At 48.7% G+C, this 53,145-nt stretch overlaps 1 protein-coding gene across 1 annotated transcript; it reads left to right on the plus strand.

Moving 5' to 3' along the window:
- Nucleotides 1-9,333: 9,333 nt before the first annotated feature.
- LOC130475376 (uncharacterized) lies at nucleotides 9,334-50,704 on the plus strand. Its single transcript, XM_056847140.1, has 20 exons — nucleotides 9,334-9,388; nucleotides 19,264-19,401; nucleotides 20,866-20,993; nucleotides 24,059-24,177; nucleotides 24,412-24,524; nucleotides 28,675-28,736; nucleotides 30,301-30,438; nucleotides 32,994-33,179; nucleotides 34,137-34,239; nucleotides 34,708-34,849; nucleotides 36,598-36,781; nucleotides 37,905-38,004; nucleotides 42,774-42,892; nucleotides 43,371-43,408; nucleotides 44,358-44,470; nucleotides 45,216-45,370; nucleotides 45,768-45,862; nucleotides 46,724-46,802; nucleotides 48,040-48,148; nucleotides 50,624-50,704. Exons 1-20 carry the CDS (start codon nucleotides 9,334-9,336, stop codon nucleotides 50,695-50,697), a joined length of 2,250 nt encoding a protein of 749 aa, XP_056703118.1. The 3' UTR covers nucleotides 50,698-50,704.
- The last annotated feature ends 2,441 nt before the right edge of the window (nucleotides 50,705-53,145 follow it).

Consider the following 53,145-nt stretch of genomic DNA (forward strand, 5'->3'; position numbering starts at 1 on the left):
CCTCCTTAATTTATTGCCTGATAACTTAACAGCGTGAATCAGATAGCCTGGACATCAAGGCGGTTAATTATTTCGCGGCCTTGAGAGGGGAAACTACAAAGAGAAACCCGCCTGTGTGCAAGAGCCAGGCGGGTTGAGCCTTGTCTGCTAAGTAGCTGGCACCGGAGGAATCGTCAAACCCTGTGGTCACGTAGAAGGCTGATGAGATGTCACGCTGGTCCCCTGTTCCTGCTTACGCTCCCGTCGTCGTCAAGCCCTTGAAAATCAGATGAGTCGCATCAGGGCAGCCAGTCGGATTTGCAGACGGCTCTTTTCCTTCCTAGGCATTCCCTCTTCTGCATCAGCCTCTCCCCCCCCACACACACACGCACCCAATCTGCTGCCTTTCCTCACAGCGACTCTGCAGCCACCGCCGGCCAAATCCCAGTTTCCCTTGTGCTGAGAGCTTTGGGCCCTGACCTGGATGGCCCAGGCTAGCCTGATCTCGTCGATCTCAGAAGCTAAGCAGGGTCAACCCTGGTTAGTATTTGCATGGGAGACCACCAAGGAAGTCCAGGGTTGCTGTGCAGAGGAAGGCATTGGCAAACCACCTCTGTTAGTCTCTTGCCATGAAAACCCCCAAAAAGGGGTCGCCATAAGTCGGCTGCGACTTGAAGGCACTTTACACACACACACACACGGGGGGAGGGGGAGCTTGCTCGTTCTGCAGCACAACAGGGGCACGTGTGAATATGAGCAGTGATAATAGGCCCAACGGCATAGTCAGGTGTCAAATTCATAACACGGAGATCCATCAAACCCTTAAATAGTGCCTTATATGATAAGTATATATACTATATATTCATGCCATTATATTCATGGCCGTGGCTTCCTTGATAGAGTCAATCCATCTCTTGTTGGGTCTTCCTCTTCTCCTGCTGCCTTCAACTTTTCCTAGCATGATTGTCTTTTCCAGTGACTCTTGTCTTCTCATGATGTGACCAAAGTACAACAGTCTCAGTTTAGTCATTTTAGCTTCTAGGGTCAGTTCAGGCGTGATTTGATCTAGAACCCACTGATTTGTCTTTTTGGCAGTCCACGGTATCCGTCACACTCTCCTCCAACACCACATTTCAAAGGAATCTGCTTTCTTCCTACCAGCTTTCTTCGATGTCCAGCTTTCACACCCATCCATAGTAATAGGGAATACGATGGCATGAATTAACTGGATCTTGGTGGCCAGTGACACATCCTTACACTTCAGAATCTTTTCTAGCTCCTTCATGGCTGCTAAGTAACATCAGTATTACTTAGGTGTAAAGAGCTTTATTTGTTCATAAGTTTGGCTCAGCCTAGAGACCAGGATATGTGTGTGTGGTTTTTTTTTGCTGTTTTCTAACACTGTCCAACCACAAACCAGTCTCAATAAAATGAAAATAAAACCTCATTTCCTCTGTTCAAGTGAAACCTTCACTTTTCGAAAGCTGCCCTGAAGAAGAGGAGTTTGCAGTGCTTGAGAGAGGGTCGGTATTGAGGCCGGTACTGTTTTATTTGTTCATAAATGATCTGGAACGAGGGGTGAGCGGCGTAGTGGCCAAGGCTGCAGATGACACAAAATTATTTGGGATGGTGAAAACCAAGGATGACTGTGAAGAGCTCCAGGAGGATCTCCGCAACTTGGGTGAGCGGGTGACAACGGGGCAGAGGTCGATCGCGATGGGGAGCCGTGTTAGTCTGTCAACAGCAGTAGAAAAGAGCCAGAGTCCAGTCGCACCTTAAAGACTAACACCGTTTCTGGCAGGGTGGGAGATTTTGTGAGCCACGGCTCACTTCTTCAGATAACAATGTGATTCCATCTATCCTTAAGTAGAGAAGAGTGAGTTAGACACACAATGGCAATGTAAATGTTAAAAGCCAGTAAATGACATGAGCAGGCAGTTCTCTTACAAAGGGATTTCAAAGAGAGATTAGAAAGAGACTGCTGAGTTGCAACTAGTAATGAAGCTCAAGACTATGTGTTCTCCTGGGTTGAACAGAGATCTGGGATTCCTGTCTCATTACCAATGCTAATTTCTCCACGCCTACAACCCCTCTGCATATCACACCTAATCCAATCATGCCTGCTAATGTCATTTACATGCGTTTGACATTTACATTGCCCTGTGTGTCTACGTAATTCACAGGATTTAGTGATGGCCACGGGTGTAGATGGCATTGAAAATGGATCAGACAGGTTCGTGGAGGACGGGTCTGTCGGTGGGTACTAGCCACGGTGACTAAAGGGAACCTCCCCATTCAGAGGCAGTCAACCTCTGAATCCCAGTGCCAGGAGGCAGCATCATGGGAAGGCCTCGGCCTCTCTGCCCTGTTGTTGGGCCTGCAGAGGAAGTGGTTGGCCCCTGTGTGAGACGGGATGCTGGACTAGAAGGACCCTCACGGGTCTGATCCAGCAGGGCTCTTCTGATGTTCTTAGCGGGGGAAGGCCTCGGTCTCTATGCCCTGTTGTTGGCCCTCCAGAGGAACTGTGAGACAGGATCCTGGACAAAGATGGACAGGTGGTCCGATCCAGCAGGGTCTCCTTATTTTCTGAGAGGTGTGAGCCCTTTGGGGAGAGCCCTAACTGGAAGTGCCAGGCTAGCCCAATCAGCTAAGCAGAGTCAACCCTGGTTAGTTACTTGGATGGGAGACCACCAAAGAAAGCCAGCCTGATTCTGCATTGAGCAGGGGGTTGGACTAGATGGCCTCTCCCAACTCAGATTCTGTGATTTTGTCAGATCTCGGAAGCTAAGCAGAGCCGGCCCTGGTTAGTACTTGGACGGGAGACTGACCACCAAGGAAGCCTAGGGTCACTATGCAGAGGCTGGCAATGGGAAACCGCTTCTGTACGTCTTTTGCCCTGGCCTGGATGGCCCAGGCTAGCCTGTTCTCAGCAAATCTTGGCTGCCAAGCAGAATCAGCCCTGGTTAGTGCTTGGATGGGAGACCACCAAGGGAATCCAGGGTTGCTATGCAGAGGCAGGGGAGGGCAAGCCACCTCTGAGCGTCTCTTGCCCGGAAAACCCTACGGGGTTGCTGTAAGTCAGCTGTGCCCTTGACAGCACTTTCCACAACCCCATAGCTCCTCAAATCAAAGGCCAGCGACTGGAAGTGGGATCAGAAGGCCTTTGTCTGGGCTCATTCATGCACTGCTTTTCGTACATCCGTGCAGAATGTGTTACGGGGGTGTGACCAATCTGCATTTGCCCACCCGAAAGGAGCTTGAAGGGGCTGTGGATTCTGGGTCTGCAGAGCTGTTTGCCTGGTAAATAACCCTGCAGTGTGCTCTTTGGTTTCTTCTTTGGGAAGACTCACTCTGGGTTGTACTGGTAGAGCCAGTTGTGTGTGTGTGTGGGGGGGGAGCTGAGAGCCTAGTTCAAATCCCCACACCGTCTTGGAGTTGGCTGAGCGAATGTGACCAGGCGATGCTCTCAGCCTAGCCTACCTCATAGGGTTGTTGCAATACAAAAACAGGGAAGGGGATAACTCTGCATGCTCCCAGAGAGCCAGCGTGGTATAGTGGTTAGGAGTGGTGGTTTGGAGCGGTGAAATCCGACCTGGAGAACCGTGTTTGATTCCCCACTCCTCCAGATGAGCGACGGAGGACTGCAAAAAAACAACAAATCAGTGGGTTCTAGGTCAAACCAAGCCTGAACTGACCCTAGAAGCTAAAATTACTAAACTGAGTCTGTCGTATTTTGGTCCTATTATGAGAAGACAAGAGTCACTGGAAAAGACAATCCTGCTAGGAAAAGTTGAAGGCAGCAGGAAAAGAGGAAGACTCAACAAGAGATGGATGGACTCGATCAAGGAAGCCACGGCCCTCAATTTGCAAGATCTGAACAAGGCTGTAAAGGACCGGACGTTTTGGAGGACACTGATTCATAGGGTCGCCATGAGTTGGAAGTGACTTGATGGCACTTAACACACACACACACACATTGCAAACTTAAACTGTGAGCCCGGGTACTCTGGGAATTGTCGTGTTATGGTTCTGTGCCACAAACATTCCCAGCATTCACACAAATGCTTCCAGGGTTCTTTGGTAGCAGCCAAGCTGGTTTCTAGTGATCAGTATGCAAAGAGTATGCCGGGAAAAGAGGAAGCTTATTATGCTCCTGTTCCAGACGGTGCAGCTGCTCTCCGGTATGTCAAAACGAACAGCCGTGGAGACGGATAGAAAATGCAACCACAGCCAGAAGCGACTGAAAGTCCCTCCTTACTGGCCCCGTCTTGTCTAACACAGTCACTGCAAGTAGCCATGCGGGTTCATGGTAATCCAGAGGTCTGCGACACACTTTACATTCTGGGGAGGGGCTGTGGCTCCGTGGTAGAGCCTCTGCTTGGCATGCAGAAGGTCCCAGGTTCAATCCCCGCCGTCTCCAATTAAAAATGACCAGGCAGTAGGAGATGTGAAAGATCTTCGCCTGAGACCCAGGAGCACCACTGCCAGCCTGAGTAGACAATGCTGACCTTGATGGACCAGGGGTCTGATTCAATCTGGCAGCTTCATGGGGAGGAGCTATGGGTCAGTGGAAGAGCCTCAGCTGGGCATGCGGAAGGTCCCACATTGTCTCCGGCATCTCCAGTTAAAAGGGCCAGGCAGTATGGGATGTGAAAGACCTCAGCCTGAGTCCTTGGAGAGCCGCTGCCAGCCGGAGTAGACAATACTGACCTGGATGGGCCAATGCTCTGATTCAGTACATGGCAGATTCACGTGTGTTCATGTGTATTTTTAAGATGTCTGCAACCTCTTTCCCATCCAATTCCTCCTCCATTTTCTTGTAAGGAACCTCCAGTCTGATAAGGAGTTCTGGGGAATTTCAGGCGCTTGCTTGCTATTTTGTGCTATGTTGATAAAAACGTTGTGATATTTTGTGCTATGTTGATAAAAACGTTCATAAAAACGGCCTTAGACAGATGCTGCTTTTTGGAATGATGAGATACAAAATATTTCACCCCCACTGGCCAATTGCAAGAGTAATTCATTACCAACCAAAGCCTGTACGAACTGATCAGTGTGGTGTAGTGGTTAAGAGCAGTGGCTTGGAGCGGTGGACTCTAATCAGGAGAACCGGGTTCGGTTCCCCACTTCTCCACATGAGTGGCGGACTCTAATCTGGTGAACCGGGTGGTTTTCCCTACTCCTATCCATGAAGCCAGCTGGGTGACCTTGGGCTTGTCACAGCTCTCTTAGAGCTCTCTCAGCCCCACCTACCTCACAGGGTGTCTGTTGTGGGGAGGGGAAGGGAAGGTGATTGTGAGCCGGTTTGATTCCCAAATCACAAAAATCACACAAGGTTGGAAGAGACCACAAGGGCCATCCAGTCCAACCCCCTGCTATGCAGGATCCCACAATCAAAGCGCTCCCAACAGATGGCCATCCAACCTCTGCTTAAAGACCTCCAAAGACGGGGACTCCCCTATATATATTCAGTATTATGGCTATATTAAGGTATTGAATTAATAATATTAGACAAAGATAAGATAAGTATATACCAATCAAATAATGGGGATTATGTTAGCAAAGGTATACACAATTTACATTAAGATGGAAGAGAGTGGGGTGGAAGTCATTTTATGTTTTAATTACTATAATTATTTCCTTTTTATTACCTTATAAAACTTTAAATAATTGATGTTTTTATATATGTTAACAAAATGAAGAAAACAATAAAAAAATTATGTAAAAAAACCAAAACAAAGACGGGGACTCCACCCCCACCCCCCAGGCAGCGCACTCCACCGTTGAACCGCCCTCACCATCAGAAAGTTCTTCCTAATGTTTAGGTGGAATCGCTTTTCTCTTAGTTTAAATCCATTACTCCGTGTCCCAGACTCTGGAGCAACAGAGAACAAGCTAGTTCCCTCATTAACATGGCATCCCTCCAAATATTTAAACATAGCTATCATGTCACCCCTTAACCTTCTCTTTTCCAGAGTCTTCCTTAAGTGGTAGAGAAAGTTGGCATATACAAACCAACTCTCCTCCTCCTCCTCTTACTGGCATAAACCTTAGTCCGTTTTTGAGCATGATCGTACCTCCTATACTAGAATAAACAGCAGCTTCCTTGCTCCTGAAATACTTTTCTTCTAGTGTACACTTCCGTGGGCCGGTACCCACTTTTTCAGAAGCAACGAGCAAATCTTCCCCGTGCGGATCTACTCGGTGCATTTGACAAAGTGGGTTTCTCATTCACAAAAGCTTAACGCTGGAATAAAATGTGTCGCCGAGCTGTTTAAGGCCGAAAGGGTAGATCTGGTTGTTGCAGAGAAAACAAACGGGAGTCCCGACTCCTCTTAAAGGCCAATATATTCCGGTTTAAACGCCACGAGGACGCACGGCACGCAACCGATGAAATGGACTCTGGTCCCCTAAGGCCACCATGGGAGTTGAAATGGGACGGTTTCAGACACCCCAAGACCCATGTCTATTTTTTCCTTCGGCAGCCTGACCTGAGCACAGCCCCTCTGGAAACTGAGATGGGGGATAACCCTGTTATGACACCGCAGATCTAATTCTGGTGGACAGAAATCTTTAAATAGTAACCGTAACAGATGTTGCTATACATCTCCCATGCAACCCGGCGAGGGGGAAAACCAGAATTAAAATAATAAGCATCCCAAACCAGCCGAGAAAAGGAAGTGGACCAGGAAAGGCATTTCTCTCCCCACCCTCCACCCCAATTACCACTTCCCAATAACCTCTAGTAAAATTCCCCCTCCCCTGGAAAGAGGGGAATTGTGACTCATAAGTGTGATGCTCTAAAAACCTTCCTTCCTTCTCCAGACTTTTTGGAAATCCCTAAGCGGTTTTCGAGGCTCACTTACAGAGAAGGGCTTGAGATATGAGAGCCAGCCGGGCTCAACCCCACATCCCATAAAACGCAGCCCCTCAAAAGCCAAAGGAGCTACTGTCTGTTCCAGAGGAGCCAAAATCAGTGTGGTGTAATTGTTTAAGTGTTGCATTGGCATCTGGGAGTCCCAGGTTTGAATCCCGTGGCTCAATGGCAGAGCATCTGCTTGGCATGCAGAAGGTCCCAGGTTCAATCCCCGGCATCTCCAGTTAAAGGGACCAGGCAAGTAGGTTGATGGGAAAGACCCTTTTCTGCCTGAGACCCTGGAGAGCTGCTGCCAGTCTGAGTAGACAATACTGACTTTGATGGACCGAGGGTCGGATTCAGTATAAGACAGCTTCATGTGTTCATGTGTATTTCCTGTTGACCCAGGATAAAATATTTCGGGGAGGGACTGTGGCTCCATGGTAGAGCATCTGCTTGGCATGCAGAAGGTCCCAAGTTCAATCCCCAGCATCTCCAGTTAAAGGGACTAGGCAAGTAGGTGATGCAAAAGACCCTTTTCTGCCTGAGACCCTGGAGAGCCGCTGCCAGTCAGAGTAGACAATACTGACCTTGATGGACGGAGGGTCTGATTCAGGATAAGGCAGCTTCATATGTTCGCCGCGGAAGCTTGTTGAGTGACCTTGGGCCCATGTCACATGCACTCAGCCTAATATAACAGGTGTGCTCCTCTAATAATAAAGAGAATAGGTATAAGAACATAAGAAAGGCCCTGCTGGATCAGACCCAGGCGCATCGAGTCCAGCAGTCTGTTCACACCGTGGCCAACCAGGGGCCTCCAGGAAGCCCCCAAACAAGACCACTGCAGCAGCAGCATCCTGCCTGTGTTCCACAGCACCTTATATAACAGGCCTGCTCCTCTGATACTAGAGAGAATAGGTATGCATCATGACTAGTATCCACTTTTGATTAGTAGCCATGAATAGGCCCCCTCTCCTCCATGAACATGTCCACTCCCCTCTTAAAGCCTTCCAAGTTGGCAGCCATCACCACATCCTGGGGCAGGGAGTTCCACAATTTAACTATGCATTCTGTGTGAAGAAATACTTTTAAGGGGAGTATAACCCCATCCAAGACAGGAGAGAGAAGAATTTTAAAAAGGCCCTGCTGGCTCAGACCCAGGCCCATCGAGTCCAGCAGTCTGTTCCCACAGTGGCCAACCAGGGGCCTCTAGGGAGCCCCCAAACAAGACGACTGCAGCAGGATACTGGAGAGAATAGGTCTGCATCATGACTTGTATCCATGCCCACCCCCCTCTCCAAGCCTTCCAGGTTGGCAGCCATCCCCGCATCCTGAGGCAGGGAGTTCCGCAATTTCACTCTGCGTTGTGGGAGGTCCCGACAGGCCCGTGCCCACCGTCTCTCCCGTGCAGAGAGGCGCCAGCCGGAGCAGTGTGGAGAAAAAGCCCAACACTCGTCACGTGTGAATTGCAAGAAGAAGGAAAAAACCAACCCAAGGCGGGGGGAGGCAGAGGCTGGCCGGGGAGAACGTACTGTGAAAATTATTTTTTAACAGCACCATTTAAAGGATACTCATTGATCTAACCCCTTACTCCTATTTTGTATCAATCTCTATAATTAGGTATTGATTTAATAATGTTGGATACGACAAGAACAGGTTAATTAAAATAATAGTGGGATTCGTTCTGTTAGCAAAAGGTTATACCATTTAATTTTAGATGGAAGAGGGAGAGGGGGAAGTCATTTGATTGTGAAATTAGAAATGCTATTTGTTTTTCTTTTATTATTATTATTATTGTATCGTTTTTTTTTTGATATATTAAACGAAGAAAAAGAAAAAAAATTATTGAAAAAAAGAAAAAACCAACCCAAGGGCGGGGAGGCGGAGGCTGGCCGGGGAGAGCGTACTGTGAAAATTATTTGTTAACGGGACCATTTAAAGGATACTCATTGATCTAACCCCTTACTCCTATGTTGTATCAATCTCTCCAATTTGGTATTGATTTAATAATGTTGGATACGGCAAGAACAGGTTAATTAAAATAATAGTGGGACTCGTTCCGTGAGCACAAGGTTATACCATTTAATTTTAGATGGGGGAGGGAGAAGGGGGGAAGTCATTTGATTGTGAAATTAGAAATGCTATTTGTTTTCTTTTATTATTATTATTATTATTATTATTATTATTATTATTATTATCATCATCATTATCATCATTATCATCATTATCATCATTATTATTATTATATCGTTTTTGTTGATATATTAAACGAAGAAAAAGAAAAAAATATTGAAAAAAAGAAAAAACCAACCCAAGGGTGGGGGGGGGCGGAGGCTGGCCGGGGGTGTTCTCTCCGTGCTGAGACCCCCACCCCCTCCCAGCGGAGAGGGCGCATGCTCCGTGCGCTCCCCTTTAAAGCCCTGCGCGCACGTGCTGGCCTGGCTGCGGGGCGGCGGGGCGCGCAGAGCCCGGGCAGCAGCAGCAGCCGCAGCAGCATCATGTCGCTGGACTGGGATGTGGGACGTCGGCGGAGATGCACGCAGGACAGCATGGGTGAGCAGCGCCGGGCTGGGGTCGCCTGCCTTGGGAGGGGGGTCTCTGCAAAAGGGGCTTTTGTTTTTTTATTATTATTATTTTTTGCCTTGCAACCCCCCCCCCCTTCGCTGCCCAGGAGCGCTGCCTTTGGCAAGCTTCCCAGCACTTCTGAAGAAGGGAGCTGCGGCTCACGAAAGCGCCGACCCTGCCAGAACATATTTTTCAAAAAGGGCCAGAGTCCAGTAGCACCTTAAAGACTAACCAAAATATGTTCTGGTAGGGTCTGAGCTTTCGTGAGCCACAGCTCACTTCTTCAGATACAGCTAGAATGTGATTCTAGAATGTGATTCTAGCTGTATCTGAAGAAGTGAGCTGTGGCTCACGAAAGCTCAGACCCTACCAGAAAATATTGTTGTGAGTCTTGAAGGTGCTACTGGACTCTGGCCCTTTTTGACTACTGCAGACAGGCTAACACGGCTGCCCACTGAGACTTATCTTCCTGGAAGGCACCCCATTTAGCCGTACAGAATGGAAATCCATCAACCTTGTGCTTGTCTGAATTCACTCTCCTCTGCTTAAAGACAGATGGATTCACATACTGAGCTGTATCTGAAGAAGTGAGCTGTGGCTCACGAAAGCTCCGACCCTGCCAGAAAATATTTTTGTGAGTCTTTAAGGTGCTCCTGGACTCTGGCCCTTTTCTACTACTAATGCTTGTCTGAATTCACTCTCCTCTACTTAAAGACGGATGGATTCACATTCTAGCTGTATCTGAAGAAGTGAGCTGTGGCTCACAAAAGCTCACACCCTGCCAGAAAATATTTTTGTTAGTCTTTAAGGTGCTGCTGGACCCTTGCTCTTTTCTACTACTTCCCAGCACTAGACACATGTCACGCCCCTAGAATGCATACGTGCCGGCCATCGGCGGAGACAGAGTGGGGGAGCAGCGCCAAGGTGGGGATTGCCTGTCTTGAGGGGGTCTGTGCGAAAGGGGGGGGTCTGCCTTGCAACCCCCCCTTCGCTGCCCTGGAGCGCCCCGGCCCCCAATCTGCAAATCCCCCGTGCCCTAGGCACGCGTCATGCCCCTACAGTGCACATGTGTCGGCCGTCAGCCCGGCTTACAATGCCTTCCCTCCCCACAACAGACGCCCTGTGAGGTAGGTGGGGCTGAGAGAGCTCTAAGAGAGCTGTGACTAGCCCAAGGTCGCCCAGCTGGCTTCGTGTGTAGGAGGGGGTAAACCAACCCGGTTCTCCAGATCAGAGTCCACCACTCCAAACCACCGCTCTTAACCACTACACCACGCTGTCTCTCCAACCCCCCTTTGCTGTCCTGGAGCCCCCCCCCCCGGCCCTGTAACCGCTAATCCCCTCTGCACTAAACACGTGTCACGCCCCTATAATGCATATGTGTCAGCCGTCGGTGGAGACACACACAAGACAGTCTGAGCAGGGGGGTCTGTGCAAAAGGGGGGGGTATGCATTGCAGCCCCCCTTCACCATCCTGGAGAGCTGTATTTGGAAATCTCCCCAGCACTAGACACTCGTCACGCCCCTGCAGTAAACGCATGTCTGCCTGGTGCTCAACGCTGGACTTTTCCACTCGGGGTTTCTCCGGGTCTGTTTTGGCCTGCCTTCCCAGCCAGGCAGCGATTGGCCTGCCTATCCTCCTTTCCTTTCTCCCCGCTCAGCAGCACCTAAATCGCCACTGATCTGCCTGGCGCTGCTGGCAGAGAGCTTGGCTACTACCTCGGGACCACCCCAGGGAGACTGTGGCTGGGTAGATGCAGAGCGTGGGGGGGGGGGTCTTTGCAGCGGGAACGACAGGCTGTATACATATAACTTTCTTTCCATCCTGGGCAGGGGAGGGGGCTTGGAGGCTTCTCAGCCCATCAGTGGGCTGGATCGGGAAATGCTGGGGGAGGGATGCTTTTGCCAAATCTCTTTTTTTTCCCTTTGCAAATGTTTTTGGCAGGTCTGATGAAAAGGGTTGCCAACTCCAGGTTGGAGAAATCCTGGAGGTAGATCCATGGGGAGGGTGGGATTGGAGGGGAGGAGAGGAACCTCAGTAGGGTCTCATGCAGGGGTGTTAAACATGCGGCCCAGGGGCTGAATCTGGCCCCTTGCATAAGAACATAAGGAAGGCCATGCTGGATCAGATCAAGTCCAGCAGTCCGTTCACACAGTGGCCAACCGGGTGCCTCTAGGAAGCCCACAAGCAAGACGACTGGAGCAGCACCATCCTGCCTGTGTTCCACGGCACCTCGTATAATAGGCCTGCTCCTCTGATCCTGGAGAGAATAGGCATGCATCACGACTACTATCCGTTTTGACTAGTAGCTATAAATAGCTCTCTCTTCCACGAACATGTCCACTCCCCTCTTAAAGCTCTCCAAGTTGGCAGCCATCACCCCATCTTGGGGCAGGGAGTTCCACCATTTAACTATGCGTTGTGTGAAGAAATGCTTCCTTTTATCTGTTTGGAATCTCTCACCCTCCAGCTTCAGCGGACGACCCCACATGCTGGTATTATGGGCATCCGCAGCTGCTTTTATGAAGCTCAGTCGCTGAAACTCTCTTTTAAGTTTCCTTCTGTTCAGATCATCTGAAGAATGCAGAATGGATCCATTGGGTCCTTTGGGATCGAGGCCAACACAAGATTTTGAGCTCTGCAGAACTTTGCCGGCAGCTGGAACACACCGGTGCTTGAAAGTAGAGGTTTGTCCCAGCCAGACAACGGCAGATTCCCTGCATTTGGTCTGCTCTGGTTTCCGTTCCCCCTAAACTAGTTCCTTGGAGTTCTCTTTCTGCTCTCTGCTTATTTGAGTTGTTTCTTCTACTGCTGTTTTGAAGGACAGCTAGAGGAGAAAAGCGTAAGGAACGTCAGTCGAAATTCTTTGACTGCCAATACCTATCGGCATGCCATGGCTAGCTTGCACCTCCATGTTCTGAGGCAGTGTACCTTTGAGAATTAAATGCTGGGGGAACATCTGTGGAAGGGAGAAGCTTTTTCCCCTCTCTCCTAATACCAGAACACGGGGTCATCTGCTGAAGCTGGAGGGTGAGAGATTCAAAACAGATAAAAGGAAGTATTTCTTCACATAACGCTTCGTTAAATGGTGGAACTCCCTGCCCCAGGATGTGGTGAGGGCTGCCAACTTGGAAGGCTTTAAGAGGGGAGTGGACATGCTCATGGAGGAGAGGGGTATTCATGGCTACTAGTCAAAATGGATACTAGTCATGGTGCATCCCTATTCTCTCCAGGATCAGAGGAGCAGGCCTGTTATGTTAGGCGCTGTAAAGGAACCCAGGCAGGACAATGCTGCTGCAGTCACCTTGTTTGGGGGCTTCCTGGAGGCACCTGGTTGGCCACTGTGTGAACAGACTACTGGACTCGATGGGCCTGAGTCTGATCCAGCAGGGCTTTTCTTATATAAGGGCTGTTCTCAGCCTGCTTATCGCATAAGGCTAGAGAAGTTGGGCCTTGTCCGATCCCGCGAGCACAATCTAGAGTTACGTTTCCCCCTACCTGAAGTTGCAAATAAAATAATTGCTTCTACTTAAAAGCAAATCCTTAAAAGCAAATCCTTTTTGTCACTATCTTGTGCCAAATGGGGAAATTTGGCAGGGGAAGAGAGAGCGTGGAATTGCTTTGCGGTGCAGAAAAGGCCGCATGGGGCTTGGGCGTGACCGGGTAAAGTCCACATTTTGACTTAACCTAAAGTTCAAGAAGTAAACATATTCCGGACTTGCTAGCAAATTTTGTTTTGCTGGTGGGTGTCCTCCCCCCCACCCCATTACAATGTCTATTTTAGCTAACACTGAATACCATAAAGGGTCGGGTGACCTGAGCTGGTATGGTCTGAGAATGGTGAGCCTTTGAGTGATACAGAAGTCTTTTTCAGATGGATGGAAGACGCTACCAGGGGTGGGGCTGTGGCTCAATGGAAGAGCCTCTGCTTGGCATGCAGAAGGCCCCAGGTTCAATCCCTGACATCTCCAATTAAAAAAGGACCAGGCAGTAGGTGATGTGAAAGACCCCTGCCTGAGACCTTGGAGAGCTGCTGCCAGTCTGAGTAGACAATACTGATCTTGATGGACCGATGGTCCTATTCTGTATAAGGCAGCTTCGTAGGGAGGGGCTGTGGCTCAGAGGAAGAGCCTCTGCCTGGCATGCAAAAGGTCCCAGGTTCAATCCCCAGCATCTCCTGTTAAAAAGGACCAGGCAGTAGGTGATGAGGAGGACCTCAGCCTGAGATCCTGGAGAGCTGCCGCCGATCTGAGTAGACAGTACTTTGATGGACTGATGGTTTGATTCAATAGAAGGCAGCTTCTTGGGAGGGGCCGTGGGTCAGTGGTAGAGCATCTGCTTGACATGCAGAAGGTCCCAGGTTCAGACCCCGGCATCTCCAGTTAAAGGGGCCAGGCATGTAGGTGACGGGAAAGACCCCTGCCTGAGATCCTGGAGAGCCATAGAGAGGGGCCGTGGCTCAGTGGAAGAGCACCTGCTTGGCATGCAGAAGGTCCCAAGTTCAATCCCCAGTGGCATCTCCACTTAAAGGGACCAGGCAAGTTGGTGATGTGAAAGACCTCAGCCTGAGACCCTGGAGAGCCACTGCCCGTCTGAGTAGACAATACTGACTTTGATGGACCCAGGGTCTGATTCAGTAGAAGGCAGCTTCATGTGTTCATGTGTGTGTGTATCTAACTCCGGTGTGTGTGAGGAAGCTAGCCAGTGAGGTGTAGTGGTTTAGAACTGTTAGTGGTTAGAACAAGACCTGGGAGGCCCGGGTCCAGATCCTTGCTGTTCCTCTGACGCTTGCTGGATGACCTTGGGCCAGTGACGCTGTTGGCCTGGTCTACTTTGCAGGGTGGTTGTGATAGCGAAATGGAGAAGGAAGAACAGGGTATGCTACCCTGACCTCTACAGAGGAGGGACGGGAATACAAAAAGTTACACTTGGTCTCTAGCGCAGTTTCCAGCGAGCTGTTTACCTTCTCTGCAGCTGTGGCGAAACCCCAGGTGTCAGAACACAGAGGCGCATTGGAATTTGAGATTTTTCCCCCCTGCATTGGGTCAGAGATGACTCATGACCATTATAAGCTGGTGATGTGGGTCTGCAGATCTCTTTTTAAGCTCTGCTTTTACATGTCTGTGATCCCACAACTCCCAGCAGAGCATCTTTAACTTGGGTTATATATTTGGGTTATTTATAGCCCTGATCTGGATGGGCCCGTCTAGCCAATCTCATCAGATCTGGTGGTATGAGAACCATCTTCAAGGACTTGAAGGGCTGTCATAGAGAGGAGGGTGCTGAGTGGTTTTCTGTTGCCCCAGAAGGTCGGACCAGAACCAACAGGTTGAAATTAAATCCAAAGAGTTTCCGTCTAGACATTAGGAAGACTCTTCTAACAGAGCTGTTCCTCGGTGGAACAGGCTTCCTCGGGAGGTGGTGAGCTCTCCTTCCCTGGAGGTTTTTAAGCAGAGGCTAGATGGCCATCTGTGAACTCAGGCAGATGATGAGAAAGAGGGCATCTTGGCCATCTTCTGGGCATGGAGTAGGGGTCACTGGGGGTGTGGGGGGGAGGTAGTTGTGAATTTGATCTGCCTAAGATCACAGAATCCGCATTGCTGACAGATGGCCATCTAACCTCTTCTTAAAAACCTCCAGGGAAGGAGAGCCCACCACCTCCCGAGGAAGCCCGTTCCACCGAGGATCAGCTCTGTTAGAAAGTTCTTCCTAATGTCCAGACGGAAACTCTTTGGATTTAATTTCAACCCGTTGGTTGTGGCTTTCAAGGGAATGCCACGCAGATATCGAGGCAGCTGTCGGAGTTAAGGTTTAGGGCCTCCTAATCCTTTTGGGTTCTCCCTTGATTTTTTTTTCATTAACGGGGGGAGGGCTTTGCCTCTTGGGGGGAGAGAGCTTCAAGCCATGGAGCAGCTCAGCCTCCTGCAGCGCCTTAGTCTAATTGGCAGGGACAGAGCGGTTCATTTGATTATCTCGGTGTGGCTCATGTGAGCGGCGCATGTTCGGCCCTCTTTGGGTTGGGGGTTCTTTATTTTTATTATTTACTTCATCTATACCCTGCCTTTCCTCCCCATACGGGCTTACGTTGCCCATCTCAACTCCGTTTTATCCTCATTGGGGGTTCTTTATTTTTATGTTTTTATTTACTTCATCTATACCCTGCCTTTCCTCCCCATAAGGGCTTACGTTGCCCTTCTCAACCCCGTTTTATCCTCACGACAACCCTGTGAGGTTGGTTAGTCTTAGAGTGTATGACTAGCCCCAGGTCATAAGAACATAAGGAAAGCCCTGCTGGGTCAGATCAAGGCCCATCAGGTCCAGCAGTCTGTTCACACCGTGGCCAACCAGGTGCCAGGAAGCCCCCAAACAAGACGACTGCGGCATCATCCTGCCTATGTACCACAGCACCTAATATAATGGGCCTGCTCCTCTGATCCTGGAGAGAATAGGTGTGCATCATGACTAGTATCCATTTTGACTAGAAGAAGAAGAAGAGTTGGTTTTTATATGCCGACTTCCTCTACCATTTAAGTGAGACTCAAACCGGCTTACAATCACCTTCCCCTCCCCACTAGTAGCCATGAATGGCCCTCTCCTCCACAAACACATCCACTCCCTTCTTAAAGCCTTCCAAGTTGGCAGCCATCACCATATCCTGGGGCAGGGAGTTCCACAGTGGAAGGTTCCACAAGGTCACCCAGCAAGCTTCCATGGCAGAGTGGGGATTCGAACGTGGGTCTTCCAGATCGTAGTCTAACACTAACCCTTACCCCCACACTGATTTTGGCCCTGATCGGACAGTACTTGGTTAGTACTTGGATGGGAGACCACCCTGGAAATCTAGGGTCACTACGCAGAGGCAGGCAATGGCAAACCACCTCTGAACATCCCTTGCCCCAAAAACCCTATGGGGTTGCCATAAGTCAGCTGTGACTTTCCGGCACTTTCCACCACCAACAACTCAAGGACAGGTAGTCGTGTGCGATCTGTCAAGTTCTGCAGAACTTTTCTTGAGGCCGGATATAAACAAGCAAAAAACCCCTCACCAGTTGGCAAATGGGTCGTCATTAAAAGCAGAGCATCCGACTGCTTTGGATATCATCAGTAACATGGCATCCAAAATGGAGGCCATAAGATATCAAAACATACATAAGCATTCCTGTCCCATTCAGCCATATTGTTTTCTCTTGCTGTGAGGTTGCTTGCGCCGAGGGGACTGGACATATTCATGGAGGAGAGGGTTATCCATGGCTATTAGTTAGAATGGATACTCGTCATGATGCATCCCTATTCTCTCCAGGATCAGAGGAACATGCCTATTGGATTAGGTGCTGTGAAACACAGGCAGGATGGTGCTTCTGCAGTCGTCTTGTTTGTGGGCTTCCTAGAGGCACCAGGTTGGCCACCGTGTGAACAGACTGCTGGACTTGATGGACCTTGGTCTGATCCAGCATGGCCTTTCTTATGTATGACCCAGGTATTTCGCTCATTTGGAACATCTTCCCTACCTGGAAACCGCCTCTTTTAGTAAAACACTTTGCAGGATTGGTTGCACATGTGCCTTGTTAGCTATATATATATACTTGGGTTGCCAACCTCCAGCTGGAGCCTGGAGATCTGCAATTGCAAGTGATTTCAGGCCACAGAGATCTGTTCCCCTGGAGAAAATGGCTGAGTTGAAGGGTGGGGCCCATGCCATTATACCATGCTGAGGTCCTCCTCTCCCCCCAAACCCATCCTCTCCAGGCCCCCACCCCAGCTCTCCAGGGATTTCTCAACTAGGGTTGCCAGGTTCCTCTTTGCCACCGGCGGGAGGTTTTGGGGCGGAGCCTGAGAAGTGTGTGGTTTGGGGAGGGGAGGGGCTTCAATGCCATAGAGTCCAATTGCCAAATTTCTCCAGGTGAAGTGATCTCTGTCGGGGGGGGGGGAGAGATCAGTTGTAATAGCAGGAGATCTGGCCATTTTCTCCAAGTGAACTGATCTCTGTCGGGGGGGGGGAGATCAGTTGTAATAGCAGGAGATCTCCAGCTAGTACCTGGAGGTTGGTAATCCTATTGTCAACCCAGAGGTGGCAACCCTATGTATGCCTGAGAAGCCCTACCTGACAGCAGGCACAGCATTAGGGTTGCCAACTGCCAGGTAGTAGCAGGAGATCGCCTGCTAATACAACTGATCTCCAGCCGATAGAGATCAGATCACCTGGAGAAAAACGGCCGCTTTGGCCATTGGACTCTATGGCATTGAAGTCCCTCCCCTCCCCAAACCCTGCCCTCCTCAGGCTGCGCCCCAAAAACTTCCCGCCGGTGGCGAAGAGGGGCCTGGCAACCCTACACAGCATGTGTACAGCATGTTTGTGCAGCGCACAATGGGTCAGTTCTGATCTGTCTTGGAAGTGGGCCAGGAAATGCTTTGTGCGGAGCAGAACTCATCGAGCCTTTAGTTTTGCCAAAGATGACTCTGCCAGGCCGAATTGTTAATAAGCGATTGTGTCTCCTGGCTCAGCTGGTCTTGTAAGTTCGGTCGGGCCTTTTAACGGGCAAGAATCCTGTAACTTTAAACTGGAAAGGCAAGATATTATCGAGAACCCTGAAAGGTGCATGAATCCTGGCCAGGGTTCCCAACTCTGGGTTGGGAAATTCCTGGAATTTGGAGGTGGGGACCTGCTGTAGTGGGACCAGCATGGTGTAGTGGTTAAGAGCGGTGGTTTGGAGCAGTGCACTCTGATCTGGAGAACCGGATTTGATTCCCCACTCCTCCACATGAGCAATGGGCAATAATCTGGTGAACCAGGTTGGTTTCTCCACTCCTACACATGAAGCCAGCTGGGTATACCTTGGGCTAGTCACAGCTCTCTCTGAACTCTCTCAGCCTCGCCTACCTCACAGGGTATCTGTTGTGGGGAGGGGACGGGAAGGTGATTGGAAGCCGGTTTGATTCTTCCTTAAGTGGTAGAGGAAGTCGGCATATAAAAACCTTTTCTTCTTCCTCCTCCTCCTAACCTGGATAGCTCCAGGCTAGCCTGATCAGGTCAGATCTCAGAAGCTAAGCAGGGTTTAAGGATACACATGAACACACATGAAGCTGCCTTATCCTGAATCAGACCCTTGGTCCATCAAAGTCAGTATTGTCTACTCAGACCAGCAGCGACTCTCCAGGGTCTCAGGCAGGGGGGGTCTTTCACATCACCTACCTGCCTAGTCCGTTTAACTGGAGATGCTGGGGATTGAACCTGGGGTCTTCTGCGTGCCAAGCAGGTGCTCTACCACTGCGCCATGGCCCCTCCCAGGTTGACCCTGGTTAGTATTTGGATGGGAGACCAACCAATTAACACCAGAGTCTTGACGTGGAGACCGGCCGTGGCGAACCACCTCTGAACATCTCTTGCCTTGAAAACCCTATGGGGTCACTATAAGGCAGCTGTGACTTGACGCCGTGCCCATAGGGTTTTCAAGGCAAGAGATGTTCAGAGGTGGTTCGCCACGGCCAGTCTCCACGTCAAGACTCTGGTGTTAATTGGTTGGTCTCCCATCCAAATACTAACCAGGGTGTGGCGTCAAAAAAAAGAAAAAACACCTGGTGAGGAGAGTGACCTCAGCAGGAATGTGATGCCATTGACCCCACCTTCCAAAGCAACCCCTTTTCTCCAGGGGAACTGATCTCTGTCTGGAGATGTGCTATAATTCCAGGAGATCTCCAGGCCCCACCTGGAGGTTGGCAGCCCTAGTCGGCACAGCTGGTGTGTCCTAGCCCAGTAATGGCCTTACTTGGCAAGCTACGGACACGTGGATAGCGTCAAAGTGTGATTCCTGATTTGCCCAGAGAGCCTTTGGCCTTCGGGGTCACTCAGTCTTGGCGTGTTTTCCAGATTTCCACCGGTCTGGCCACTACCGGAGATGGTCTGTCTGCGACCAGCACTGCTCTACCGGAAACACACAGGGTGATCAGCGGGACCTCCACGCTAGCTCCCACCACCACAGCATCCTGACTCCCAGGATCGTCCCAGGTAAGGGTAGGGTTGCCAGGTCTCTCTTCGCCACCAACGGGAAGTTTTTGGGGCGGAGCCTGAGGAGGGTGGGGTTTGGGGAGAGGAGGGACTTCAGTGCCATAGAGTCCAATGGCCAAAGCGGCCGTTTTCTCCAGGGGAACTGATCACTATCTGCCGGAGATCAGTTGTAATAGTGGGAGATCTCCAGCTAGTGCCTGAAGGTTTGGAAATCAGCACAGTCAAGGCACAAAATTATTATTAGTGATTAGGACAAATAACAAGAAGTGCAACACTACAACACATATTATCCTACTACATTATTACATATATACAAGATCTTCTTAATGTCAGCCATACAAGGTGTACAAGTATACTTAGTTCAAATTATGCAATTGTGCAGTTATTCTTATGGTATGGTTGAAAAGTCCAGTTCAAGTAGGATATCCAAAGAATGGTATAATCCAAAAGAATGTGATGGGGGACGGCCGTTTCAAGATGCTTTCTTCAGCCCCATGTTCAATCTCACAAAATCCTGTTATAAAATCCTGGTAATTTGTCATCAATATTCAATCCAACACTGCTTCAGGTTAAGTCCACAGTTCCTCAAGGGATACAGCTTTGATGCCTTTATTTTGCTTGATCTACTAGTGCCTGGAGGTTGGCAACCCTACCAGTAGGGTAGCCAGGTCCCTCTTTGCCACCGGAAGGAGATTTTTGGGGCGAAGCCTGAGGAGGGCGGGCTTTGGGGAGGGGAGGGACTTCAGTGCCATAGAGTCCAATGGCCAAAGCTGCAATTTTCCCCAGGGGAACTGATCTCTTATCGGTTGGAGATCAGTTGTAATAGTAGGAGATCTCCAACTACTATTAAGTACCCAAAAGGTCAGGAAAATATAAATAGTAGTAAAGAGTGGTTAAGAGCGGTGGTTTGGAGCTGTGGACTGTCATCTGGAGAACCAGGTTTGATTCCCCCACTCCTCCACATGAGCATTAGATGCTAATCTGGTGAACCAGGTTGGTTTCCCCACTCCTACTCACGAAGCCAGCTTGGGTGACCTTGGGCTAGTCACACTCTCAGCCCCACCTACCTGACAGGGTGTCTGTTGTGGGGAGGGGGAGGGAAAGGTGATTGTAAGCCAATTTGATTCTTACTTAAATGGTAGAGAAAGTCGGCATATAAAAAAGCATCTCTTCTTCTTCATCATATCTGTAGTCTGGAGATGAGCTGTAATTCTGGGGTGGGGGTCCCCCGTCCCCACCTGGAGGCTGGCATCTCTGTGTGATAGAATTCACCCTCTGAATCAGCCGTTTTCTCCAGGGGGGCTGATCTCTGTAGTCTGGAGCTCAGTTGCAATCCTGGGAGGTCTCCAGGCCCTACTTGGACGGCTGGTAACCCTAAGGGGAGCGATGCTGGAGCACACATGTTTCAATGTAGTCCTCACCGGTGGCTCCTTCCTTCCTTCCTTCCTTCCTCTGCCTTTCTAGTGATTTCAAACTCTTCCTCCTGCCCGCTGCATTCTGAGGAAGTGCAGACATGCGACGATTGCCGGGCGAAAACCGCCATCACCGCCGAGAACGAAGTGGAGGCGCAAAAGCTTTCCAACAACTACATGGTAGGGTTGTGTCTCCCTGGCAAATCCCCTGGTTTGCGTATCAAAGGTTGGGGGTTCGGTCCAGCTACAGGCGGACGATCTCAGGTGGCAGAGAAGACCTTTCTCTTCCTACAAGCTAGGAGCTGGGGTGCTATGGCGCCTGCCAATGCCTTTCCTGGCACCCACCAAGTGGGTAGGGTTGCCAACTGCCAGGTAGTAGCAGGAGCTCTCCTGCTAATTCAACTGATCTCCGGCCGATAGAGATGAGTTCCCCTGGAGAAAACAGCCGCTTTGGCCATTGGACTCTATGGCATTGAAGCCCCTCCCCAAACCCTGCCCTCTTCAGGCTCCGCCCCCAAAATCTCCCACCGGTTGCGAAGAGGGGCCTGGCAACCCTACAAGTAGGGTTGCCAGGTCCTCCTTCACCACCGGTGGGACGTTTTTTGGGTGGAGCTTGAGGAGGGTGGGGTTTGGGGAGGGGAGGGACTTCAATGCCATAGAGTCCAATGGCCAAAGCGGCTGTTTTCTCCAGGGGAACTCATCTCTATCGGCCGGAGATCCGTAGTAATAGCGGGAGATCACCAGCTAGTACCTGGAGGTTGGCAACCCTACCGCCAAGCGTTTTTAGAAAGTAGGTGTGGCCCGATGAGGCTTCTGATTGGCCTCTGGGGATCTGATTGGCTGTGCAGATTTTTAAAAAATTGCTTCGGCGGCGGCATAAACACCTTCATTGTGTGACCAAAGGTCAGCTGCCTCTCTGCGAGAAAATATTTCTAAACAGTATGTTCATTTTTTAAAAAGGATAATTAAGCAGAGCTTCTGCCTGAAATGTTGAAGAGTTGCTAGTAGGCTTATGCACAGGGTTGCCAACCTCCAGGTTCTGGCAGGAAAAAAATCAGTGCAGGCAACTGTATCAAAAACATATATTCATGAGAGAGTGCAAGACATAAACAAACAACAAGTGCTCTTACAAGAATCTCTAACAAAGAATTGTAAAATATATACAAGGCTATTCACAACATGACAGCAATGATAGGTAAAGCACAATGGCTATCTCCAACGAGATTAAGAAAGTCCGATGTCAGTGGTTTCAAAAATCAACGTCTGCTGGAACGCCTCTTGCTGCTCCAAAAAGGTAACAGAGGAAATGCTATCCCAGATATTTGTAGCGCTTTCACCATATATTTGGCTTCATCAGCCTAGAATATTAATATGAATTCATATAAATTACAATACCGACTTATCGTACAAGCTTCAGGGTGTCTATAGCTAGTCATTCTTACCTCGGCGATAGAGGTGAAAGCCCACCAGTATATATTCCTTCTGGGAGGTTTCTTCAGGTTGAATCCAAAAGTTTCAACTTATTTTATTTTTAGGTTTTTATCCTTTTTCTTTTTAGCTCCCAAAGAAGTGGGCTGCTAATGTTTAAGGGTGGGTTCCAGGCGTTAAGCCCATATACTTCCTGAGTCCGATCACATGTTTACTCAAAGACTCGCTAGTCATGGTTCGTAAAGGGGGCAGGATCCAATTTCGGTTCACAGATAGATTGTGAAATTATAAGAAACAGGACAAATCAATTTCGTTATTCAATCCATTAGGGATCAGGGTATTAAACAGATGGATAAACCTCATTTCGTGTTGGAGGAGGATTTTCTGCATATCTTTATTGTCGTGGGGATGATCTTTGTACGTCCATAATACAAAAAAACTTAAGTCATTTTCTGAATGCTTCTGTTCCAAGAAGTGGGCCTCTAAATTGCCCGCGCGTATCCTGGACCTGTGTTCTCCTATATGGAGTCTGATTTGGCGAATCGTGCTGCCTATGTAAAGTTTTGAGCATTTGCATGTGACCGCGTAAACAACGCGGCTCGTGGCACAATTCGAGAAATGCTGTAATTTAAACCTGAAATTGGAAGAAGTCGAACTAAATTCCTTTACAGGCAGGCTTAAGGGGCAAACAGAACACCTCCCACATTTAAAATGGCCGACTGCCGAAGAATGTTGTGTGGTTTTTAATACATCTGAATGGACAAGACAGTCAGGCAAAGAGCTTGTCCTGCGCATACCAAAGACTGGAGGTAACTCGCAGCCAGGGATGTTTTGAATGACATGCCAATGTCTCCTAATGGCTCGCTGAATCTCATATGAATGTTTAGTGTATGTAAGCGAGCAAAAAATCTTTTGGTTATATTTAGTGGTATTTTTAGATTTCGAAAATAGCATACAGTGGTCTCGATTTTTAGCCCTTTAAAGGATAGTTCTGTTTAAGTAAAGAAGCTGTCATTCTCTGTGAGGCTGCTTCAAATTCCTCATTGCTGGTCAAATTTCTTTTTAGTCTAAGGAAATGGCTAAACGGCAGGTTCTTTTTCAAGGACATTGGATGATTTGAACTAAAATGTAAACCTGAATCTTTGGCCATATTTTTGCGGTAAGGTTTAACTGCTAGTTTGCCTGTAGTTAGAACAAAAATTTCTAAATCAAGAAAGATAATGCTTTTTGGGTCACAGGTTCCCGAGAATGTTAGATGCTCATTGATGGTATTAAGCCATATGGTAAATTCTTGAAAAGTTGTAGCAGAGTCAAAAATAAAAAATAAATCATCATTACTATTACTTAAACGGAACTATTACTTAAACGGAACTATTACTTAAACCTCCCACCGGTGGCGAAGAGGGACCTGGCATTACTATGTTAGTTGTAGGGTTGCCAACCTCCAGGTACTAGCTGGAGATCTGCTGCTATTACAACTGATCTCCAGCTGATAGAGACCAGTTCACCTGGTGAAAAATGGCCGCTTTGGCAATTGGACTGTATGGCATCGAAGTCCTTCCCCTCCACAAACCCCGCCCTTCTCGGGGTCCACCCCCAAAACCTCCGGCCAGTGGCGAAGAGGCAACCCTACTTATGCATAACTTCACGCTCTGACGTTTTGTGGCTTGGTCCATGATCTCTCTGTCCCTTCTCCAACACCCCCCCCCAATAAACTACAATTCCCAGGATTACGCAGAAAGAGGAATGGCAATAAACTGGCTTAAGTTAGAGAGCAGATCTACTCCGCAAAATCTCTTTCTTGTCTCTCTTAACAGTTTGGTTTTAAGAAATGGAAGAGCCACGTGACAGCCAGGCCCTGGGCGAACCGTTCTGAAATCGTGAAAGAGCTCTACTCGGATCTGAATGTGATTAAAAGCTCCGCAGGTAAAAACCAGTTCTGCCTTGGCCAACTAAGAGAGGTTACCTTTGGGCTGAACTGGAGCCGCTGGACTGTTGGGAGGAAAGGTCTACAGCTCCGATATCCCCTGGGGTTGGAGCGCCCGCGAGCACGGCGTTGCGGCAGCCCCTTTGCGTCGTGGCATCATGAGATCCGGGAGCCGTTTCATGCGCTCACCTCTTGCTGAGGGTGATGCCCGGGCTGAGAGTGGTTTTTCTCTTCCCCAGTCAGTACCATCACGTTTGGCAACCTCATCTACCTGCTCCTCTTCGGGTGGTGGCTCTCCCTGATCTACGTCCTGGTCTCTGTGCTGATGTTCCTCACAGTGGTGGGGGCGCCGTACGGTAAGTCGAGCAAAAACTCCAAGGGTTGCCTGCAGCAGGGCGGTGTCTTCTGGCCGAGAGAAGTGGCTATTCTCATCCCTGTGTTAGAAAAATTAAGGAGGGGGGGATTACAGATGCAAAGGCAGTACCCAGCCAAGCCCTGAACACCGCTGGTGTGTGTGTGGGGGAACCTCTTGGTGGACGGGAATCTCCTTCACCAACTTGAAAGAAATTCATAGAATCATATTGGAAGGGACCAACAGGGTCATCTAGTCCAACTCCCTGCACAATGCAGGAAATTCACAACTACCCCCCCACCCCCCCAGTGACCCCCACTACATGCCCAGAAGATGACCAAGATGTGTTCCCTCTCATCATCTGCTTAAGGTTATAGAATCAGCATTGCTGACAGATGGCCATCTAGCCTCTGCTTAAAAACCACCAGGGAAGGAGAGCTCACCTCCTCCCGAGGAAGCCTGTTCCACTGAGGAACTGCTCTAACTGTTAGAAAATCCTTCCTAATGTCTAGACGGGAACTCTTTTGACTTAATTTCAACCCGTTGGTTCTGGTCCGACCTTCTGGGGCAATAGAAAACAACTCGGCACCCTCCTCTATGTGACAGCCCTTCAAGTACTTGAAGACAATTATCATGTCCCCTCTCAGTCTTCTCCTCTTCAGGCTGAACATACCCAGCTCCTTCAACCTTTCCTCTGTGAGATTGTCTTGAAAAAAAAAAAGAGTTGGTTTTTATATGCCAACTTTCTCTACCGCTTAAGGCAGACTCAAACCGGCTTACAATCACTTTCCCTTCCCCTCCCCACAACAGACACCCTGTGAAGTAGGTGAGGCTGAGAGAGTTCGGAGAGAGCTGTGACCAGCCCAAGGTCACCCAGCAGGTTTCATATTGTAGGAGTGGGGAAAACAACCCAATCCACCGCTCCAAACCACCGCTCTTAACCACTACACCATGAAAGCATAATATGTGTTAAGAGTCTTAAATACCGGTAGTTACCATCATTATATTATGGCATATATAGGTTCATCAGCATATATAATTTCATTTTCCATTTCAGCTAAGAAAAAGTTAAAATTGCTTGAAAGGTATAGTTTATTTGTGTTATTATAGATACATATTGATAGAGATGTTAAAGCTTATTTTATTTACACTGTATACTGATAACTAGGCATTGAAATAATGTACTATATCTGGAGAATTATATTGTGTTTGCTGGGATAACAAGATTAATCAATGGTAATGATTTTATACAGTTATCTAGAAGGCATATTATAATTGATAGAGCTGGTGAGAGAAAATTTACATGTAGTAAACACGATTTGTATTAAACTTAATATTTTCCCTTCTAGCTAAATGGTGTTTCTTTAAAAATCATATAAGGCTATTAAAAAAATTTTGTATGTGCCCAGAGAGAGTCAGATAGACGACTTATGTATTGTTGTGCATAATGTAAGAAATGTTGAATGCAGTGTGTGGACTGTCTTTGATGTTGATATGTGTAATTCCGGGGAAAAAAATTAATTTAAAAAAGAAAAAAACATCCCAGGCAGAGTCCGGTGTCCAAGGCTCAATTCAGGCTGCGAGGCTAGCTAACCCCGCTGGGGGAAGACAAGCCCTCGGCCGTTCCCCTGGATCGCTGCCAAATGCAGATCCATAAGAACATAAGAAATGCCCTGCTGGATCAGACCAAGTCCCATCAAGTCCAGCAGTCTGTTCACACGGTGGTCAACCAGGGGCCTCCAGGAAGCCCACAAGCAAGACGGCTGCAGCAGCATTATCCTGCCCGTGTTCCACAGCACCCAAAATAATAGGCATGCTCCTCTGATACTAGAGAGAATAGGTATGCAGCATGACCAGTATCCATTCTAACTAATAACCATGAATACCCCTCTCCTCCATGAATATGTCCACTCCCCTCTTAAAGCCCTCCAAGCTGGCAGCCATCACCACATCCTGGGGCAGGGAGTTCCACAGTTTAACTATTCATTGTGTGAAAAAATATTTCCTTTTATCTGTTTTGAATCTCTCGCTCTCCAGCTTTAGCAGATGACCCCGTGTTCTAGTATTATGGGAGAGGGAGAAAAACTTCTCCCTGTCCATTCTCTCCAAACCATGCATAATTTTATAGACCTCTATCATGTCTCCCCTTAGCCGCCTTCTTTCCAAGCTAAACAGCCCTAAGCATCTTAACCACTCCCCATAGGACAGTTGCTCTAGTCCCTTAATCATTTTGGTTTCTCTTTTCTGCACCTTCTCAAGCTCTGTAATAGCCTTTTTTAGGTGTGGTGACCCGAACTGTACACAGTATTCCAAGTGTGGTCTCGCCATAGATTTGTACAAGGGCAGTATGATATCAGCAGTTTTATTCTCTATTCCTCGTCTAATTATGGCCAGCATGGAATTTGCCTTTTTTACAGCAGCCGCACACTGGGTTGACATCTTCATTGAGCTATCCACTACCACCCCAAGATCCCTTTCTTGGTCTGTCGCTGCCAGCACAGATCCCATCAGTGTATATGTGAAGTTGGGATTTTTTGCCCTCATATGCATCACTTTACACTTGCTCACATTGAATCTCATTTGCCATTTTAATGCCCATTCTTCCAGTATGTAGAGATCCTTCTGGAGCTCTTCACAGTCCGATTTTGTTTTAACCACCCTAAATAATTTGGTGTCATCTGCAAACTTGGCTACTTCACTGTTTAACCCCAACTCCAGGTCACTGATGAACAGGTTGAAAAGCACCGGTCCCAACACAGATCCCTGAGGCACCCCACTGCTCACATCCCGCCATTGGGAGAACTGACCATTGATTCCTACTCTCTGCTTCCTATTTTTCAGCCAGCTCTCAATCCATAAGAGGACTTGTCCTCTTATCCCATGACTATGAAGTTTGCTTAGCAGTCTTTGGTGGGGGACTTTGTCAAAAGCTTTTTGGAAATCCAAATACACAATATCCACAGGCTCATTCCTGTCCACATGCTTATTGACGCTATCAAAAAACTCTTAATAGGTTAGTGAGACAGGACCTACCCTTACAGAAGCCATGTTGAGTTTTGCCCAGCAGACCTTTCCCTTCTATATGCTTGACAATTTTATCTTTAATAATGCTTTCCGCTAATTTACCCGGAACAGACGTTAAGCTAACTGGCCTGTAATTTGGATGGTTCACACTTTCTGATTGCATTCTTTTTATATAGAATCATAGAGTTGGAAGGGGCCATAGAGGCCATCTAGTCCAACCCCCTTCTTAATGCTGGATCAGAGCATCCCTGACAAGTGCTTGTCCAGCCTCTGCTTGAAGACTGCCAGTGAGGGGGAGCTCACCACCTCACTAGGGAGCTGATTCCACTGTTGAACAACTCTTACTGTAAAAAACGTTTTTCTAATATCCAGCTGGTATCTTTCCGCCCACAATTTAAACCCATTCTTGCAAGCCCTATCTTCTGCTGCCAACAGGAACAGCTCCCTACCCTCCTCTAAGTGACAGCCCTTCCAATACTTCCAGAGAGCAATCCTGTCCCCCCTCAACCTCCTTTTCTCCAGACTAAACATTCCCGTGTCCCTCAGCCTCGCAGGGCTTGGTCTCCAGGCCCCTCCGTATTTATATCTCTGCGTTCATTCATTTATTACCTAGACATAGAAATTAGTTTAAATATGAATTACATATCATTACTATTAATCGGTCTCTACTTTCTTATTTTATCTGGTGAACTGGATTTGTTTCCCCACTCCTCCACATGAAGCCAGCTGGGTGACCTTGGACTAGTCACACACTCTCAGCCTCACCTACCTCACAGGGTGTCTGTTTTGGGGAGGGGAGGGAAAAGTGATTGTAAGCCGGTTTGATTCTTCCTTAAGTAGTAGAGGAAGTCAGCATATAAAAACTAACTCTTCTTCTTCTTCTATATTTACAAGATTGAAAACATCTTATATTGAAAATATATGTGTGTGTACGAGTTTTCAATCTTGTTTTATTGTTCACTAGAAGTTGGGTGGAAAGATGATTTGATAATGGTTTAAATAAAGTAAAACAATCCGTTGTGCCCTTCAGGACTTTTCTCCAGAAATATTTGACTCTTAAGCCCACCTATACACCTATGGGGTCCCATCCTGTCTGGGACTGAACTGTTATCTCTCCTGTCTTCCTCCAGGGAAATTATGTTGGAAACTTGCTGGTTACTTCATCTGGCCTTTTGGAATAGCAATTCAGAAGGTAGGAAGGTGGATAGAAACAGTTGTGATATGTGTGGGTTGGCTGTGAACGGGATGCAACGAATAGGAATCTGCAGGGTTGGGGGTGTAGTAGTGGGGTGGGCATGGAGGTCGTAAAAAGCACATTAGAACATCAGAAGAGCCCTGCTGGATCAGACCAGTGGTCCAACTAGTCCAGCATCCCATCTGACACAGTGGCCAACCAGTTCCTCTGGAGGCCCAACGCACAGGGCACAGAGGCCGAGGCCTTCATAAGGACATCAGAAGAGCCCTGCTGGGTCAGACCAGTGAGGGTCCATCTAGTCCATCATCCCGTCTCACACAGTGGCCAGCCAGTTCCTCTGGAAGGCCAACAACAGGGCACAGAGGCTGAGGCCTTCTCCAGATGTTGCCTCCTGGCACTGGGATTCTGAGGTTGACTGCTTTGAACGTGGAGGTTCCCTTTAGTCCTTATGGCTAGTAGCCACTGATAGACCTCTCCTCCATTAATCTTTCGAGAGTCAAAGCTCCCTTTGTCAGATCCAAGTAGGAATGGAGATCCCACACATGGACACACATGAAGCTGCCTTATCCTGAATCAGACCCTCGGTTTATCACAGTATTGCCTACTCAGACTGGCAGCAGCTCCCCAGGGTCTCAGGTGGAGGTCTTTCACATCCCCTACTGCCTGGGGGTGCCGGGGATTGAACCTGGGACCTTCTGCATGCCAAGCAGAAGCTCTCTCATTGAGCCGTGACAGCCCCTCCGTGTCCCACCAAGCTGATTACATTTTGCATGGTACCTCTGCATCCTGACTCCCTTCTTCATAGGGTTGCCAGCCCCAGCTTGGGAAATACCTGGAAATTTTCAGGGTGGAGCCTGAGGAGGGCGAAGTTTGGGGCGGGGCTTCAATTCCATAGAGTCCACCCTCCAAAGCGGCCATTTTCTCCAGGGGAACTAATCTTTATCGCTGGAGATCCGTTGTAATAGCAGGCCATCTATCTAGTACCTGGAGGTTGGCAACCCTGCTTCTTCAACACCCCTCCCACATTCTGCCAGGGTTGGAAGGACTTGGGGATCTCCACTGCTGCTGATATCTGATGAAGGGAGCGGGACTCTCAAAAGCGCATACCTCAAAAAATCTTGTTGGTATCTAAGGTACTACTGGACTCGAATCTAGCTCTTTTACTGCTGACCAACATACCTGCCCTCTGAAACTATCTTCAATGAGAAAGGCAATCTGCCGATTAAGCCAGCGTGGTATTGTAGTTAAGAGCAGTGGTTTGGAGCGGCGGACTCTGGTCTGGAGAACCGGGTTCGATTCCCCACTCCTCCACATGAGTGGCGGAGGCTAATCCGGTGAACCGGGTTGGTTTCCCCGCTCCTCCACACGAAGCCAGCTGGGTGACCTTGGGCTAGTCACGCTCTCTCAGCCCCACCTACCTCACAGGGTGTCTGTTGTGGGGAGGGGAAGGGAAGTAGACTGTAAGCTGGTTTGATTCTTGAGTGGCAGAGAAAGTTGGCATATAAAAACCAACTCTCCTTCTCTCCCTCCTTCGTCCTTTCCTTGTCTCTGTCTCTTGCAGACCAAAGAGTACAATCAGAATTCCCACGTGAGGTTCAGCAAATACGACACCATTGCGGAAGTGAATGAGAGCAAGGAAGGGACCCCCCTCCTCATCCGGCAGGAGCCGGCTTGCAAGTACTCCCCTGACTCTCGCTGGGTACGGGTCAGCTGGATCGGGGTCTTCTTCATTTTTCCCCATTTTAAAAATCCGAATGAGTGGCAGCTCCGTGCCTAGGAATCTCTCCAGAGGTGGCTTTGCATCTTTGACATGCCCAAGGGAATTTCCTTTCGAGGTGGAATCTCTTTCCACGTTTTAGTTCTTAGCCTTGGAAGTAAAATCGGAAGTCCTTAATTCAGATCTCTGCTGCACTACAAATGCATTAACTGGCCTTACTCAGGGGTGGTCGCAGTCACAAAACGGCTACCACAGGAGATGGCGCCAGCACCAAAATGACTGCCGCAGCTCTCCTTCAGCCAGACAGTGGAGATCCTTGAGCAGTGGTGGCAGCTGCTGGACAAAAGCCCCACCTGGCCCCACCCACTTTGTAATAGGGTTGTCAGGTCCCCCCCTTGGCTCCGGTGAGAGGTTTTTGGGCAAAGCTGAGGCAGGGATTGCGTGCTCACGGCCGCGCCAACGCGATCACATTACTTCTGGTTTACTGGGAGTTTGAGTGGCAAAAGGCCCCTTTTTCGATGAGGCACTTCTGGTTGTAAACCGGAAGTGATGCAATCGCGTCGCGCAGCCACTTGTGCACATGATCCCCGCTTCCAAGCCGGGCACTGGATTGGCGGGCAATTGCCTGCCAATCTACGTGACCTGGCGGCCCAACTTTGTAAAAATACTTGGCGGGCACCAGGAAAAGGCATTGGTTGTTGGGGATTCTGCTGTAGACCTATGGAGAAAGTTGTTGGAAGGATTTCATTTGCACACATGCGTGTGATGGGCTTTTGAGCATACTAAGCAGCAAGCGTTGGACTCGGTGCCTGGGGAGCAAATTATGGGGTTGGATTTCCTGTGCCTTTTTTTTTTTTTTTAAATAAGGCAAGTGGAGAGGTATAAAATACCTGAGGCCAGATCTGAGGTCTTGGGTAGACGTAGAACAGCGCCAAGTAGTCTCAGATGACTCATCATGTGGGAGAGGCCATGGGTAATGAAGATTTGTGAAGGACAGCTTGCACTAAAAAAAAAAAAAGACCTTGCCCGCCAGAAGTCCCATCTTTTCCCAGTTTCTCTTCCAGTTTTGTGAGCTATCATAAGGGCTAGAAACGTGACATGCCGTGCATGTAGGATTGCCAGGTCCCTCTTCACCACCGGTGGGAGGTTTTTGGGATGGAGCCTGAGGAGGGCGGGGTTTGGGGAGGGGAGGGACTTCAATGCCATAGAGTCCAATTGCCGAAGCGGCCATTTTCTCCAGGGGATCCTATCGGCTGGAGATCTGATGTAATAGCAGGGGATCTCCAGCTAGTACCTGGAGGTTTGTGGAGAAACAAAGGTATCAAGCTCACAATAGTCATGCAAAAAGTGCTCTATTATTTACAAGTGCAAGCATCAAAAATATCATGAAGATATACACACATAACACAATGACAATGTGTGGCTGAAAGCTACTTGAAGAAGACAAATGTTTGCAAAAGTAAGTACAATGACTTGTTTGACAACTTTCTTCTTTTAACAGAAAGCAGTAATGGAGCCTAGAATCGGGGGAGGCCTCAAACTGTTGCTCCTATGATAATATAATAAAGCAGTGTTGCTAAATAGAAGCTATATGTTTCTTTCTACTTCAATAAAAATATATATTGCAATTCAAATATATATATATATATATATATATATATATGAATTGCAATATATATTTTTATTTAGCAACACTGCTTTATTATATTATCATAGGAGCAACAGTTTGAGGCCACCGGCTGACGAAGCTGTCTTCGGACGGCGAAAGCGTTTAAATCATCCGGCAAACGCTCCAGCAGAGGCGTGCCTCCCCCGATTCTAGGCTCCATTATTGCTTTCTGTTAAAAGAAGAAAGTTGTCAAACAAGTCATTATACTTACTTTTGCAAACATTTGTCTTCTTCGGGTAGTTTTCAGCCACACATTGTCATTGTGTTACATTTGTATATGTTCGTGATATTTTTGACGCTTGCACTTGTAAATAATAGAGCACTTTTTGCATTACTATTGTGAGCTTGATACCTTTGTTTCTCCACAGTTCGCTGTTGGTATCTGTGCTGTATTTTTGTTTAGTACCTGGAGGTTGGCAACCCTATGTGCACATGTTACCTATTGGTTGTTTTAAAATCGAAGCTGGCAGTTTGCACTAAAAAAATGATCTTTGCCCACCAGAAGTCCAATCTTTTCCCAGTTTCTCTACCAGTTTTTGTGAGCTATCATGAGGGCTAGAACCGTGGCATGTTGTGCGTGTGTTACCTATTGGTTGTTTTAAAACCGAAGCCGGTGGCTTGTGCTAAAAAAAAAATTAAAAAATCTTTGCCCACGGAAGTCCCATCATTTCCCAGTTTCTCTTCCAGTTTTGTGAGCGATCATAAGGACTAGAAATGTGGTCAAGCTGTGCTTGTGTTACCTATTGGTTGTTTTAAAATCGCAGCCAGCCTCTTTGGCTCACACGTTGACTTGTCATCTCCTCGGGATCGATGCCTGCTGCCCTGTCTTTGTGGTGCTCACATTGACCACTGCCCTCTCTCCCTCCAGTGGCAGGTGAGCACCTACGCCTGGCTCTTCCTGGGCTACCCCTTCCTCTGCTTGGCCCATGGGCTGGCCTGCTGCGTCTCCTGGCTCTTGGTCTTCGCCATCCCGGTGTCCAAGATGAACTCCCGCATGATCACCAAGGTCTTGCTGCTGCCCCCGGATCGTGTGCTGGTGCAGCGCCTGCGGAAGGTGAGAAAGGAGGGGCAGGTCGAGGGGTTTTCTCGCCCTGAGCAAGGTGCATTCGTCCACCCCTGCCTGGTTTTGTGCACCACATTTTAAGTTGTTGTGTTTTGTTTTGTTTTTGCAATTGTGACATTCTGATATCCTAGATGAATTTTGTGCAGAATAACATCCATGTGCAAACGTTTTATGTTGAACAACAGGGGATTAGACAGATTCATGGAGGAGAGGTCTCTCATTGGCTACTAGCCATGGTAGAGCGGTTAAAACGCTTAGGGCTGTTTAGCTCAGAAAGAAGGCTGTTAAGGGGAGACATGATAGAGGTCTATAAAACTATGCATGGTATAGAGAGAGTGGGCAGGGAGAAGCTTTTCTCTCTCTCTCATAATACCAGAACGTGGGGTCATCTGCTGAAGCTGGAGGGTGAGAGATTCAAAACAGATAAAAGGAAGCATTTCTTCACACAGTGCATAGTTAAATGGTGGAACTCCCTGTCCCAGGATGTGGTGATGGCTGCCAACTTGGTAGGCTTTAAGAGGGGAGTGGACATGTTCATGGAGGACAGGGGTATCATTGCTACTTGTCAAAATGGATACTAGTCATGATGCATCCCTATTCTTGCCAGGATCAGAGGAGCAGGCCTGTTATATTTGGTGGTGTGGAACACAGGCAGGATAATGCTGCTGCAGCTGTCTTGTTTGTTGGTTTCCTAAAGGCACCTGTGAACAGACTGCTGGACTTAATGGACCTTGGTCGGATCCAGCATGTCCTTTCTTATGGTGTTCTTATGGTGGTTAAAGGGAACCTCCACATTCAGAGGCAGTCAACCTCTGAATGCCAGTGCCAGAAGGCAGCATCAACGGAAGGCCTCTGTTCCCTGTTGGTTGGCTGATTTCGGCAACTGTCCAGGGTCTTCTGAAAGTTCATTTTCTTTCCTCTTCTCCCCTCCCGCCATTCCCCCGGCAGACGGAGGTGCCCCTGGATGCCGATGTGATTCTCTGCTGCTACCGCGCATTTAACCCGTACTATTACAAATACGCCGTGGAGGGGATCAATGTCTTTGCTGTCAGTATCCTTTTTTCGGCAGCGGGTTCTGAGCCAGCATGGTGAAGTGGTTAAGAGCAGTGGTTTGGAGTGGCGGACTCTGATCTGGTGAACCGGGTTTGATTCCCCATTCCTCCACATGAGGGGCGGAGGCTAATCTGGTGAACCGGGTTTGATTCCCCACTCCTCCACACAAAGCCAGCTGGGTGACCTTGGGCTAGTCACAACTCTCTTACAGCTCTCTCAGCCCCACCTACCTCACAGGGTGTCTGTTGTCAGGAGGGGAAGGGAAGGTGATTGTCAGCCGGTTTGATTCTTCCTTAAGTGGTAGAGAAAGTCGGCATATAAAAACCAACTCTTCTTCTATTACAAGCACCCCTCCCCTCCCCCTGGATATTCAGCTTATTTTATCTGAAGTGGAGCCTCCAATGCCATGAGGAATCTGGCTTGAAAGGAAACACGGGCTCTTTTTCTTTAATCTACTCGCTGTCAGATCTGATTCTCCTCGTGATCGTGACTCTGGTCCTGGGCTACGCTGACAAACACAACCATTATACCACCTCTATGGTGAAGTTCACCCTGGCTCTGGTCTCCATCATGCCGCTGTCATACTACATTGGCATGGCGATTGCGAGGTAAGAGGCAGTGTGGTGTCGTGGTTAAGAGCGGTGGTTTGGAGCGGTGGAGTCTGATCTGGAGAACTGTGTCTGATTCCCCACTCCTCCGCATGAGCGGCGGAGGCTAATCTGGTGAACTGGATTTGTTTCCTCACTCCTCCACATGAAGCCAGCTGGGTGACCTTGGGCTAGTCACAGCTCTCTCAGCCCCACCTACCTCACAGGGTGTCTGTTGTGGGGAGGGGAAGGGAAGGTGATTGTCAGCCGGTTTGATTCTTCCTTAAGTGGTAGAGAAAGTCAGCATATAAAAACCAACTCTTCTTATATTTCTCCTCTTCCTCCTCCTTCTTCATCATCATCATTATCATTACCACGAGGCCTCGAAACAGGACTCCTCAGTCGGGCACCGGGATTTCAGGCTTCTCATTGCCTTCAATATTTATTTATTTCATTTCTACCCCAACTCCCCCCCCCCAGTGGGGACCCAGGGTGGCGTCCGTCATTCTCCTCTTCTCCGTTTTATCTTCACAACAACTCTGTGAGGTAGCTTAGGCTGAGAGTGGTTGACGATCCCCTCAACCTCTTGTTACCACAAGGAACTCGGCACATGCCCCAAGGAAGCTGCTGCAGTATAGGTGACGGGCTTAGCTTAGAGCAAGAGACCAGTGGCACCTTAAGGTCACCCGGCCAGCTTCCCTGGCCGAGTTGGGATTCGAACCCAACGTGACAGAAATCCTAAAACTTGCTAAGGCTCCAGAGCGCCACCTAGAGCGTCCGGGATCTTGGACCCCTAGAGATTGCATGAGAACGAGCCATTTACTTCCATTCCACGTTGGACCATCTTGGCAGACTTAATCCCTTTTGGATGAAGGATGTTGGAGCCCTGTGGCGCAGAGCGGTCAGCTGCAGTACTGCAGTCAAAAGCTCTGCTCACAACCTGAGTTCGATCCTGGCGGAAGTCGGTCTCAGGTAGCCGGCTCAAGGTTGACTCAGCCTTCCATCCCTCCGAGGTTGGTAAAATGAGTACCCAGCTTGCTGGGGGTAAAGGGAAGATGACTGGGGAAGGCACTGGCAAACCACCCCGTAAACAAAGTCTGCCTCGAAAACGTTAGGATGTGATGTCACCCCATGGTTCAGGAATGAACTGGCGCTTGCATAGGGGACTACCTTTAGGGGACTACCTTTACCTTTAACTTAATTGTGTTTAGCATTGGCTGAATTGTACTTGATAGTATTTTGGGGAGGCGCCATGGCTCAGTGGTAGAGCATTTGCTTGGCATGCCGAAGGTCCCAGGTTCAATCCCCAGCATCTCCAATTAAAGGGACCAGGCAAGTAGGTGATGTGAAAGACTCGGACCCTGGAGAGCCATGGAGAAGGGCCGTGGCTCAGCAGTACAGCATCTGCTTAGCATGCAGAAGGTCCCAGGTTCAATCCTTGGCACCTCCAGTTAAAGCGACTAGGCAGGTAGGTGATGTGAAAGACCTCTGCCTGAGACCCTGGAGAGCCGCTGCCTGTCCGAGTAGACATTACTGACTTTGATGGACGAAGGGTCTGATTCAGTAGAAGGCAGCTTCATGTCTTCATGTGTTCATGTGACAGTCTGGTTTGGACCGGACCTAGGGGTGTTTTTTGTGGGGTGGGGAGGGGAAGGGAAGGTGATTGTAAGCCACTTTGATTCTTCCTTGTGGTAGAGAAAGTCGGCATATAAAAACCAACTCTTTTTCTTCTTCTTAAAGCTCTCTGCTGCTTGCTTTTTCTTTTCCAGCATCTCCGCCCAGAGTAACTTTGCAGTGGGGGCCGTGGTGAACGCCACGTTCGGCTCCATCACTGAATTGACATTTTACATCACGGCGCTCATCAAAGGCGTGCGTGAAAAGAACAAGTGCTATGACGAAATCGTCAAATCTGCTTTGACGGGGACTCTCCTGGGCTGCGTCCTTTTCATCCCGGTGAGCCTATCTGTGTTCTCATGCCAGGTTTGGGGGGTTTCTTTGAAGTTCCTGCTCCCCACCTTGTGGGATGGAGTCCTTGGAAGGAAAGAGGGCCACGTCAATGCCCATCTGCTGAAAGGCCTGTAGGGCAATCTTTTTTTGAGGAGGTGTTTGTGGCAATGGTGGATTGAGCGGTTGGTACGCTCTGAGGTAAAAGTTGGGGGGCTGCTGTAAAAAAGGCAAATTCCATGCTGGCTATAGTTAGACAAGGAATAGAGAATAAAACTGCTGATATCATACTGCCCTTGTACAAATCTGTGGTGAGACCACACTTGAAATACAGTGTACAGTTCTGGTCACCACACCTAAAAAAGGATATTACAGAGCTTGAGAAGGTGCAGAAAAGAGCAACCAAAATGATTAGGGGACTAGAGCAACTGTCCTATGGGGAGCGGTTGAGATGCCTAGTGCTTAGCGTGGAAAGAAGGCGGCTGAGGGGAGACATGACAGTGGTCTATAAAATTATGCATGGTTTGGAGAGAGTGGACAGGGAGAAGCTTTTCTCCCTCTCCCATAATACCAGAATGTGGGGTCATCTGCTGAAGCTGGAGGGTGAGAGATTCCAAACAGATAAAAGGAAGTGTTTCTTCACACAACGCATAGTTAAGCTGTGGAACTCCCTGCCCCAGGATGTGGTGATGGCTGCCAACTCGTAAGGCTTTAAGGGGGGAGTGGACATGTTCATGGAGGAGAGGGCTATTCATGGCTACTAGTCAAAGTGGATACTAGTCATGATGCATCCCTATTCTCGCCAGGATCAGAGGAGCAGGCCTGTTATATTGAGTGCTGTGGAATGCAGTCAGGATGCTGCTGCTGCCGTCATCTTGTTTGTGGGCTTCCTGGTTGACCACTGTGTGAACAGGCTGCTGGACGTCTTGCTGTGTGGGGAGAAGAAGAGTGCCTGGGGTGGAGATCAGGGCTCTCAGGACCCAGAGGAAGAGGCGGGAGTCGGTACCCTTCCAGTCCAGCATACAGAACAGAAGGCCTCCTTCTGTGCTTTCCCCCTGCCGCCTGTCTCCCCTCTGAATCGGGGCTGGCAAATGCAGGGTGACAACCGCCCGTGTGTTTTCTCATCCTCCAGGGCTTGTGCATGGTGATTGGAGGGACCCGGCACCAAGAGCAGAGGTTCAACAGCCGGTCAGCTGGGGTCAGCTCTGCACTTCTCTTCCTGTCTGTGGGAGGTAAGTTGGGAGGCTAAACATTAGGAGGAACTTTCTGACAGTCAGAGCGGTTCCTCAGTGGCACGGGCTTCCTTGGGAGGTGGTGGGCTCTCCTTTGGAGGGTTTTAAGCCGAGGCTAGGTTAGGGTTGCCAACCTCCAGGTGATGGCTGGAGATCTCCTGCTATTATAATTGATCTTCCAGCTGATAGAGATCAGTTCCTCTGGAGAAAATGGTGCTTTGGCAATTGGACTGTATGGTATTGAAGTCCCTCCCCTCTCCAAACCCTGCTCTCCTCGGGCTCCGCCCCAAAATCTCCAGGTATTTCCCAGTGTGGAGCTGGCAACCCTAGGCTAGATGGCCATCTGTCAGCAATACTGATGCTGTGAACTTAGGCAGATCATAAGAGGGAGGGCAGGAAGGGTTGCATCAGTGCTTGGGTTGCGCAGCCCTTTCTTGCATGCCCAGGGTAATGCCGATGGCTACTTTGGGGTCAGGAAGCAATTCTCCTCCAGGCCAGATCAGCCAGGAATCCTGGAGGTGGTTTTTTGCCATCTTCTGGGCATGGAGTAGGGGGTTGCTAGGGGTGTGTGGGGCGGGGAGGTAGTTGTGAATTTCCTGCATTGTGCAGGGGGTGGGACTAGATGACCCTGGTGGTCGCTTCCAACTCTAGGATTCTATGGGAGGGGGGAGAATTTGCTGCCCTTTCGTCTACAAACCTGTGGCGGTAGTCACAAAGGAATCTTTAAGAGCACACCTCCATAGCTACTAACACTGGGCCAGTTTCCCCCACGATTACATGCAGTTCATTAAAGCCAATGGCAGTGCCTTAAATCATGTTATTATTATTATTATTACATTTCATTTCATTTCATTTCTACCCTGCTCTCTTCCCTGGCAAAGCCGGGCTCAGAGCGGCTAACAGTCAGTGGAGAAAATCCAGCATCACAGCACAAAATTCAATATGATACAATACATGTCATGTTAGAGTTTAAGATTTGTTTCAGCTCTATTTTCAGATTTGCAATCCAAATCTGATTGCTTTATTTATTGGCTGTCCATCCTGTTGATTGTATTTGACTTGCGCTGGGTAGTCTGCCTGGAGCCTCAGTAAGAAAGGCTGATTAATAACATAAAATAAAATAAAAACACGTTGAAATTGTTTTTGATCTTGTCTTCTCTTGGTTAGTTATTGCAGTTTGTTACAGCTAATTGCAGGGGCATAGAATCATAGAGTTGGAAGGGTCCATAGAGGCCATCTACTCCAACCCCCTGCTCAATGCAGGATCAGCCTAGAGCATCCCTGACAAGAGTTTGTCCAGCCTCTGCTTAAAGACTTCCAGTGAGGGGGAGCTCACCATCTCCCTAGGGAGCCGATTCCACTGTCGTACAACTCTTACTGTAAAAATAATGTTCCTAATATCCAGCCAGTATCTCTCTGCCCGCAATTTAAACCCATAATTGCGAGTCCTATCCTCTGCTGCCAACAGGAACGGCTCCGTGCCCTCCTCTAAGGGACAGCCCTTCAAATACTTCAACCACCTCTTCTTCAGACTAAACTTTCCTAACTCCGCCTTTCCTCGCAGGGCTCGGTCTCCAGGCCCCTGATCATCCTCGGTGCTCTCCTCTGCACTAGTTCGATTCTGTCCACTTCCTTTTTGAAGGGAGGCCTCCAGAACAGCACATGGGACTCTAGGTGCGGCCTGACCAATGCAGTGTACAGCGGAACTATGACATCTTACAATTTGGATGTTATGCCTCTGTTGATGCACCCCAATATTGCATTCACCTTTTTTGTCGCTGCATCACACTGGCTGCTCATATTTAACTTACGGTCCACCCGTACCCCAGTGTCACACACACTGCTACCCAGAAGGGTGGCTTCTACTATTTTTTTAATTCATTTTTTATTTTACTTTATTTATACCCCAACTTTCTCCCCAGTGGGGACCAAAAGTGGCTTGTGTCATTCTCCTCCATTTTATGCTCCCAACAACCCTGCAGTGTAGGTAGGGCTTAGAGTATGCGACGGGCCTCAGGTCACCCAGTGCGCTTGCATGGCAGAGGGGAGATTTGAACCTGGGTCTCCCAGATCCTTGTCCTGGCCCACTAACCACTGCACCACACTGCTGCTCACCACACCGCACTGTCTGAAGAATATGCAACTGAAGGGGGATGGTGACTGGGGTTGCCAGGTCCCTCTTCGCCACCAGTGGGAGGTGTTGGGGGCGGAGCCTGAGGAGGGCGTGGTTTGGGAAGGGGGGGACTTCAATGCCATAGAGTCCAATTGCTGAAGAAGAAGAGTTGGTTTTCATATGCCGACTTTCTCTACCACTTAAGGCAGACTCAAACTGGCTTACAATCACCTTCCCTTCCCCTCCCCAAAACAGACACCCTGTGAGGTAGGTGGGGCTGAGAGAGCTTTAAGAGAGCTGTGACTAGCCCAAGGTCACCCAGCAGGCTTCATGTGGAGGAGTGGGGAAACCAACCCGGTTCACCAGATTAGTGTCTGCCGCTCATGTGGAGGAGTGGGGAATCGAACCCGTATCTCCAGACCAGAGTCCATTGATCTTAACTACTGTACTACGCTGGCACAAAACGGCCATTGTAATAGCAGGAGATCTCCAGCTACTACCTGGAGGTTCATATATCTATAAAGAGAAAAAATACCTCTATACAACTGCATATAATGAATGATATAATTTTCCAAAAAGGTGATTTGTAATTTTAAATATCAACTTATAATTTCCAAAACACTTCTGTCAACACAAAACAAACTATACACGGTTTCACAATTTATCCTTCTGGTGAAGCTGATATGCGAAACTAGGATAAATCGCGAAACCTTGTAGTTTGTTTTGTGTTGACAGAAGTGTTTTGGAAATTATAAGTTGATATTTAAAATTATAAATCACCTTTTGGGGAAATTATATCATTTATTATGTGCAGGGGTATAGTGGTGCTTTGGGTACCACTCCCCTATTGATATTTTGCATACTACCTGGAGGTTGGCAACCCTAACAGTGATGGGGGGAGAGGCTGGGGGGGGGAAGTTTCACAACGAGCAGAAGTTCACTCCCTAAAGAGGGGAATCGAAGCACTATTTTAAGAGAGACATAAAAACTATGATTCTATGATCGTTGTTTTATTCGTATTGTTTTCATTGGGGTTTTAAAAGAATTGTTTTATTTGTATCGTAAGCCGTCTTGGGTGCCCTGAAGGAGAGAGGCGGCTAATAAATATTTTTAAACAAATAACTTAAATAAGGGTTAACGTGTCCTCGGCCGTTGCATGGAGCCACAGGCAGGCGACGTAGCCCAAAGACTTCCTGGCCGTTCTTTCTTTCTTTTCCCCCTGTTCTTAGACCGAGGCCTTGAACAATAAAACCATAAAACTTAAATAAGACCCATCTCTAAAAACCCTTCGTCTCTTCTCTGCAGCCTCCACAAAACGAGCAACAGAATCCTCTAAGAGGAACTGAACCTTTTTCTCCAGAGTTGCTCAAGAAGAGGTGGACCCCCTGCTCAATGTGGACCCTTTGTTAAAACTTGCTGTAATCCACTTTAGCCTAAGTTGGTACATGTAAGGACCATGCAAAAGGATATGTACCAAGGAGTCCACCGACTGAGGAGGGCAGGGACACAGCCGGTCTGAAAAAGGGATCTTTCGCATACGGCCAGGAAAACCGTTGAAAAAGGGCAATTAAATCTTGAATGCATAAAGATTCTATATAACTTTGGACTAACCAGAGAACAGATAGGACATTTTAGAGGACTTTCATTCATAGGGTCGCCATGAGTCGGAAGCGACTTGGCGGCACTGAACACACACACAACCAGAGAATCCAGATAGGAAGGAAGATTACCCTTAGATAACAGGCCCAGGGCAAGTGAACATGTCATCCGAGCATCAAAATGAGTGTCACTCTTATGTCTAGCATAGATCAATTTGGCCACATGTTTTTTACATTAAACTGCAGAAGAAAAGAGATTGAGACTGGGAAGGGCAGCCATGAAGGAGCTAGAAAAGATTCTGAAGTGTAAGGATGTGACTCTGGCCACCAAGATTAAGTTAATTCATGCCATCGTATTCCCCATTACTATGTATGGGTGTGGAAGCTGGACATTGAAGAAAGCTGATAGGAAGAAAGTAGATTCCTTTGAAATGTGGTGTTGAAGGAGAGGGTTACGGATTCTGTGGACTGCCAAAAAAACAAATCAGTGGGTTCTAGACCAAAGCAGGCCTGAACTGACCTTAGAAGCTAAAATGACTAAACTGAGGCTATTGCATTTTGGTCACATTATGAGAAGACCAGAGTCACTAGAAAAAAAAAGTAATGCTAGGAAAAGTTGAGGGCAGCAGGAAAAGAGGAAGACCCAACAAAGGATGGGATTGAAGGAAGCCACCGCCCTCAGTGTGCAAGACCTGAGCAAGGCTGTTAAGGACTGGACGTTTTGGAGGACATTGATTCATAGGGTCGCCATGAGTTGGAAGCATCTTGACGACAATTAACACACAGAAGAGTAAAGGTCTCCCACCTTCAGATTTACAAGTGATAGCTTCTGTTTAAAATGCTGGAGCCAGGGAGCCCTATAAGAGTCCTTGAGGGTTAAGCTTACCAAGCTATCCTCTGGGGCCTCAAAAAATAGATGAAACCACTAATTAAAGTCCCGTACCCAGGCACGAGCTTCTATTGAGCTAAGACCAAACTCATAACGAAGGGCTGATGCTGAAATGCACCTGGGGTCCTGGCCGTTCTGCTGGTGACCTTCGCGCCCTCTCCTTGCCCAGGAGTCTTTGCTCCCACCCTCTTCTCCAAAGTGTACGGGCGGCTGGTCTGCGGGGAATGCCAGAACGTCACCCAAGCGCCTGTGGGGCACTACATCTGCCAGGACTGCCACTTTGACTCGGTGAGTAGACGCTTGCTCGCGGAGGCGGAGGGAGGAGTGTGCCTGTTAGCCGCAGGGCCTGGGGACATGGCCCGCTCTGGGCTGCTAATGCTGTGCGAATAAATGCTGTGCTTCGTTCTTAGCTAAGCAGGATGGTTGGATAATACAGCCATATCCATATATATATATATATATATATATATATATATATATATATATATATATATATATATATATATATATATATATGGCACTATGACATCTTGCGATTTGGATGTGATGCCTCTGTTGATGCACCCCAAGATCGCATTCGCTTTTTTTGTCGCTTCGTCACACTGGCTGCTCATATTTAACTTACGGTCCAACCGTACCCCAGGAAGGAAGGGAGTCCTTCGCTCCAGCTCGGTGCTGATATGGAGTATCAAATGCAGGTTTCCTGGGCGCAGAATTTGTAACTTCAGACACAGCAGGATCTGACCTTGAACTTGTTTTTTGGCAGATGGGGAACAACGGTACTCTGTACTACAGTCATGTTCAGTAAGTGTCTCTTGGCTGGGGCCGTGGTGTGTGTGTGTGTGTGTGTGTGTGGGTGTTGCAGGCTCACATGTCTGTGGGCTGCTCAGTGCGCTGTAATTTCATCTCCTCTTCTTTGGGCTACTCACACTCTCTCAGCCCCACCTACCTCACAGGGTGTCTGTTGTGGGGAGGGGAAGGCGATTGTAAGCTGGTTTGATTCTCTGTTAAGTGGCAGAGAAAGTCAGCATATAAAAAACAACTCCTCCTTCTTTTCCTTCTTCTCCTTCTCCTCCTTCTTCTCCGTCTCCTTTTCCTCCTTCTCCTCCTCCTCCATTTTATTTTTCGCTGTCATGGGAAGCTTCCAACGGCAAGGCAGAGTTTCCAAGTTGGCAGCCATCCCCACATCCTGGGGCAGGGAGTTCCACTATTTAACCATGCATTGTGTGAAGAAATACTTCCTTTTATCTGTTTTGAATCTCTCACCCTCCAGCTTCAGCAGATGACCCCACGTTCTGGTATTGCGAGAGAGGGAGAAAAGCTTCTCCCCGTCCACTCTCTCCACTCCATGCATGATTTGATAGACCTCTATCATGTCTCCCCTCAACCGCCTTCTTTCCAAGCTAAACAGCCCTAAGCGTCCTAACCGTTCCTCACAGGGCAGTTGCTCTAGCCCCCTGGTCATTTTGGTTGCTCTTTTCTGCCCCTTCTCAAGCTCTGCAATATCCTTTTTTAGGTGTGGTGACCAGAACTGCATATAGTATTCCAAGGGTGGTCTCAGCATAGATTTGTACAAGGGCAGTATGATAGCAGCAGTTTTATTCTCTATTCCTCGTCTTATTATGGCCAGTGTGGAATTTGCCCTTTTTCACAGCAGCCGCACACTGGGTTTGGATCAACCGTTGGTCTGATCTCTCGAGCGCCTCCTTCGCCGCAGGTGTGTGAATTGTAATTTTCGTTTTGTGTGCGGCAGGCCCCTGGTGTACACCGTGTCGATCCTGCTTCCTGTGGGGTACCTCATTGGGCTCGTCTTCACCCTGAAAACTCACTCCCACATCTATGACATCCACATCAGTGGCTGCCACAGTAAGTCCTTCAGAATGGGGACTTGGGCTGACCTTTGGGGGTCTGTCAGGAAGACGGGGGAGACCGCTGCTAGAAGGAGAAGAGTTGGTTTTTATACGCCGACTTTCTCTACCACTTAAGGGAGACTCGAACCAGCTTACAATCGCCTTCCCCTCCCCACAACAGACACCCTGTGAGGTAGGTGGGGCTGAGAGAGCTCTAAGAGAGCTGTGACTAGCCCAAAGTCACCCAGCTGGCTTCGTGTGGAGGAGTGGGGAAACAAATCCTCACTCCTTGCTTGCAAGAGTGGGGATTTCGAGGGTCTCTTTGTTGGCTCAGCGACTGTGTCCTCCTCATGTGAGTGTGTCTGGGGTCCCAGTGGATTTCTCCTTCAGAAAAGTGGGCATAAATCAAGGGTGGCAAACGCCCGCTGTCATGGAGAATGTAGGAAACTAAAATACTGGCTTAACTGAGGGACAGCCCAGACGAGGCCTCTTTTTACCTTCAAATTAGTATTTATTTAATTCATTTGTACACAGCTTTTCTCCCCAAAGCGGTTTCCTTTCTTCTCCTCTCCTGCCTTTTATCCTCACAACAACCCTGTCAGGTAGGCTAGGCTGAGAGTCTGTGACGAGCCCCAGGTCACCCAGCGAATTTCCGTGGCACGAGAAGGATTCGAACCTGGGCCTCCCAGATCCTAGTCCGACACTTTAGCCACTACACCGTGCCGGCTGTCCGCCAAATGCCACCTCTCTGCTCTCCCTAGTGCCCAGCCGTGGCAACCACCACCAGCCGGTGGTCCACTGGTCCCGTTTGAGGGCCCTGGTCATCCTCCTGGTGTCCACTGCGGGCATGTCGGCCTGTGCTGACCTGGCCACCGAGCACATCAGCCCCATCCTCAGCAGCTCGACGGTGTCACAGGTAAGCGGGGGGGGGGGGGGAGTAGGGTTGCCAGCCTCCAGGTGGCAGCTGGAGATCTCCCGCTATTACAACTGATCTCCAGGCAACAGAGATCAGTTCCCCTGGAGAAAATGGCCGCTTTGGCCATTGGACTCTATGGCGTTGAAGTCCCTCCCCTCCCCAAACCCCGGCCTCCTCAGGCTCCACCCCAGAAACCTCCCGCTGGTGACTAAGAGGGACCTGGCAATGCTAAATGTAGTGGTTAGGATCTCACCCTGGGATATGGGAGAAACCCTAGTGATTGCCCTACCTCCCACCCAGCAGAGGGCCTGGGCAGGTTTTGGGGTGGCCTGGGTGTGGGGGAAGGATCTGAGAGCAGCGGCCAGCCGTGAGCTCAGTCGTACTTTCTCCTCCTCAGTATTTCATCGGGGTGACGGTGCTCGCCATGGTGCCGGAGATTCCCGAGATCGTCAACGGGATCCAGTTTGCCCTGCAGAACAATCTCAGCTTGAGGTGGGTCTGTCTGGTGCTTCCCTTCCAAGAAGGTGTAAACGCTGCTGGCTTCCAGTGTTGCAGCCCTTCCTCTCTAAGGGTTGGGGAAGGAAAAGGGGTCAGAGGGGGAAACGTGAGGCCGCATTCAAACGAAAGCATGCCTGGGGGCATTTGCAGCCCAGTCCGTGCCCTGGGCAATTATTGCCAGAGATGGGAGGTCCACCGTTTGGCTAGCAAATAGGGTTGCCAGCTCCTGTTTGGGAAATACCTGGAGGTTTTGAGGGCAGAGCCTGAGGAAGGTGGAGTTTGGGGACGGGGGGGGGGGGACTTCAAGGCCCTAGAGTCCAATTGCCAAAGCGGCCATTTTCTCCAGGGGAACTGACCTCTATGGGCTGGAGATCAGTTGTAATAGCAGGAGATCTCAAACTATTACCTGGAGGTCGGCGACCCTACTAGCAAAGCATGGCCTAACCAAGACTTCTGACGTTTCGTAGGTGAAACGAGCTGATGTCAGGTGGACTCAGACCAGATTGCGAGCATTTATTTACTTCTTTGAGCCCTCCAGATACACATAAAGATTACAGCGAGATGATCACAACATCCCTGTAAGAAGTCTGGAGTCATCTCCCATGTTGCAGACGAGGGAAGCGGGGTTCAGTCTGCATGTGACTTGCCGTTTCCCCTTGCAGAATTTGGAAGAGGCATGAGATTTGAACTGGGGGCTCCCTGATCGGTAGTCTCTCGGCCACTGGGCTGTACCGCTAGCTGTCTAGAAGGTGTGGGGTACACTTCCTGTGTATTTATTTTTTTTAAGTGGGCAGCAAAGCCCTGGATGATTCCAGCAAACGGCTTTCCTTTTCCGGTGTCCCTTTTCTGTTCCAGCATTGAAATCGGGAGCTGCATCGCTGTCCAGGTTTGCATGCTGCAGATACCCATCCTGGTCCTTTTCACAGTCTTCTATGTAAGTATTAGGACTGGGACTGGAGAGGAACCCCTTCCCCCTAGAATCATAGAGAATAATGGGTTTGCATTGCAGGCAGAAAGGAATTTTTTTTTTACAGTAAAGAGTTGTTCGACAGTGGAATCGGCTCCCTAGGGAGGTGGTGAGCTCCCCATCACTGGCAGTCTTTAAGCAGAGGCTGGACAAGCACTTGTCAGGGATGCTCTAGGCTGATCCTGCATTAAGCAGGGGGTTGGACTAGATGGCCTCTATGGCCCCTTCCAACTCTGATTCTATTATTCTATCGCTAGTCATTAATAAACCCAAATTACTACCCCTTAGTTTCTTAATAAACTATAACCGTACAACAAATGTGTTATTCATTTATATCTATTGTATAATATTGAACTACATCGTATTTAAATTATCTTATTTGTAATATTTGAGCAAGACCCCCGTGGCTCAGAGTGGTAAGCTGCTGTACTGCAGTCCGAGCTCTGCTCACGACCTGAGTTCGATCCCAATGGAAGTTGGTTTCAGGTAGCCGGCTCAAGGTTGACTCTGCCTTCCGTCCTTACGAGGTCAGTAAAATGAGTACCCAGCTTGCTGGGGGTAAAGGGGAGACGACTGGGGAAGGCAATGGCCAACCACCCTGTGAAACAAAGTCTGCCTAGTAAACGTCGGGATGTGACGTCACCCCATGGGTCAGGAATGGCCCAGTGCTTTCACAGGGGACCTTTACCTTTAAATAAGATTATTTGTTTTGTATAATGCTCAAATATTAATCTAAAGTGTTATCTCTGCTGTTGCTTGTACCTCTTAGGTCACATCTCCCCCCTCAGCCAATATTCTGAGAGGAATATATGTAGTAAGAGTTTCCATTTATCTTGAAATTCTTCATTGGCCTCCTGTTCACGAAGTTTGTCAGTTTCGCCATCACCGCATATTCTGCTAATTTACTTTTCCAGTCCTTGATATCTGGGCATTCATCAGCAACGTTATTACTGTTTACTTCCTTCATCCCCTTTCCCCCCAATGGAGACTCAAACTGGACTTGCATTATTCTCCTCTCCTCCGTTTTATCTTCACAACAACCCTGTGAGGTAGGGTAGGCTGAGAGCATGCAGTTGGCCCAAGGCCACCCAGAGAGCTTCTGTGGCAGCGTGGGGATTTGAACCTGGATCTCCCAGATCCTAGTCTGGCGCTCTAACCACTACACCACGCTGGCACTTTTAAATCCTCGTTCCCTTGTTTGCAGGATACGGACTTCATCCTGGTCTTCAGTGACCTTCACGTGTATGCCAGCATGTTCAGCGTGGTCCTGATGAACTACATCTTTATGGATGGCAAGTGTGACTACTTCCAAGGTAAAGGATCTGTGCCTTCCGGAGCGGGGTCTGACGCTTCCTCCTGGGCTGGCCAAACTAGGAAGGTCTCCTTCACTGGGCAATGGGTAGGGTTGCCAGGTCCCTCTTCGCCATGGGCGGGAGGTTTTCGGGGCAGAGCCCGAGGAGGGGAGGGTTTGAGGAGGGGAGGGACTTCAATGCCATAGAGTCCAATGGCCAAAGCGTCCGTTTTCTCCCGGTGAACTGATCCCTGTCAGCTTGAGATCAGTTGTAATAGTAGGAGATCTCGAGCTAGTACCTGGAGGTTGGCAACCCTAGAGGAGACAGAAATAGGGTTGGCCAGGTCCCTCTTTGCTACCAGCTGGAGGTTTTTGGGGCGGAGCCTGAGGAGGGCAGGGCTTGGGGAGGGACTTCAATGCCATACTCCAATGGCCAAAGCAGCCATTTTCTCCAGGTGAACTGATCTCTTTTGGCTGGAGATCAGTTGTAATAGCAGGTGATCTCCAGCTATCACCTGGAGGTTGGAATCCGTAGCAATGGTCATGTTGCTTCTGTGGTCTTACAGGCCAGGAAGAAGACTATATTTATTTACTACCTTTGGAGTCCACCTTTCTCACAGAGTCTCCAAGCAGCTCCGTAAACAGCATCTTTGGGGGTCTCTCTTTTGAAGAAATGGAGGGATGTTGCAGAACCAGATTTGAATCCTGAAAAGCTTTTTGGGGGAGTGGAATCTGTGTAGGCAATGCACAGGAGGATTTTGGTGGCTGGGGTTGGAGGAAGAGTTACTAGCACGCTGGGTGGGGTTGGGGCTGTCTAATTTTGCTCCTCACTGGCACAGAACCTCCATTGGCTCGTGATGTTTGACTCTTCGGTAGGGTTGATAGGCCCTTATTGGGAAGGAGGAAGAGATTAGGGCCAGAGAGAGAATCGAAAGAGGTCCTGTCTAGACATTAGGAAGAACTTTCTGACAGTTGGAGCAGTTCCTCAGTGGAACAGGCTTCCTCGGGAGGTGGTAAGCTCTCCTTCCCTGGAGGTTTTTAAGGAGAGGCTAGATGGCCATCTGTCAGCAATGCTGTTGCCCCAGAAGGTTGGACCAGAACCAATGGGTTTAAATTAAATCAAAAGAGTTTCTGTCTAGATATTAGGAATCGAAAGAGTTCCCATCTAGACATTAGGAAGAACTTCCTGACAGAGCGGTTCCTCAGTGGAACAGGCTTCCTTGGGAGGTGGAGGTTTTTAAGCAGAGGCTAGATGGCCATCTGTCAGCAATGCTGATTCTATGACCTTAAGCAGATGATGAGAGGGAGGGCAACTTGGGTCATCTTCTGAACATGTAGTGGGGGTCACTGAGGGTGTGGGGGGGAGGTAGTTGTGAATTTCCTGCATTGTGCAGGGGGTTGGACTAGATGACCCTGGTGGTCCCTTACAACTCTGATTCTCTGATTATAACTACCCCCCTCAATTAGAAATATAGTTGTGGAAGGTTTCACATGGGGAAGAATGGAGTTGTCATGAGTATGTTGTCCCATTGTCTGCAGGCTAAACCCTGCAAATGGGGCTCGGCAAAGTGTCCCTGAGCATACGCAGTGTGTGTTTCACTTAATGTTAACCCCCCCCCCTCAATGGGCTTTTTATTGAGAGCAATTTTCTTACTTGAGCCCTGACACCTCTGTCTTTTTGCCTCACTAAGAAGGCCTGCTCTCTTCCTCCCCACTCCCACAAGTTGGAGCATCTTCTTCTCCAGTTCAAGGGATGTACTGTGCTCAGTCGCTTTTCATTATTGAAACACAGAAGTCAGTGCTTTGACTATCAAAGGTTAAGGTCTTGAAGACTCACCTTTATTCTGCCGTAAGCTTTTCAGAGTGAGAGCCCACTTTGACAGATGTGTGACGTGGGTGTCCATTGCAGATATATTTAGACATGAAGTTACCAAGAAAGGGGGACCAGTGCAAGGTTTTGGCCAAGGGGAGGTGTGAGCTGGTAACCACCTAGGGTGGCCAACTTTGGTTTGGGAAATTCCTGGAGGTTTGGGGTCGTGTTGGAGGGAAAGAGGAAGCTCAGTGGGCTTCCATGTCACTCTAGGACTTCAGTTTCTCATATACTCTGTGGTATACCAGAGTCTCATCATAGAAAGATTCTTAAGAGTACTGGCAACCAAGATGAAGTTAATTTATGCCATCGTATTCCCTATTAGTATGTATGGGTGTGAGAGCTGGACAATGAAGAAAGCTGATAGGAAGTAGATTTCTTTGAATTGTGGTATTGGAGGAGAGCGTTACGGATACCCTGGACCGCCAAAAAGACAAATCCAGGAGAAATCCCGGCTCCACCTGGAGGCTGGCAATGCTCCGCCCACCTGGGTTGTAGTTCTGGCTGTCTCCGCTGCCCTGCTTCACCATTTCCTGCGTCCTGCCAGTCCCCTTCCCGCCGTAAGCAGGTGATACCCGGATCCGTGGCCTCCCCAATGCCCACGTGTTCTTTGCTCTCTCCTTGCAGGGACGGTGCTGGTGATGGTCTACTTCATCCTCCTGGCGGTCTACTTCTTCTCCCCCTCACCTGCGGGATGCTGAACTGGAGCACGGTGGGCTTCATGTCCCCCCACCGCAAAGCAGTCTTCCTTTCAAGAAGGGACTCGGCTCAGGCCTGGTTTTAAAAGCAGAAGTAGGATGAAGGAACCCCACCCCCGCTCCTGCATCCATCTTGCACCCTCCAAAGACCTTTACATGCAAAGGTGGGGCTGGGACTGAAAAACCGGGCTGGAAAATTTCTCTGGCCTCGAGAAAGAACCCGTATAATGGAAACGCAGAGCTCTCCAGCTGCCCACCAAAGGTTCCTGAGGCCCAGAGAACTCCCTTGTTGACTGATTTCTCTCTCTATATATATATTTTAGGACTGATACAATGTGTTAACAATGGCTACCTCACATCCTTGGTACTGACAGGGACTTCTAAGGGAAAGTCTTTAGATTTTTCAGCAATGTAAAGGATGCTATTTGACATGTCTTTTTTGCCGTTCGCCATTAAAACAATTTTGTACTGACCGTGGAGGTTTGGGGTGTACGTCTGCCGCTCTGAATCCTTTTTGCAAAGATGCAAAGTGAGACCAGGACGTTGGAAAAAAATCTACACTGGCTTTGCTTGTAATGCATCGTGCAGTATAGCTCACAATCTTTGAATATGTGCTAAACAATCACCGTGTGCTTTGCTTTAGTCAAATTACACCAAACACTTAAAAAAGGCATTCAAAGGCACTGCTGCTAGCGTTTCATCAACTTGCAGTTCAAAGAGAATACTTCTAAGATGCTAAAGGAGGGGGAAGATAAAATGGAGACGCCCTACTTGAGATTTAATATTGGTCTAGAGCAGGGCTTCTTAAACCTTTTCCACTCGTGACCCCTTTTCGCCCAAGAAATGTTTACGCAACCCCGGGTATATAGGTATATAAAATAGGTATACAAATCAAACATTTACTGATAATAAATTATAAAGACATTTATTTTAAAATTTAATTTTTCCCCACGATCCCCACATTTAGTTATGAGGTCACGGCCCACAGTTTAAGAAGCTTTGGTCTAGAGTAGGGCACAATAGCGTAGGGAGGAGATTCCAAGTTGTTGCCATGCTCTCTGCCACGGTTCCCGTCACCTTAAATCTTTTACCAGCCCTTATTTAAAACTTGTGTGCTCTCCTGTATTGGGAGGCACGGTGGTTGCAGTCACGAAATGTAAAGTATAATTCCGACCAGCATCAGTAGGGATGCAGAAAACCCTAATTTTAACTGGCAAAGCTGCTTCCAGTCCCCGTGATCTTCATGCTACCACAAATTTAACGTGGTGAAGTTCTGCATAGCTCTTTTGCCTCTGGGCGAACACTTAACTGTGTGTGTGTAGGTAGATCTGGTTCATTTTTGCTGCTGTCCCCTTGGAAGAGCAGCGCAGTGACTTAGCCCAGAGACTGCCTAGAATTAAGAAGTGATGGTTCTGTATAGCTGCCTGCCAGTTTACTTAACTAGTCGACTTCTGTTGTACTCTTTGGTAATCAGTATGCGCCAACACTCTTCTAGCTGTGTTCCATAAGACTGTTCAGGAGTACTCTACTTTTGACCGACTCTGGGGTTTGTCCTCCCTGACTTTGGGAGGGGCTGTGGCTCAGTGGTAGAGCCTCCACTTTGCATGCAGAAGGCCCCAGGTTCAATCCCCGGAATCTCGTTAAAGGAACCAGGCAAGTAGGTGATGTGGAAGACCTTTGCCTGAGACCCTGGAGAGCCACTGCCGGTCTGAGTAGACAGTACTGACTTGATGGACCAAGGGTCGGATTCAGTAGAAGGCAACTTCATGTGTACATGTATGGCATGCAGAAGGTCCCAGGTTCGATCCCTGGCATCACCAGTTAAAGGGACCAGGCAGGTAGGTGATGTGAAAGACCTCTGCCTGAGACCCTGGAGAGCCGCTGCCAGTCTGATTCAGTATAATGCATTTTAATATATTCTTGTGTTGTTTGCTCAAGCGTAGTTCTCCCCCCCTTCCAAGAACTGTTACTGTGAAGGAATAAATGCATACTTGCTCTCCCTTCACTAGCTGAAATGATAGGCTCAATGCAAATCTTTGGCTCTGCTTGGTGTATATTCTGGTTCTAATGTGGCCTGCTTCGATAAGAAGCAAATGTGCCTTTGTGATGGTGGTGAGAAGCAGTGTTGGCGCTGGCTTGAAATATGTACCGACCAAAGACGAACCACACCAGGGCCCTGAGTTGTGGGAGTGGGGAATCGAATCCGGTTCTCCAGATCAGAGTCCACCACTCCAAACCACCGCTCTTAACCACTACACCAATATATATAAAAGACACTCAACCAAAAAACCAGTAGAATTTCATGTACAATTTAAAAAAATAACGCACGCACACACACACAGAATCAAACCCCTAGTTTCTCCGGCAAGGTACGATGCTTAGTTTGATGGTGGTCAATACATTCTACAGAACTTATTTCCAGAGCTATTTGGAACACGACAGTTAAGACAC

The sequence above is a fragment of the Euleptes europaea genome, chromosome 3, assembly GCF_029931775.1.
Source record: "Euleptes europaea isolate rEulEur1 chromosome 3, rEulEur1.hap1, whole genome shotgun sequence".
NCBI lineage: Eukaryota > Metazoa > Chordata > Lepidosauria > Squamata > Sphaerodactylidae > Euleptes > Euleptes europaea.

Bases quoted from the DNA above. Each gene is read 5' to 3' on its own strand.
- LOC130475376 (XM_056847140.1), top strand. From the start codon at position 9,334: ATGTCGCTGGACTGGGATGTGGGACGTCGGCGGAGATGCACGCAGGAC. The intron at 34,850-36,597 runs GTAAGAGGCAGT...TTTCTTTTCCAG, and splicing joins ATTGGCATGGCGATTGCGAG to CATCTCCGCCCAGAGTAACT. The intron at 44,471-45,215 runs GTAAGTCCTTCA...TGCTCTCCCTAG, and splicing joins CCACATCAGTGGCTGCCACA to TGCCCAGCCGTGGCAACCAC.